General features: G+C 42.6%; 1 protein-coding gene across 1 annotated transcript; it reads right to left on the reverse strand.

Moving 5' to 3' along the window:
• Window positions 1-9,326: 9,326 nt before the first annotated feature.
• Window positions 9,327-39,055, reverse strand: STARD7 (StAR related lipid transfer domain containing 7). The gene is made up of 8 exons (XM_090281782.1): window positions 38,417-39,055; window positions 29,672-29,880; window positions 29,300-29,349; window positions 27,706-27,816; window positions 27,538-27,620; window positions 27,035-27,134; window positions 12,202-12,286; window positions 9,327-11,388 (listed from the first exon to the last, which is right to left on the reverse strand). The coding sequence occupies exons 1-8, from the start codon at window positions 38,725-38,727 to the stop codon at window positions 11,204-11,206; spliced, it is 1,134 nt and encodes a 377-aa protein (XP_090137908.1). The 5' UTR covers window positions 38,728-39,055; the 3' UTR covers window positions 9,327-11,203.
• Between the last annotated feature and the right edge of the window lie 27,176 nt (window positions 39,056-66,231).

Raw genomic sequence — 66,231 nt, forward strand, 5'->3', positions numbered from 1 at the left:
AATATAAGCACGGTGTTTACCAACCTGCAGTGAACTACCAACATAATGCCTTTGAGAAGTAAAGCTGTTAGGGATGGGGAGAGAGAGAGAGATAGACCCAAGTCAGGAGGCCCCCTCCCTGACCTCGGTTCTTGTCTTTCCCACAGAGGATAATTCAAGTGAGAGACAAACCCATATAGTGGAAATGAGATAGTATTTATGAAACACACATGAGCACAAAGCTGCAGGCAGGCACCGGGCTAGTCTGAATGCTCCACGTATAGAGGAAATAAAGTTGTTGGTAAATTAGAGAGTATTTAGCTAATCTGGGTGTGCCGACTATTGGGCTTCAGGGATTACATACTTTAGCTGGCTTCCAGAGGTAACACCCACTTCTAAATTTTGGGAATAATGTACAGCTACAAAGGCTTCTCTCTCAGTTAGTAAAGGCTCTTTGTCTTCATTAGTGAAATTGTTAGAGGCCTCCTTTCCCAGCACAGGTCCCCCTATTTCTCCCATGAAGTTCCTGTTGGTGATGGTCAGAACACCTGGCAGTCTTAGTAACATTGTTACAGAAGCCCCGTTTCTCAGCACAGGCTCAAGGACTCTCCCCTGGTCCTGTGCTACTTTGCTTGTGGTGCTTGGGGCATTGGGCAATTTTCTTAAACCCAGCTCAGGGCTGCTGAGTTAATTGGTGAGACATGTCTTCCTTTTGCTTCTAGCCTCCTGTTTTAAGTTTTGTTAAATTGTAATGGCAAGGGCCCTGCCTTTACTTCCCCTCCGGCCCCTCATTCCTAACTGCTACTACCTGACAAAGCTGGTTGTCCTTGTGTAGGAAACAGGGAAATAGTGACTCCCAAACCAGTACAAAATCAGTAATAACAAAGGGCAAATGTAATTAAAGGGTCTCTGAGAGGGAAGTTGACAGCATTAGCATATTCACAAACCACAATAGGGGCATTTAGATGATCGAGTTAGATTGTAACTCCAGAGTAACCAGTAATGGAGAAACTGGGAAGAAGGAGAGGGGTGGGGGTGGGGGGGAAGCTAATCACTTTCAGGGCAATTTCAGTGTGGGGAAGCCAAGACTATAAAACCAGCCATCTTTGTCTACTTGGCGCGCACATTCTCCTGGCTGAGGGTGCGCACTGCTCTGCAGACTCGTGAATAAATGCCTTGCTTTACTGCTCAAGTCCTGTGTCCCAGTTTTTATTGTGAGCGTTTCTCACATGTGGGAAGGGGAATTGACAGTTTGTTATAAAGTTCATAACAAACTTTGGAAGAATGATTGGACATTTTCAACTGTGTGCATGCTGGCTTAGAGAAAACTACAAAAAATGTTACGTACAGATGTAAGTGTAGAAAAAGAAACTGATTCTTTGGCTTGCAAGGATTATAGATAATTTTCTTTATATTTTTATGTATGAAATAAATGCTTTATCCTTTCAACCACACAATTACTTTGGAAAACAAAAGAATATGAAGGCAAAATCCAAAGGAGTGTCAAGAATGTGCTCAGAGATGAATCACCAGGACGCTGGTTTTGAGTGTCCCAGACTGTTGGTCTTGTGATGCCTGCCCTTTCCTCACTGCACAGAAGTGATACTCCTTTGTCTGCTTTAGTGTCATCTCTCTGAGGCTTTGTAATTCTTTTGAAAGTTATCAGGCATATAGTGGGCCTTCATCAGTTCCTTGCTTAATACCACATCATGCCGACGACGCAGCCTTGACATCACACTCCGAAGAGGGACTCCAGCAGCTAGTCACTTGCCTTTCCCACGCATGCAAGGAGTTCGGACTAGCCATCAGCCTGACGAAGACGAACGTTATGGCTCAAGGCACGGGGACTCCCCCATGCATCACCATCGACGGATACACCCTGGAGGTTGTCAACGATTTCACTTACCTCGGGTCCACCATCTCGAGCTCTCTGTCAGTCGACTTGGAGGTCAATCGGAGAATCGCCAGGGCAGCCACAGTTATGGCCAAACTGAACCGGCGAGCGTGGAACAATTCCAGCCTCACTGAGAAAACCAGACTGCGCATCTACCAAGCCTGCGTACTCAGCACTCTCCTCTATGGCAGCGAGACGTGGACCACCTACGCAAGGCACGAAAGGAAACTCAACAGCTTCCACATGAGGTGCCTGAGACGCGTCCTGCATGTCGCCTGGCAGGATAAGGTCCCCAACACCGAGGTGCTGAAGCGAGCCAACATGAGCATTTTGCATGCAGTTCTTAGTGAGAGACGCCTCAGGTGGCTCGGCCATGTCAAAAGAATGGATGCAGACCGTATTCCCAAAGACCTCCTCTACGGCGAGCTAGCAGAAGGCCAGAGGATGACAGGGCGCCCAAAACTGCGGTTCAAAGACATCTGCAAAAAGGACATGACACAATGCTCCATCAATCTCAACACATGGGAAGTTCAAGCAGACGACCGCCTAGCCTGGAGGCTCGCGGTCAGGCAAGGTACGTCAGGCGCAGAGGCTGCGCGCAACGAGGAGGCGGTCCAGAAAAGATCGAGGCGGAAGCAGCGTCAACAGCAGCAACAACAGCCATCTGCCTTCACCTGTAACAAGTGCGGCAGGGATTGTCACTCCCGAGTCGGACTGCACAGCCATTCTCGGCGGTGCAGATAGACTCTCAAGAAGCTACACCATCGACTCTCGAGACGGACGGCTGCCGACGACGACGACGACGACGACGACCACATCATGTCTTCTTTCCTAGGTGTAGAATATAGCAGGCAAACAAGAGTTACAACAGGAGGATTGGAAACTCACACAGCTGGTCCCCTACTTGGCCTATCAGTACTGCCTGGATCTGTGGGTCACCCACCTCCCTAGATTGAGAACTGAATGGGCCACCAGGAGCAGGGAGGCTGAGATGGCCACTTCCTGCTTTTCTCCACCTCTGTCCTCCACGCACAGTCCAGGCCCTGGGCTGGGAGCCTGGGAATCTCCCACTTGCCCTCGGCCTCCCCTTCCCCAGTCAACCATGTACCCACACAGGTTGTGATCGTCTGACCCACTTCCTCTTGTTTATTCATAGGTCTCAGGGACAGTCAGGGCCTTGTGGGCAGGGTGGCGGTGTCCAAATAGACTTGAACCATGGGTTTTTATGAGCTGTGAGATCTTTCTAGCGGCCAAGGGCAGCCTGAGGAAAGGCTCCTGGTAGGAGGCTCAGCCCTGCCCCCTGCTGCCATCACAAGGACACTACAGGACAGGGGACCCAGGCAAGGAGTCTTTCTGGACTCTATAAGGGGCGATTTCTTTTGAAAAGCTATTCTTAAATTGCATTCTCTGCGACCTCTCCTTGTTATAAATTGAACTGCATCCCCTCAGAATTTATATGCTGAAGCCCTAATCCCCAGGACCACAGAATGTGACCTCATTGGAAATAACACCATTGCAGATGGAATTAGTTAGGTCAAGATGATACCAGAATAGAGTGGGCCACTAATCCAACATGACTGGTGTCCTTACAAAAAGGGGACATTTGGACACAGACATGCACAGGGAGAAGGCCATGTGGGCATAAAGCAGAGACTGGGGTGATGCATCCACACCAGCCAAGGGACACTGAGGATGGCCGCCAACGTCAGGAGCTCTGAGAGCCTGGAACAGCCTTCCCTCACAGCCACCGAAGGAACACACCCTGCCGTACCTCGATCTCATACTTACAGCCTCCAGAATTAGGAGACTATTTCTGTGCAAGCCACTCAGTTTGTGGTACTTTGTCATATCAGCCCCAGCAAATTTGGTGGGAATTTTTTGCCTTTCTGAGGCAGGTAGTAGCAACTAGGAAAATTCCTTGGCGAGTGGAATGAAGAAACAGACAAATGGCCAGAACAGCTGAGCAATTAGCAACCAGCTAATAAACCACAAGATCCTATCCCCCCTAACTGAAAACAGGTAGGATCAGACGGCTTAAATCTCGCCTCCCCAACCAAAGATATCTAAGAGCAAATGGCTTAAGTCACCCTAGTTAGGGGAACAGATAACAAAAACCCAGTTAAAACCAGAAAACCTATTAGCCAGGCTGACCCAAGACACAGGTGAAACTGACCAAGCTCATTTCGATACATCGACATACTCAAGGACACATCTGGAAAGCTAAATAAATATTCTCAGATCCTTCCCTGTGCCCTGATGGGTAGCTCAGTTGGTTATAGCATAGTCCAGATACTCCAGGGTTGTGGGTTCAATCCCCAGTCAGGGCACATACGATGAATGCATAAATGAGTGAAACAACACTCAATGTCTCTCAGATCAATTAAAAAAAAAGAAAAGAAAAAATCTTCCCTTGGGACCTCTCCTAAAATTCCCACCAACAGAAAATAGGTAAAACCCTCAGGAAAAGGCCAGCTTGATGTCACTCTCCTCCCTTTCCTCAGGTGTGTACTTTCTTTCTCCTAAGATCCAAGGGCCCTCCTCTTGCCTCACTTTCTGAGCAGGAGCAGCCCTGCCTTGGCTCAGTCCTGTTCCCGTGACTTTGCGTCCTCTTTCCTGTCCCAAGCTTTAATAACCTTACTCCCACTTTCACCTGGACTGTCTTGAAATCTTTGCTACATGGGTCAAGAACCCACACATACCAGACCGTGCTGGGGAAGACCTGCCTGGGCTCAGCCCCTTTCCAGTGACATTTCTAACTGAATCCAGTCTTTGATGTGATATCTTGCAAGTTGTAGGTATGTTTTAGCTGTAATTTGGAAAAGCCTGCCAGTTGCCCTCATTCCCATTCTCTCTCTCCCTACTCAGCAAAATTACCTCTGAATTTTAACTGGGTACATGGCTGCCCAAAGAAACAGAATTTCTTAGCAGCTGGATGTGGTCTTTTGATGAAGTTCTGTCCCCTGGGGTGTAAGCAGAAATGGTGTACCATTCTGGAACATGTCCTCAAGGAGAGGGACATTCTCTTATTTTTGTTCCTTCCCACTGGTGAGACAGACGTGATGGCTGGTGGTACAGACCCCACAAGTTACCAGACTCAACAAGCAGTGATGAGCAATCACAGCCTGTCCTCGCGGTGCTCACCCCGCAGTGAGCATTCTGATCCAGTCCTGGGCTCCACATTTTAGGAAAAGCATTGATCAACTCTAGTTTATCCAGATATATGACACAACACCAACCCTGTGTGATGCAGGAGCGCTCCAAACAGCAGGAGCCTGGGTCTGGGAAGACATAATCCTAACTTATGTACACAGAATTTTAAGATATGATAAAATGCACCAACCAGTGTTACAGAACCTGAGTATGTTGCTCTGAAACAGCTGTGGAGTCTAACTGCCCACCACCAAGAAATTTAACTCCCAATACACAAGTTTGGTGGTAAAGGAAAGGTTTAAGTTTTACAAATTCAAAATAACACCCCAAAACACTTAGTACTGCCACCCCCTGCCAAACCAGGCCAATTTCAGAACACACCAATCAGAGGTACCATTTTTCAGAAAAGCACAAGTCCATGGCTCCATATTCCTGGTCACAGTTCAGTATTTCAGGAATCTCCGGCTAATCCATGCTTGGTTAGGTAGGTCCTGTAATTCCAGCCTCATCAGCTGTGCCACTGTGTTCTCCAGGCAGGTTTCCCAGTGGGTCTCCTATTTCTTGCTCCAGACCTCAGGCCTTCCCCCTTACACCCCAGACCTCCTAGCCAAGTCCCATTTATACCCTTTCAGACCTTGTGGTTTCTCTTATGCTCATGGCTCCCCTTATTTTCAATGCCGACCTGGAGCACCATACATCGTTATGAAAAGTATATTAAGCCCGTCATCTGCCCTTTTGCTCTGGGTTGTAGCACAGCTATTATCGTTACCAACTTGCCAGAGGTACACGAAATACCTTAAAAGCTATACTATCTCCTTTCCCCATCCCCAAAACCATGAACTGTGGGGACTTTGACGAGGGTCCCTGCTGTTACAATTGGAACACCTAAATATTACTATTTTTAAACATTCACACTACCTTTTTAGGCATGGTTATGCTCTTTTAAAGTTGATGACAAAGTTGGATCATTTGTAAGTTATTTGTTTGAAAGAAAATTTAAGTATATTTGTAGAACAAAATCAATCATGAAGCTCCAAGAGGAACTGTGACAGTGTGTGACCTAGAGGTTCTTTTAGAATGATGCTCTATCAAGTAACTACTGAGCTTGTAGAAATGAGCATATTTTATATTACGATCACTTCTGTTAGGGTAGTCGGCAACATGGATTGTGAAAGAATCCACAAAGAGAAGAAAATGCAGGGAGCAAAGTTTTTATTTTCTTTTCCCAAGAGAGGGAAAAGGCTACGTGCGGAGATAAGCACCAGCATTAGGTGTGTGAGCTTTGAACTTTTATTGGGTTGTATGTAATTGGATTAAAAAGGGGGGAGGGTGCTGTTGTGTGGCCTCTGGGCTGTTGGGGTGTTGTAACACGAGGCTGCAGTTTGTTCCAACGTTATCTTCCGCCTGTGGCTGTAGGGAGCGGTTAGTCACATTCTGCTCTTGCTTTTCAGTAATTTCCAGTCTTGGGGACAAGCTCAGAGGAGTAAAATGACAGTCATGTTTAACAAGGTCATAGGCCTGCTGGGCAAATGATGCCACAACAGCAAATGGCACTGGCTTTGTCCTTTCAACTTCCATCCACGTGCTAGTTTAATTTTTTATACTTTCAAGTTGACTCATTACAAATCAGTTCTCAGATTTTATGAACAGCATTTTCATTTTGAAAAGGATTTCCAGACTCCTATCTTACCACAATGAGTTGAAACAGGTTATTTGTAATTAACATTTTTAGAAAACGCTACCTCAACATGTCCCCAAGAATATAGCCCCCTCCCTTTATTTAGGTGGCATACATCCTGAAGTTCTCAGTCAAGAAATATTTGTTTTGATCTTCCTGGAAGGAGCACCCACCGTCAAAAAACTGGCAATTACATGAGACGAGGGTGGAAAGTGGGCACATAAAATTTAACAAAGATCGATAAAAAGAAAGCCTATGATCCAGGTTCCCAAAGAAGTCAACAGCCCTGGGAAAGAATTTTTATGGCAGCATTTAGGAGACACTTACCCGAGTCTGAAGCCATGCTGCTGGAGGTGTCTTTGCAGAGGTCAGGGCCAGGTCTGCACCCTGGCTCATCACCTCCTCTGACGCTGAACAAGTTATTTAACCTCTGCTGCTGGTCCCTCCCTAGAAAATAGGAATAACTACATACTCACAGGGCTGTTGTAGAATGAGGTCCTGTTTAAAAGCATGAAGCAGTGTCTGACACAGCAAATGCTAAGTAATGCAGGCAATTACCAGCTGATAAGGCAACAGGGAGACAGACTGACACCTTAGCTTACATCAGGTACCACATCAAGGGAGACTAGCACCTACTATGGATCCTTTTGATTACATGAATATCCCACACTTTGGACCCCAGTAATTGTGATTGGTTAGGGGTGCAGCCCAGGTGCAGCTGAGTTGAAGGACTCCTGCACTAAACTGTATTACCTGAGAGCCCCTGTGAGGCTACATTCCACATGAAGAGCAGGCTACCGTTGTTTTAGCTACGTACTTGGCTGCCATTGACTAAAGATATAAATGCAACACAGGATACTTAATTGGAGCCTGGATTTTACGGAAGAGGTAATAGAAAAGTCCTTCGAGGGGGCGCAACTGGGGAAATTTTAATACGGACTAAGTCATTAGACAAATTATCTGCGTGCTAATGATAATGTGGTTACAAAGAACACGATTATAAAAAATGCGCTTAAGTGTTTAAGGGTGAAATATGGCGATGTTTACAACTTACCAACGGCGATGAAAAAGTGTATTAGTTTATTTTGGTTACTCTTAACGAAATCCCATAAACAACAGAAATTTATTTCTCACAGTTCTAGAGGTTTAAGTCCAAGATGGATGTGATAAATTCTGTGCCTGGCAAGAGCTGTCCCTCTGGTGAAGCTTGTCAATGGCCACCTTCAGGGTGGGAACAAGCAAGCCTCTGGCCTCACTTCTTAACAGGGTACTAACCCCATCGTGGGGGCTACACCCTCAGAACTCTTCTAATCACCTCCCAAAGGCCCCATCTAGATGCCATCACACGGGGGGCAGGGGTACAGCACATGAATTTTAGCAAGACAGTTTAGTCCATAGTAAAGTATACATAGAGAGCAAAAGATAAAGGACACACTACAGTAAGCTGCTAACTATCTGCAAAGACAGGGGAGGGGTCTATAAACGCTTTTTTACAGGATGGGGCAAAATCAGGTTTACAGTTGTGAGTATGCAGAGGTTAATAAAGCTATTGTAATAACCATAACCTACATGTCTTTTCCTATATGAATTGTAAACCTACTTTTGCCCCACCATATAATGTTATCTTTCAATTTTTTATTATATATGAAAAATTCCCAAATAAAAAGTTGGAGGATTTTTGAAGCTGCTGGAGACATGAAGCCTGGGAAAAGCTGAGGATTCCATGAGAAGTATCCAAGAATGTGAAGTGCCACCCATAGCAGTGTTGTTCCTGTCAATCCAAGGACAGGACTGGACCCTGTGGTAGACTTAGGGAGCCTGAGGCACACCTTAGTCTTAATACAAAGAACTTCCTGAGAGCCAGAGTTGTCGAACACCAGAAATGCTGCTCTCAGTCAGAGCTCAGCTTCTGAGTGTCAGCATTTAACAAGCCTGGAGAACATCGGGGATGCTGTGCAGGAGCCTCTGCAGCAGGAAGGCTGAACAGACAACTCTCAAAATTGCATGTGATACAGGTACATGTGTATGTGCAAGCGTACAATCCTGGACTAGCCTCTCCAATGATCTTAGAGAAACTTGCGAGAAGAGTTCAGAGTCTGGCTGTGCATTTGTGTTGACCCAGCGTTTCCCAAAGGCAAAATCATACATAAATTCAAATTGCACATTATGCTCCCAGTGTCTCCACCAACTGCCTTAGAAGAAATCTGCGTTCTAGCAGAACTGCCTGTGTGACATGACTTTGCACAGGCCAAATGGTTTTGAGTTCACCACCCACCCTATCTCCAATAGGGTCCTGAATTGACCTTCCACAAATCTAGACCTGGGCTTGCTCAAGTCTCCTTCTCTCCTCATTCCCTCAAGTTTTATCAACAAAATTCTATCACTGTTTCCTTTTTTAAAAGCAAAGGACACGGGTTAGTAGATCAACACAAAACGACAGTGGAAATAGGTGGCTTGTTTTCAGCTGCCATTTGGTCACCTGGAAAGGGCTCACTGACTAGACAATCTGTGTCAGCCACCACCAGGAAGGACTATACCTGTTTCCACAGGCCAACTCTAGGAATAGAAAACACTTTAAATTTTATTATCAGGAAGAAACGATAAGCCCATTATGCAAAAACAAACTCTTTTATACCAATCTTCATGTATTTATTCATACATATGTAAAAATATCAGTTAGGAGTGAAATCATTATGATGACATAAGTAGCTGTACAGACCAACTCCAGCCAAATTTCCCAGAATCAGAACATGAGCAACACAGAGTTGTTCAACACCGATGCACTCACACATATTCCTGCCCACACCCACCCATGCCCCGACAATCACAGGTGCTAAGTGCAGACACAACCCAAGGTCTCTTCCCTGACTTATCAGGTCCTAGAGATGAGAAGGGAGAACTTATTCATGAAAGAAGCTGGGGACCTGGCTGACATGGCTCAGTTGGTTAGAGTGTTGTGCTGTAACCTAAAGAAAGGTTGCAGGTTCAACCCCCAGTCTGGGTGCACATGGGAGGCAACCAACTGATGTCTCTCTCTCTCCATTCCTCTCTCTAAAAGCAATGAAAAAATGTCCTCGGGTGAGAATTTTAAAAAATGGGGTGGTGGGGGGACTGGGGTTGCTTGCTCTGTCTCTGCTCCACCAATGAGTTAGCGGCGGCAAGACAGGAAACACCATTTATTTCCTTGGCACAAAACTTCACAGGCCACACAAAGGTTGAGGCGCTTAAGTTAGTCTCAGGTTTAGATCCAAGTAGGAAAAACAGGGGGGAAATCTGGTCATTTAAATTCTAAAAACATGGGGGGAGAGGATTTAAAATCTGATCCCTAATCTCCCATCAGATGCATGACCATCAGCAGAATCAGCGAGGCCAAATTGGTACCACCTGATTGTGACTTCATCCAAACAGTGTAATTTCCTTTTATTTTATCTCTGAAGGAGCAAAACATTTCAGAGGAATAAGAGGGTCAACATAAACTCATATTAGTGTTTGGGGCAAAATTTCATCTCTTGGTTCACACAGCTTGTTTACAGCTCTGAGAGCTCCAGGGAGTGGCCCAACCCCACTCCTTTGCTTAGAGTTCTGAGATGGACAAGTCCTCGGCATCCAGTCAAACATGAAGTGTGAAAAATACACGAATGCCTGAATCAAAATGGTGTTTCTGGACAGTGGGACTAGAGAAATTCTATTCGACTCCGTAACTCCTACTTTTTGACACAAAGATGTAAAAAAAAATTAATGTGTGATGTTTTGAGCATCTCCACTGATCCTATCAAAATAGTGATAATATAGAAAGCTACTGTCTATAAAAAGAATTGTTTCTCAGTGTTCTTGGTAAATGAGCCAAGGAATGGGGTGCTGAGCCAAATAAACATAGGGCACAAACATATAAGAACTGGCCAATCCAAAGGAAACAGCTTTGGGTAGTCAATAGGTGGTATTTGGGAGGCAAAGAAAGAAATTTCCTGGTATAAACTTTTATGTCCCTAAAGATAGCAAGGTGAGGACAAGGCACTTAACACTGCCGAGCAATACTTCGCATCCATTCAACACTAGGGCTATTATCAAGAGCACTCCCAATGACCCCTCACTGAACCATCAACCAGCCAACTTCACTTTCCAGTCGGACCTTTAGAATAAAGGAAGTCCAAATGCAGAACGGATGGTGGCAACTGGAATGCTGGCAGAGGAAACTACTCAAGAGGAAGAAAAAACAAGTAGGGCCCTTCTGTCCTGAGGTGTGTTTCCAGATTAGCTCACTGAAATACTGAATTGCAAAATACGTGGACTGAGAGTGTGACAATGCCCGCCATAGATGCCTCCTTCTTTGTTTTGATAAAGAGCAAAGAGCTCTGAATGAAATCAGACCCCAGTTACTGAATTATCTTGCACTGGTGGTTACAGTAGATGTCTTTTAGTACATGTCCCCCTTCTATAGCAGAGTGATAGGGAACAAGACAGGGCTAGAAGCAGCCTGTCCATTCTTATCCCAAAGCCCTTGTTCAAGCATACTCGATCCGGGCAGGGCCACAAGTACCCTCATTCTTTCGCTCGGAAGACGGGGTGGTGGCCTTGGCTTCACTACCCATTTCCACAGACTTAGGTGAGATATAGTCCTTTACTTTGATCTCCATGTTCTTGGCTTTCAGAGTGGCCATGTGCAGCTTCTCTAGGAAATCCGGCATGCCTGTTGGGAGAGAGAGAAATGTGAGCAGGCTGACAAGAGAAACCAGTAATGGGCTCACAATTCAAAAGCCCTTTTTCCTTCGTGATTGAGCCCATCTCTTCTTACAGAAATCACAGCCTGACTGACAACCTGAGTGACAGTTACCTCTCAAAATGTGTAAGGCGTGAAAACCACCCATGACCTCTGAAATCCTTTGAAAATGGGTGCTGAAAGGCCACTTAAGTCCCAAGTGGCTCTCTTTCAGGTGATGAAAACATCATTTATCAGTAGCGCAGCCTATACATCTGCCAATTTTATTTTGATAAATAAGCCTACTCTCTTCTTCATTCTCCCTGAGGTACAAGAAGTTGTCAGAAGAATGAAAATCAAATCAGAGTGCTTTTTAAGGCAAGACATTTAAAGGGAAAGGTGCAGGCACAGCCATAGCATGTAACCTTTGTTAAGACCCAGGTGACTGTCCTAGAATCACATTTTCTCTTGCCAGGTTTTATGGCCCTCAACACTACCTAAGAAGAAAAACTGTAAGTGCATTAAGGTCTACAGTCCATATTTAAGGCATTAAGTAAATGCTCTTCTTAAAACTCCCTTCTGGGCACCGTTCTTTTCTGGGACTTCATACTTCTTAACCCTCCAAACCCTGGTGGAGGCTTCCATAGCTTCACAGTATTCAAGCATAAGCTTGGAAGGACATTTAATTTCTCCAACAGGGACCCAGGGACACAAGTACTAATCTTCTTGTTACCAATAAGAAATTAAGAGAAAAACAAAACGCTCAGCCCAGGTTCCAGGCCATGCATACAAGTGCCCACTCACCACTGGAAACCATCCAACTAACACAGTAGCGAGGAAACACAGTCTGGGGATTGTCACTATATGTCAGCAAGTAGTCAAAGCCATTCTGAAAAAGAAAACAGCAAAGATGAAGGTACCTGAATTACCCACCACAGCCTCTTGTTATGTAGGCTCGAAGGAAACCACGACCTGAGTCTGGGGCAGAGCGACATTAACACCAAGCAGAAGAATTAACACTGAAGAGGTTGGGCCTGTTTGTGAGTCTGGCGTGAGGATGGAGTGTGGGAATTTGGCTCCCAGAGTGTCCCCAGTCAACAGTTACCTGCTAAGGGCGCCTCCTTCTGCCTCGTTTATTAGTGCAAACCACACAATTCAGGCTGAGCACTTGCTTTCCTCCCAGAGCTCTGCAATTTTGCTATGTACTGGGCGGAGGGTGCCTATGTGACCATCTCAAATAAAAATCTCAAGTGCCAAGTCTCTAATGGACTTCCCTGGGCAGGAACATCATGCCACATTGCTGCATTACTGTTGCTCGAAGGAGAATGAGCTCCCTGTGACCCTCATGACAGAAGAGGGCATGGGAAGCCTGCACGTGGATCCCTCCAGACTCTGCCTTTCTCCTTATGATACAGCTGTGCATCCTTGTATGTAACTGTAATGAACCTTAGCTGTGAAGACAACTACATGCTAAGTCTTGTGATTCTAGTGAATCTTCTAATGTGGGGGTGGTCTCGAAGACCCCAAAACATATCCCCAACGTTTAAAGATCTTAATCTTTACCAAAATGGTATTAACTCTACTATTAGTAACAGCCAACATTTATATAGCACTTAACTAGGTGCCAGAAACTGTTTCAACTCCTCACGACAATCCTAGAATGTGGGAGCTGTTATTCCATTTTACAAATGAGGAAACTCAGCTCAGAGAGGTTAAGAAACTTTGCCCAAGACCACTCCCCGATATATTCAATGAGAGCCAACACGAACTCCCATGTACCCACACTTTCTGGGTCAGCCCTCCCATTGCCTGATGGAGTGAAGGATGAGGATTAAGGGGACGTATAGGTGTCCTGACTTGGCAGTGGTCTGAACCAATTATGCTCCACCCAAAGGGGTAAGAGAGAACCATTTGTGTCTGTACTTTGTAAGGCAGAAGGACACAACTCCAGGAAGCAGATCTAGACTTTAAACTCTTGTGCACCCAAGTCAATATCTCTTTTCCCTGAGTGAATTGTTTAATCTTTTATTCAAGCATTCAACACTATCTGAATGTCTGCTATGTATCTGGCATTGTGCTAGGTGCTATAGAGAAAAGAAAGATGTGCTAGCCCTTGACCTTGGAACTTTCAATTAGTAGGCTAACTGGGTACCCTAAACGGGTGCCATACCACAGCTATAGATGGAATACTATGGAAGTAAAGAGGAAGGACAGGTAAGGCCCAGACAATAGGAATGGGAACAGTACCCACCCCAGTGGCCAGTTATAAGACTTAGGAAATACACATTTTTTTGGTCATCACATTTTTTATCTTATTGGTATTACTATTCTGATGCTGGTATACACACGCGCGCGTGTGTTTCAGGTTAAAGTAAATGAGTGCTATGTTGGGGTAGTGAGTTGAAAATTGAGGTTTTCAGCCCAGGGGAAAAAAGGGTAGATTTAAGATACAAAAAATTATACAGTCCTGAGTTTGAATTAGTAAATCCTAAGTATTAGCATGCACTTAGGATTTATGTTTCAAACAAACAGAACTTATTACTTCGTTCTACCTTGTGAAAAGACCTAAGAACAAAAAGTAGGTCACTACTATGAGTACTCCTAGAAGACAGATTGTGGTATTTAAGCGACCCTTTCTAAAGAGGAACCAGAGCTCCCTGAAGATATAGGAATGTCCAGGTTTAGAGTTAAAACTATACAAAATGAAGCTGGGACATCTTGTAACACCAGAAAACAGAGAATTCCTGAGGTCAAGTCCAAGGATTCGAGCCAGTAAGATGAGGCTCCTAATGGCTGAACAATGGACAATTTGAACATTAATAAGAATAACTGTAATGGATTAAAGCTAACCAAATACATATATTCTGTAAGTCTCTAAAGGAATTTTTTAAGTTACCTTTGGAGGAAAAAATTAATTCATTATTCTGAGAACTAGTAAGTAAACAAATCAAGCATTTCTCTTATCTCCCTTTCCTATGTAAACTATAGGAAACCAAACAGCTGATGAGAAAATTTTTCCCTGAAGTATTTCAACTAGTAAATGGAAATAAATTTTAAAAAAATATGAAGGAATTACAAAATCAGCATTTTGTAACCCCTAATAAAATGATGGATCTGAAAAATAATCATTAAGCACTTCTAAATTCACAAAGAAAGGGACAATTAGACATTAGCCTTCTAATAAAGTGGTCTTGACCCAAACAAACAACCCAAATCTATTCAAGCCTCCAGATCTAAGGACCAATGTGCAGAAAATAGACGGGAGAGAGAAGTATGTCAAATAACACTATGGACACTACGGTGATACAATCAGAAAGACAAAACCCTGCTCTTCATAAAATACAACTGCAAGACCCTGGCAGGTAGCTCAGTTGGTTAGAGCATCATCCCAATACACCAAGGTTACAGGCGTGATCTCTGGTTGGGGCACATACAAGAAGCAACCAATGAGTGCGTGGATGGGTAGAACAATAGATTGGTATTTCTCTCCCTTCTACCCTCTCTCTCTAAAAATCAATCAATCAATAAAAAATTTAATTAAAAAAAAAATACAACTGCAAGGAAAAAAAGAAGGGGAACTTAATGATTTCAAGAGACTCCAGATACCATATGGAGAATTTTCAGAGACAGCAGAGTAGGTGGAAGTTGCACCCACCTCCTTCCATGACTACATCAAAATTATAACCAAATTATAGTCAAGCAGGATAACCTTCTAAGACTAGCTGAAGAGGAGTCCTATAACTAAGAATATACAGAAGAAGCCACTACATCCAGACTGAAAGGATGGGCGGAGACGCTAGCTGGGCTGGCACCACAATCATGGGTTGCAGTTGAGAATCCAGAGTAATATCTCAGCTGCAGAGTCCCCCCTTGAGGAACAAAGGATCTGAATCCCATGCAGGGCTCCTCAGCTCAGAGCAGCAGTGCTAAGAGCCCACATTACACCTGGCTGTGAAAATCAGCAGGAATTCCATCCTCCTGAGTGTGGCAGCAGCAATGGAAGGCTGCTGGGAACCCAGGCATCCTCTTAATGGGACAAAGCACGAAATCTCACTCACAGGCACTCATCCTGGGCTCTGGAGGGGCAGCAGCTTTGAGGATGCTGGCATCACAGAGAAGAGACCAAACTGTGTGGCTTTGGGAAGAGGGGTGGAAGGAGAGCCACTAATGTCCCTGTGTTAAGTCCCTCTCCCAAACCACCTATGAATGCTATCTTTCCTGGGTCAAGTACTCCCCCTACATGGCATTAGCCTGGGGACCTACACTAGCCCCACCCTAACAACTCCTAAGGCCCTGCCCTAACCAACTCCCACAGGGCTGTAAGCTCTGCCAGCTGTAACCAGCACAGGTTCATGTCCCAGTCCTTTTACACTGAGGCCCCCCGCCCTGCGAAGCTTGCACAGGGCTGTGGGCTCTGCCGACAGCAACTACCCTTGCTTGAAAAGTTTTCAAAGAATTCTGAGTGGGCTGGGGGGACGGGTATCAAATACACACAGGCCGGAACTGTTGTGTGGCTTTAGGGTGAGAGCTGTCTTCCTGTGTTCCTTCCAGACAGGTGCCACCCTTCCTGTACTAAACCCTCCCTCCACAGGGCGAAATCTTAATCTGCTTTAGCCTAATGAACTCTACTGGATGATGGCTTCAGACCAAAAGAGAGCACAACCTGATAAGCCCCACAAGCAACACACTCAAAGAGAGGGTCTTGGCAGGCATTAGACCCTGCTAGACCAAATACCACCTCCTGGGGTCAGCTCCAGGCACAGCAGCCTGAGGGTCAACTCTGCCCACTGATATGCCAACAGCAATCAAGACTCAACTACAACAGGAGGACTCAGATAACCTACACAAGGAATGCTCCTGGAGCACCCAGTTCATGTGATCAGAGAGACTTCACCACTGAGCCCCACAGGGCACCTTACTAGATCAGGCCACCCTACCAAGACTGGAAGACATAGCAGATCTCCCTAATACATAGAAATAAACACAGAGAAGTGGCCAAAACGGGGAGGTAGAGAAACAGACCCTTAATGAAAGAAAAGGAGAAATCTCTAGAAAAAGAACTAAGCGAAATGGAGGCAAGTAATATACGAGAGGGAGGGTGGGGGAGGGAGGAGGTCAAAACAATGATTGTAAGTATGCTCAAGGAACTTAGGGGAAGAACAGATGAACTCAGTGAAAACTTCAACAAAGATAGCAAGCATAAAAAAGGACAAAGAAACCATAATGAAGAACCAGTCAAAAATGAAGAATACAATAACTGAAATGAATACTACACTAGAAGAAACCAAGAGCAGATTAAATGAAGCAGAGGACTGAACCGGCAGTTTGGAAGACAGGTAGCAGACAATACCCAATCAGAGCAACAACAAAAAAGAATTTTAAAAAATGAGGAGAGATTAAGGATAAGCTGGGACAACATCAAATCTAACAATATCCACATCACAGGGACACTGAAAGGAAAAGAAAAAGAGCAAGAGATTGAAAACCTACTGGAAGAAATAATGACCAAAAACTTCATTAACCTGACAAAGGAAGTGGACAAAAAAGGCCAGGAAGAGGACTTCCGGCCAAATTGGAGGACTAGACAGACATGCTGCATCTCCTTCCACAACTAAGAAGGAATACAACTACCTCAAAACTGGAGACCACCAGAAGTTCCAGAAAATCAAAGTGCATGGAAATTCAACAAACAAGGATATAAAGAAGAAATACTCATCCAGACAGGTGGAGGGGCGGAGCAAAGGCGGAGAGGACAAGGCGTGGCGGTGGCAGCAGCAGCAGGTCGGTGGAAAATGCAGTCACACGTTTTAAACTCAGGGGGGACACCTGGGGAGCGCTCCCAGCACCAGATCAGACCGTGCAGCTCACAGTCCCAGCACGGGAGAAAATCAAGCCTCATTGCTTCTGACTATGCAGACCAGTGGGGGTTGGGACGGAGGCAGAAACTGCCGGTCTCTCAGCAGAGTCCGCTTGTTTAAAGGGCCCCCACCATCCTAGAACATCCCCAGACCCACCCACTCTGGGAACGACGGCCAGGGCAGCAGCTAGAGGGGCGCCAGTCTGGTGCGGAAGTGGGAGAGGTGCCTGGAAAAGGGACAAGTACTGGGCAAGCAGCATTGTTCCTTCTCAGACCCCTCCCCCACAACAGCACCACAACGTGGTGAAACAGGTTGCTTGTTACTGACAAACCCCTAAGGTTCTGTCCCTTACATGAAGTAGGAGGGACAGCTCTCCCTGGGACACGGAAGCAAACAAACACAGGAGACTTCCGGCCAAGATGGAGGCCTAGACTGACAGGCCCCATCTCCCTCCGCAACTGAGAAGACAACGGTAAGCATAGACACCTGTATTTAGGGGGAGGCGAGAGCAACTGGGGAGCACCCCTGGCTACAGATCAGACCCGTCGGCTTGTGATTCCAAAGCCGGGGAAGGCAGACCCCCATTGCCTTGGACTGTGAGGCCCATAGGGGGGTGGGGACGGAGGAGGAGGCTCCTGGTCTCTCAGCAGAGATTGAACGGCAGGGATCCATCTGGGACCCCCACCCCACAGAAAACGCCTGGTTGTGACAAGTGCACAGGGCTCCTCCCTCCCTACAGCGTAAGAAGTGTGACAGCCCTGCCCAGGAAGCAAGAGTAAACACAAAACTGTCAGGATGGCACAGATCATGATAGAGATCCCAATGACACAGCTGACCAGACAGCAAATTTCTAACCTAACGAAGCAGCAGATAGAAAATCTTTCTGAGGCACAGTTCAGAGCTTTACTTATAAAAGTGCTTACAGACCTAACAGCAGATCTTAAACAAGATGGGGAAGGAATGAAGGCTAGTCCTGCTGAAATGAACAAAAACACATACGAAACTAGTGGTGAGGGAAAGAAAACCAGGGATCCAATCAACAAATCAGAACATAGGAAAGGAACAGACAGACAACCAGTGCAGAAAAGGGAAACGAGAAGTGAGGAAAATGAGGAGAGGCTCAGAAACTTATCGGACTGCTATAAGCAGGCCAACATTCAAATCACAGGGTTGCCAGAGGGTAAAGAAGAACTAGAAATGGAAAAATTATGTGGAAAAAATGATGAAGCAGAACTTCCCTAACTTGGGGAAGGAAATAGATTTACAGGTCCAGGAAGCACAGAGAGGTCCAAATCAACTGGACCCAGGGGAACCACACCAAGACATATTATAATCAAAATGTCAAAAATTAACGCTAAAGAGAGAATCTTAAAAGCAGCAAGAGAGAAGAAGAGAATTACATACAAAGGCGTCCCAATAACACTGTCAGCTGATTTCTCAGAAGAAACTCTGCAGGCAAGAAGGGACTGGCAAGAAATATTCAAAGTAATGAAAAGCAAAAACCTACAACCACAAATACTCTATCCAGCGAAACTGTGATACAGAATAGAAGGGCAGAGAAAGTGCTTCCAGGAGTTCATCAGATCCAAACCACTGTTATATGAGATGTTAAAGGGACTTATTTAGGAGAAAGGATCAAAACTATGAACATTAAAATGAAAACTGTATCACAACAACCAACAACAGAAGCTAGGGAACCGAAACAAAGGCAAACTAAGTAGGCCATGAGAGTGTGAAAATAATTATAGGTATGGGGAACATATTGGGGGGAGGTCAGCAGGGAGGGGGGAAAGGGAGGGAGATGGTGCAGGAATTAGGAAGCATAGTAGGAGGGAGTGGAGTAGACAGGAAGATGCTGAGAGGAACTATATACACAACCAATGGGCATGGACTAAGGGGGAGGGCGGACAATTGGAGGGAGGGATGTCACTGGGTGGAGGGGAACAAAGGGAAAAGAAATTAGGACAACTGTAACAGCATAATCAATAAAGCGTATTTAAAAAAAAAAAAAAAAAAAAGGCCAGGAAGTGCAGAGTCCCAAACAAGATGAACCCAAAGAGGCTCACACTAAGACACACAATAATTAAAATGGAAAAGGTAAAAGACAGAGAGAGAATCTTAAAAGCAGTAGGAGAAAGACAGCTGATTTCTCAACAGGAACTTTTCAGGCCATAAGGGATTGGCATAAAATATTCAAAGTGATGAAAAGCAAGGACTTACAACTAAGACTACTCTGCCCAGCAAGGCTATCATTTAAAATTGAAGAAGAAATAAAATGCTTCCCAGACAAGAAAAAGCTAAAAGCATATCATCACCACCAAAGCAGTATTACAAGAAATATTAAAGGAACTTCTTTAAGGAAAAAAGAAAAAGAACATAAATATGAGTACTAAAATGTTATAACTGCATACTTATCAATAATCAATTTATATTAAAAAATTGATTTAAAAAATTGATTAAATGCTCCAATCAAGAGACACAGAGTAGCTGAATGGATAAACCCATATATATGCTGCCTACAAGAGACCCATTTCAGATCAAAAGACATAAGACTAAAAGTAAAGAGATGAAAAGATATTTCATGCAAATGGACACAAAAAAACAAAAAATCTTGTATCAGACAAAATAAGACTTTAGAACAAAGGCTGTAAGATACAAAGAAGGAGATTATGTAATGATCATGGGATCAATCCAACAAGAAGATATAACCATTATAAACATTTATGCACCTAACATAGGAGCACCTAAATATATAAAGCAAATATTGATAAACATAAAGAGAAAGACTGACAGTAGTACAATCACAGGGGGGATTTTAACACCCACGGACATCATGGATACAGTTTCCAGACAGAAAATCAACAAGGAAATGGCAGCCTTAAGTATCAGGCCAGATGGATTTAATTGATATTTTCAGAGTATTTCACTCCAAAGCAGCAGGAAAATACATTCTTTCCAAATGCACATGGAACACTTTCCAGGACAGACCACATGTTAGGTCAGAGTCTCAAAAAATAGAAGATTGAAATCATACTAAGTATCTTCTCTGACCACAATGGTTGAAACCGGAAATAAATTAGAAGAAAACACTATAAAACACACAAAAATATTACTTAACAATAAACAGGTGAACAATGAGATAAAGGAAGAAATCAAAAGATACCTTGAAATAAATGAAAATCAGAACACAACTACCCAAAAATCTGTAAGATATGCAAAAGCAGTCCTAAGAGGAAAATTCATAGCAATACAGGCCTACTTCAAGTACCAAAAATCTCAAAACACTTTAACCTTACACCTAAAGCAACTAGAAAAAGGACAAAGCCCAAACTGAGTAGACAGAAGGAAATAATAGAGATCAGAATGAAAATAAAATAATCTAAAAAAAAGAATACTAATGATCAATGAAACCAAGAGCTGCTTCTTTAAAAAGATAAACAAGATTGATAAACCTTTAACCAGACTCATCAAGAAAAAGAGGACTCTCACTTGCCTGGATCATCATATCACAGGCTGAAGAGTTGTGGGGTCGATTCCTGGTAGGGGAAACTAATCGATGCTCCTCTCTCACACTGACATTTCTCCCCCGCATTCTCTAAAACCAATGGAAAAACTCCCTCAGGTGAGAATTTTTAAAAAGAGAGAACCCAAATAAATAAAACCAGAAATGAAAAGGGAGAAGTTACAAGTGACACCAGAAACTACTTCGAAGAATTATAGGTCAGTAAATTGGATAATCTGGAAGAGATAAATAAATTCCTAGAAACATACAATCTTCTAAAACTGAATCAAGAAGAAAAAGAAAATCTGAACTGATTACAACCACTGAAATTAAAGTAATCAAAAAACTCCCAACAAACAAAAGTCCTGGACCAGATGGCTTCACAGTTGAATTTTACCAAACATTAAAAAAATTTTACATATTGGGGGGAGGTCAGTGGGGGAAGGGGAAAAAGGGAGGGAGATGATGCAGGAATTAAGAAGCATAGTAGGAGGGAATGGAGTAGACAGGAAGATGTTGAGAAGAACTATATGCACAACCAATGGGCATGGACGGGGGGACAACTGGAGGTGGGGGGTCACAGGGTGGAAGGGAGCAGAGGGAAAAGAAATTGGGACAACTATAACAGCATAATCAATAAAACATATTTTTTAAAAGTTAACTTTATCTTTTTCAAACTACTACAAAGAATTCAAGAGGGAAGACTCCCAAAGCTCATTTTATAAGGTCAGCGTTATCCTGATTCCAAAAACACATAAATACATAACAAAGAAATTTATAGACTAATATCCCTGATGAACATAGATGCAAAATCCTCAACAAAATATTTGCAAACCGAATTCAGCAACACATTAAAAAGATCATATACCATGATCAAGTGTGATTCATTCCTGACATTCAAGACTTCTTCAAAACCGACTTGTGGAAATCAATTAACATAATATACCACATAAACAAAATGAAGGGTAAAAAACTGTATGATTTTATCAACAAACGTTGAAAAAGATTTTGTCAAAATCCAGCAGCCATTTACGATAAAAACTCAGCGAAGTGGGAATAGAGGGAACATATCTCAACATTAGAAAGGGCATATATGACAAACCCACTGCTAACGTCATACTCAGTAGGGAAAAACTAAAAGCATTTTCCTTAAGATCAGGAATAAGACAGGGATGTCCACTTCCATCACCCATCACTCTTTTTCAACATAGAAATGGAAGTCCTAGCCACAGCGATCAGACAAGAAATAAAAGGCATTCAAATTGGAAAGGAACAAGTAAAGCTGTCATTATTTGCAAGTGAAATGATACCATATATATAGAACCCTAAAGATTTCACTTAACTACTACAACTGATAAATGAATTCAGCAAAGTAACAGGATACAAAATATTCAGAAATCAGTTGCATTTTTATACACCAATAACTACCAGGGTAACATAACTAAGAAAGCAATCCTATTTACTACTGTATTAAAAAAACAACCTAGGAACAAATTTAACCAAGGATGTAAAAGACCTGTACTCAGAAATTATAAGACAATACAGAATAAAGAATTATAAGAAATTAAAGATACAAACAAATGGAAGTATATATCATATTCATGGATAGAAAGAATATCATTAAAACGTACACTCTATACAAAACAATCTACAGATTCAATACAATCCCTATCAAAGTATCAATGGTGTTTTTCACAGAACTGTAACAAAAATTTATATGGAACCACAAAAGACCATGAATAGTCATTACAATCTTAAGAACGAAGTTGGAGGTATTACAATACCTGATGTCGAACTATACTACAAGGCCACAGTAATCAAAACAGCATGGCAGTGGCATAAAAACAGATACATAGATCAATGAGACAGAAAAGAGAGCCCAAAAATAAACTGACACCTATATCATCAATTAATGCATGACAAAGTAGTTAAGTACAATGGGGTCTCTTCAATAAGCGTGAAAATTAGACACATGCAAAAAAAATTAGACCACCTTCTTACACTATATATAAGAATAAACTCAAAATGGATTAAAGAGTTTTTAAGACTTGAAACTATAAAACTCCTAGAAAACACTGTAGTACACTCTGACATGTCTCTTAGCAGTATTTTTTTCTGATATATCTCAAACAAGGGAAAGAAGAAAACAGTAAACAAGTGAAACTACACCAAACTAAAAATATTTTGCATAGCAAAGAAAATTGTCAACGAAGTGAAAAGACAACCCACTGAATGGGAGGAGATATTCACCAATGATACATATGATAAGGGGTTAATACCCCAAGTTTTAAAGAACTCATACAATTCAACACCCCAAAAAACAAACAATCCAATCAAAAAGTGGGCAGAAGGCCTGAATAGACACTTCTCCAAAGAGGATATACAGATGGCCAATAGACATATGAAAAGATGTTCAACATCACTAATCATCAGAGAAATGCAAATTAAAACCACAATAAGATATCACCTCACACCAGTCAGAAATGGCCATCATCAATAAATCAACAAACGACAAGTGCTGGTGAGGATGTGGAGAAAAAAGAAAACCATTGTGCAATGTTGGTGAGAATGCAAATTGGTGCAGCTGCTATGGAAAACAGTATGGAGGTTACTCAAAAAATTAAAAATGGAACTGTCTTACGACCCAGCAATTCCACTGCTGTGTGTGTATGTCCGAAGAAACCCAAAACACTGACTGGAAAGAATATAAGCAAACCTATGTTCATTGCAGCATTATTTATAATAGTCAAGATATGATAGCAACCCAAGTGACCACTAACAGATGATTGGATAAAGAAGTTGTGGTACATATATCAATGGAATATTACACGGCCATAAAAAAGAGAAATTTTAACATCTGCAACAACACAGATGGACCTAGAGGGTAATATGCTAAGTGAAATAAGTCAGACAGAAAAAGACAAATACCATATGATTTCACTTATATGAGGGATCTAAAGAGAAAAATAAATGAACAAAATGGAAACAGACTCATAGATACAGACAACAAACTGATGGTTGTCAGAGGGGAGGGGCTTTGGGGGCTGGGTGAAAAAGTTGGAGAGAGTGAAAATACAAATTGGTTGTTACCAAATAGTCACAGGGATGTAAAGTACAGCATAGGGAATGTAGTCAATAACAATGTACATATGTGCCAGGTAAGTACCTGAAATATCAGGAGGGTCACTTTGTAAATTATATGACTGTCTGACCACTATGTACACCAGAACTAATATTAAACAATACCGAATGCAATTTTATATTCAGTCTACAACCTTTTATTCCGAGGCTGATGGTCTAGTACAAGAATTACACAAATCTTTCATTCTCCTCCCTCTCTTTTTTCTCTGCCTGATTATTGGTCATTTCACTGCTCATTCGATCACATGCCAGATGGAAAACTAAAACACTGATAGTTGTTAAGGGTACAGGTGTCTTAGCAAAATGTACAAAGTGAGAACCACTTCTAGATTCTGAAGATGTGGGTTCAATCTATGATTGTATCACTTAGCAGAATAGACAATAAATGCTGCCTGGTGTTTGGGCTTGGAGGGCATTTTCACTCTGGATTGAAACATAAGCTCCTACCACTTACTGTATGTGGGACTGTAGGCAGATTAAATATCTTTAATGCATAATTTATTAATCTATTCATTGGAAATGACAATGATTCATAGCACTGTAATGAAACAAATCACATATAATGTGCTAGGGCTGTTGTTATATATAACGGTAACCATTACTATCACAGTTGTATAAAATCAAATACTTCCCTTAAGTTTCTGTCTTCAGTGTCCTAATCTGTAAAATAATGCCAGCCTCACAGAGTTGTTTTAAGAATTATCATATTTGATAATATGAAAGTGTCATGCACATAACGGGCAATAAATATTAGTCATAGCAAATTCTTTTAAAAAGTGATACAGTATATAAACAAGCTTCAATGTCTGGATATTTGGATCCTGATTCTAATAAGCCAACTAAAGAAAATTCATGGACAACTAGGAAAATTCGAACACTAACTAGATACTTGATATTAGGGATTATAATAATATTGTTTTCAAAAACCTCTTTTTGAGATAAATACTGAAAAATCTGTAGAAGAATTCTTCTATAGCAAAGCTAGACATTGCTTCAAAATAATCAGGGGAGTGGGAAAGGGTACAGATAAAACAAGTTTGGCTATGAGTTGGTCACTTTTGAAGTTGGAATGGATACATTAGGTTGTTGCTAATTCTTTATCTTTCATATATATTTCATATTTTCCATAATAAAAAGTAAAGTAAAACACCATTTCTTGGCTTAAGAATGTATTTTCCATCAGGCAAATCCAAACTCAGCTGCCTTTTTCTAGTACCCTTTGTATAGGTCAATGTAATTTATCGCTCTCCCTTATCCTCTACCTTCCTTTCTATGCAGTGAGCCTCTGAATACACCCAGTGCTCATTCTTATCTTTGTCTTAGGTTGAATCATGCTTGTACCTCCAGTGCCCTTCCTGGTTTCCTCTATCTAGTCTACCTGCCTTTTCACAAGTACCAACTCAAGCATTACCTTTTTCATAAGAGCTTGCCACAAAGATACTAAAAGAATCATATAAGTAATTCCTAGTGTCCCCCAACCCAGCTGAAGAAATAATTTATTGGGTGCCTTCTAGATGCAACACACTCTGCCAGGTGCCGAACTATGCCTTAGCTGTTTCATGCTCAGTTTCTAAAGACATCAATGCTGGGACTCAAGTCATTTTTTTTCAAATAGAAATACATGGACAAGGTTCAAATTTCAAAAACAACATAAAGGAAAGGAGTGGGGCTTAAGTCTGCCTCTCATAGTGTCCCGAGCCTGATCTAGAGTTCCATTCCTAAAGGTAACAAGACATCAAGAGCAATCTTATTTCTCTTCTATCTTCTAAAGCAAGGACTGCCAAACATTTTTTAACTGCAACACACTGTAAATAATCCTTTTAACACTGCAACCCAGTTCACTCTCTCCCAGCTTCTCTCATAGATGATACATGCTCACACATTACGTAACCAAACAAAGTCTCATGAAATACACTTACAACACTCAGATAGTTTCTACTGTTTTACTTACTCTTTTCCTTATTTCTTTTAAGCAGGTCATAATTCACTAAACTAATTTTGTCTTCCATTAAGGGGAAGTAAGCCATGGTTTGAAAAATACTTCTCTAAAAATAGCTCTGAGGTAAAGAGAGTTCTCCCAGTAAAAAGAGGCAAACACCACACTGCTTGAGGTGAACCACAATTTCTCTGTCATATTTAAAGTCCCACTCCAGGTGGTATAAGTAAAACAACTCGATGAAAACAACAAAAGAACATAGTTCATATAACTCTTAAAACAAAAGTGACGGGGAGGAAAAAAATGCCATTATAAAGTGAAACAGGTGCTTGATTCAGCAGCACTTATACTAAAAATATAAAGTGAAACAGAACTAAAAACAGCAACCACTAGAATCAGTATGTATATTCAATGAAGACTTAGCTCATAAAACAAAAACAACCCACTAAGCTGAAGAAAATATTGTCAAATAGTCATAAAATTTTAAAGAAGGCAGACAGCATTAGTCTAACCCAGGGATTTTCAACTGGTGTGCTGCAAGAATTTTTAAAACATGCAATACTTTAGTATTTAGTCAGGGGCACTGACCTCTTTTCCTTAAGACTGTCAAATAAAAAAAAAAATGATAAAAACCAACACAAAAATAGCTGCCTGGTGTGAATGAATCAGGATTATACCTATTTTATTCTTAGATTGGCAAAAAATATACTTTTTGGTGTGCCACAGAATTTTAGTAATTCGCTTATGTGTGCCAGGAGATGAAAAAGGTTGAAAATTGCTGCTCTAACCCTCTCATTCTACAAAGAGACAGAAATCCAGAAAGGTTGCACATGCATATGTTCTGCCCCCTGTGGTGAAATTTTAATGGAAAAGTACTTACTCTAGTTCCTAAAAAATGCTGCTAACTGCAGGCTAATGAATCAGGGGATACTGTCATTGGGGGATGCTCCAGGTCTATTAGTCCATAGCAGGGCTTCCCAAAGTGTAGTCCCCAGACCAGTGGCATCAGCCCCACCTAGGAACTTCTTAAAAATGCAGATTTTCAGGGCACAGCCTAGCACTGTATTGTAACAAGCTCCAGTGGATTCTGAAAACCACTGTCCTACAGCAATCCACGCCCTCCTCATTTCAGATAAAAGGTATTCCCTGAGAAAATTCCAAAGCCACTACACATCACCTCTTGGATGATGTAAAACTCACCTCATCAAATGACTTGTGGGGACGGATAACCATTTGGGATTCATACGATCTGACCCTTACAAATTCTGGAGACTCTGGCACACTAGGGTGCTCCACAGCACTGGTAAAGAGAAAAGTTAGGGAAACTGAGTAATGTCTACTTGAAAACAGCAAAGGAGCTAGATAAGAGGAAAACCTAAAAAGCTGGCATTTATATTTGAAATACAACAGAAGAGTATCTAAGACAAATGAATACAAACTAACTTCTCAGAGTGAGTTCCTCTGGTAATTCCCAGCTAAGTTTTGTGTTGAAGACAGAGAACTTCTTTTTAAAATGACCAATATTAAGAAACTGAAGAAATGATTTAATGAAAAGCTTATAGCTCTTCAATCTCATGTTCCAGTTGGGATGGATGGGGCCCGGGCTTCACTTATAAGGGCACTGAGAACATGTAAACCCACCATGGAGATATATGAACGAAGGACACAGAACTCAGCAGGAGCCCCCAGATAACCATACATACCGTGACACCAACACCATCACATTGTTTTCCTGATCCACGCTGTACCGGCGAACATAAACATAATCCCGTGAATACATTGGATACTTAAAAAAAAAAAAAAAGGTGCAGGATTATCGTTCTGCCTCACCTGGACATGATAAAAATAAAACCAGAAGTAAAACTACTCACAGGAAAATGTGTTACCCAGTGAAGAACCTCAGAACCACTAACCACGTCTCTCTCAATTACTTCCAGCTTGATTACCAGGGCATCCCACTTTTTTCTATACTCTGTATCCAGCTATGGAAAGAGAAAAGACCCAAGAGATTTAAAACAAAGCTGCAGAAGCCTTTTTCAAATGCTTGGGCCTCTGACCCAAGGACTTTTTTCAGAAACAGTGATCCACCTGAAAGACAGCACTAAAGTATGAAAGACATGGCTGTGTTTACTACAGACTAGTCTTTTGAAATCTCTTCTTGTAGGCCAATACCACTGAATCATTACAAGAAAAAGACAAACCAAAGAACAGAAAGAGAAAAAAATATATAACAAGTATGCCTGGGGAACATACAATAGTGATATAAATGTGTAAGTGCAAAACAATTCTAAAAAGTTTTAAACAGACAAAAGTCAAAAAGGATGAGCAGGTATCTCACAGAAAGAAATGCAAGTAGCATATTTTTAAATTTTTTTAACACTACTATTAACTAAAGAATTCAAAATAAGATACTATCATACATATCCAAACCAATAAAAAGTTCAATGTAAGTTGACAAAATTCAGTGAGCAAGGGTAAGTGTGCACTTGCATAATACAGTAGATGTTATAATCCAACAAAACAAAACAAAACAATTCAGGAAGGAAAAAAACCTGTTTGCAAAGCTCTGGATGGTCCTGCCTCCACTTCTGATGTTTCACCCCAAGGAGGAAAGTAGTCTTTGAATAGACAAGCTTGATCTTCTTAAAGACACCTTCACTGTGGAAATGTTTTTTGTTTTTTTTTTCTTTTTTAAATTTATTTATTTACTTTTAGAGAGAGGGGAAGGGAGGAAGAAAGAGAGGGAGAGAAATAGCAACATGCAAGAGATACATCTATCGGTTGCCTTTCCTACACCCCTAACCAACTGGGGACCTGGCCCACAACCCAGGATGTGCCCTGACCAGGAATGAGCTTCAGCTTGCAGGCTGGCACTCATTCCACTGAGGCACACCAGCCAGAGCGAAATGTTTCAAATTACTAACTCCTGACTGAATCTGTACTAAAGAGAAAAATGCTACAAAGGACACAGAAGATTACAAACATCAGTGTCAAATTTACTAACCTTGATTAATGGTATCAAGGTTAGTGAAGAAAATGTCTAGTTTTAGGAAATACACACTGAAGGATTCTAAAATAAAGGGCCAGGTATGTAACTTACCCTCCTCAAATTGTTTAGGAAAAAAACTACAAATCCTTATAAAACATATTAAAGCATTCAAATGCATTCCTTTATTTGATCTTTCAACAGCTCTGTGAGGAAAGTGTGCACTTGGGTATTAGAGTGGGTGTTATAATCATCAACTAGTTACTGAGGGGATGGAATTGGTCTCATCCCCACTACACAAAGACATTTTAAGTCAAATGTTTACCCAGATGCTATTTCACATGAGATGAGGTTGTACAGAAAAGGATGAATGTACCGAAGCCAATGTCTTCCAAGTCAGAGAAATTATTCACGTGGATGGTAGTTAAGTGAATTTCCAGGCTTTGAGACTCCAAATCTGGAAAGAAAAATTTACTCACCTGAACATTGAAGAACTGCCGGGGTGTCACATCTGTGTAGGTTCCAAAAACTAGAATGACAAATAAGAATCATGGATGTTTGCCACACTCATCACTCATCTTCTTCTTATCATTTAACTGTATTTCAATTATAGTTCGGACAGATCTTAAAGACAGATTCAGAAACTAGAGGTCTTATTGGGACAGCAAAGACACCCTATAGCAAATTATAGCAAAGAAGACACTGAGACGCTTGTCATCTAGGAGAGGAAAAACAACAAACAATAAATATGGCAAATTTCCTGAGAAACAACCAGAACAGAACAGTTTAGAGATAATGAGGAATAGAAGGCAAACATGGAACACACTTACAGGCAGCCAAGCTGGGCTCACCTCTGTACTGGTAAAGATGGGAGCCTGTAATAGGGCGCCGCCACAGCTTAAAGTGTTTCTTATCCATCACCATTTCCCATGGTTGCTCTTTGCCCCGTGAATCTTCATTCCCTTTTGTTTGGGATTTTGGATCCGGAGAGGGGAGGTCAACTCCAGGGCTCTGAAACATAGCTGACATTTCCTCCAGCCGTTTCATTTCATCAATGGATCTGAAAAGGAGAAAAGCAACAGGCATGGGGCAGGTGGCTAGAGTCAGCCCTGGGAAATGGCATATCCACACAAAGATTTGTAAAGGAATAATGTAGTTTTAAAAGAGCATAAAGGGAAGTGAATAAAATATGTCAGTTCCAGAGTCTGATTCTTACTCCAAGATTCATTAACTTATGTATTTAATTACTTAACCGGTCCCCATTTCTTAATTTGTAAAATGGGGATAATAATTAAGTGCCTACCTCAAAGGTTGATTGTAAAAATTAAATAAATTTATATGTAAATTGGCCCTCAAATGTTAACTTTTAAGGTTTATGATTGTGAAAGGTCATATAGTATCTTTTGCCTATTTTAATTGGGTGTGTTTCTTCCTATTGCAAGAGTATTTATGTATTTTTTTCTGCCTCTTTTAAAAAGATATAATTCATCTACCGTAAGAATAATCCTTTTATACTACACAATACAGTGCTTTTTAGTCTAGTCACACTAATTCCAGAACATTTTCATCACCTCCAAAAGAAACCTATGCTTATCAACAGTTACTCCCCATTCCTGCCTCCCTACAGATCCATGCAACCAGTAATCTGTTGTGGAATCATACAATATGATCTCCTGTGTTTGGCTTTTCACACTTAACCTATTTTCAAGGTTCATTCACATTGTTTTAATTTCTTTTTTATGGCTAAATAATATTTTATTGTGTGGACACATCACATTTTATTTATCCATTCATCAGATGATGGGCATTTAGGTTGTTTTCACTTTCTGTCTATTATAATATGGGTCTGAACATTGTATAATGTTTTTGTGTAGGTGTAGGTTTTTAGTTCTCTTGTGCAGATTCCTAGGAATGGATTTACTGGGTCACGTTTAACTCTTTGATGAAACGCCGAATTATTTTTCAAAGCAGCTGCATCATTTTATACTCACACCAACAATGTATGAGGGTTCCGGCTGCTTCACACCCTTGCCACCACTTGTCATTGTCCATCTTTTTGATTCTAGTAATCCTACTGCATGTGAAGTGTTATCTCATGTGGTCTTCAATTTGTATTTCCCTAACGACTAATAATGTTGAGCACATTTTCATGTGCTGACTCGCCATCTATCTCTCTTTGGAGAAATAGCTATTGAAATATTTTTGTCTTTTATTGTTGAATTATAGGAGTTCTTATATATTCTGAATATGAATTCCTTATCGGATATACAGTTTATAAATATTTTCTTTCTTTCTGTGGGTTGTCTTTTCACTTTCTTGTGACCTTTAATTTTGATGAAGCCCACTTAACCTATTTTTTCTCTGATTGTTTGTTTTTAGTATTTTATCAGACCTTTTGCCCAAGGTCTTAAGGATTTATGACTATATTTTCTTCAGTTTTAGTTTTAGCTTACATTTAGGTCTTTGATCCATTTTTGTGAATGATGTGAAGTAGGAGGTCTAAATTCATTATTTTGCATGTTGCATGTGTATCTCCAGCTGTCCTAATACCATCTATTGAAGACTATTCTTTCCCCACTGAATTATCTTGGAACTGTTGCTAAAAATTAATACACCATAAACGTAAGGGTTTATTTCTAAACTCGCAATTTTGTTACAACAATTTGTATACCTATCCTTATGCCATCACCATATCATCTTAATTATTGTACCTTTGTGCTAAGTTTTGAAATCGGGAAGGATGAGTCCTCCAAATCTTTTTTTTTTTTTCAAGATTATTTTGACTATTCTGCCTCTCTTTCATTTCCATGTAGGTATTGGCTTGTCAATTTCCACAAAATAGCCCAGGATTTTGAGAAGAAACTGTGTGGAATTTATAGATCACTTTGGCTAGAATAGACATCTTAATAATATTAAATCTTCTTATCCATGAACACAGTATACCTTCCTATTTATTTATGGTTTAATAAATTTCTTTCAATGATCTTTTGCAGTTTAGCTTGTCATCCAGTTTTGTTAAATTTATTCCTTAATATTAATTCTTTTTGATGCCATAATGAAATTGTTTTAATTTTATTCTTGGATTGTTCATTGCTAGTGTATAGAAATATAATTTTTTAATATTGATCATGTATCTGAAACCTTGGTGAACTCATTTATTAGCTCTAATAAGTTCCTGTGGATTCCTTAGGATTTTCTATATACAAAATCAGGTCAGCTTCCTTTTATTTCATTGTCTTGCCTGATTTCCCTGGCAAGTACAGATAGTACAATGTTAAATAGGAGCGGTGAGACTACATCCTGGTCTTGTTCCTGATCTTAGGGGGAAAGCTTTCAGTCTTTCACTATTAACTATGCTGTTAGTTAAGTTTTTCATAGGTGCCCTTTATAAGGTTGAGGAAGTTTCCTTCTATTCTTTGTTAATTTTTTTATTTTAACATGAAAGGAGGTTGGATTTTGTCAAATGCTTTTTCTGCACTTATTGAGATAATCATGTGGTTTTGTCCTTTATTCTATTAACATGGTATATGAAATCGATTTTTATATGATGAACTAACCTTGCTTTTCTGGATTAAATCCCACTCATTCATGGTGTATAATCCTTTTATATGCTGTTGGATTCAGTTTGTTAGTATTTTGTACAGGACTGCATAAAGCTTAAAAATATTCAAAACAATACCATATATCATACTATGTGTCATTATACATCATTTAGGGTGTGTGTGTGTGTGAATAAATTAGAGGGGGAATAAGTACAACAAATTGGGATAATCTGAGGGAAGGAGGATATTTCAATTGGAAAAAGGTACAGAGGAGGTTTTAACTTATTTATCATATTTTATTTCTTAAAAACAACTATTTGTAACATTGTTATTCTTTATATCTTTAATATATATGAAACATTTTACAGTAATTTTCTAAAACATGGCTTGTACTTTCCCCTTAATCTTTAAATAGCAGACAGAAAAGAAAGATTGTTAGCTATCTATGCCATATACAACTCTTCTGTGATTTAAGACTAAAGAAAACACAAACTACTGATTCTGTCTGAAGCACCCTTTTACTTCTCTTTGACCTTAAAAAAAATCCACAAGGTTCAAGGTTAACTTCTAGGCAATTAACCATATACATTTACTTTTTTCTACAGAAACATATCCCATTATAATTTATCTTACATCGGCCTCCCTTATTAAACTATGAATTTCCTAATGGCCCCCAAATCAGTCATTGCATGTTTGTATTCCCAGCTTCTGGCAAGTGCCTGGTAAACATTAGATGCGCAACAAATATTTACTGAATAAATTGAGCAAATAAATATGAAAGTAGGCCTCAATAATCCAAATTCTTATTAAAAATTACATTAAGACAGTGCTTTAAAAGAAAAAAATTCAAAGTTAATACTGGTACCCCAGGATTAAAAGTTTAAAGAAATACAACTGATGGTGAGTGTAGAGAGATCTGTTTTAGTCCTGGCTCTGCCAACTTGCTGTGTTATCTTGTGCAAGTCATTTTACCTGTAAAGTGAGGACACTGTTTCTTGAAGGTTTCTACTAGCACTAAAACTCCAATTCTCTGAATTTTAAACTTTGGAGTTATATGAAAATATTTACATAGGGGGTAATTTGTTGTTCTGAGAGCCTGAAAACTTTTTCAATTTGGGGAGACTCCCAGAACAAGTGGGATGCAGCCCCTTTCTCTGTTAAGAGACTTTTTTGAATCCTGAGGGGAAAAAAGGCATATGATCTTTTGAAGATTATTCTCAGTGATCTTGAGGCAGTTGAGAGTGCAGTAGTGCAACTGATCTAGAGGAAACAAAACCACCAACAGTACCCTAAGAATATTATTCCTGTAGCAGGTCTTGGCTGTTCTCTTGGCCAACCTGTACTTTGGCCTTCTTATCAATGCTCTGAGTGACCTAACACCTTTCTGATTAATTCCTTTTTGTCTTAAGTTAACTAATATCAGTTTCTTTTTTATACTGATATTCTGATGAAAAGGTTTAACCAATTTAGAAAAGTTTTAATCTGAATTAAAAGCTGCAAAATAGCATTCACTGCTACCACTGCAAACACAGAAATAGGGAAGGAACTTTAGAATAGGCAATAAGATCTTGCAGCAAAAACAAGAGCAAAACCACAGCTAGACTTGCTCAGAGAACATGTCAGGAATCACATGGCACCGGTTATGGCACTTTTCAGGACTAGTTAAGCATCCTTTAATTAAAAATAAGCACCACTCTCGAATGTTATCGTTATTACATAATGAAGAGGGGCAGGAATATTTTATTAAAAATATATCAAAGGCTCACTAAATTGCATAGTAATAAGGTTTTAAGAAAATTAAACTATATGACTATAAGTAATATTTTTAATGGTCTCCTAAGAATCAAGATGGTACAGAGCTTCTGACCCATATAATTAAAGAGCAATAAGTGGCCGTTATTAAAATTATGAGACTAAGTTCCTAAAGAGGACAAGAAATGTCTTGTGAAGAAATTACATTCATTTTTTGAATAGCACACTACAAATGCTAGAGCAAGATGGCATCATGAAAATGTAAACAATCATCTCCCCAGGTTCATATCTCTGAAAGGTCTCAAGTGCTAAATGCTGACACAACAAGGCCCAGGTGCACAGTCACTCACTCGTCGTCGGCAGCCGTCCGTCTCGAGAGACGATGGTGTAGCTTCTTAAGAGTCTATCTGCACCGCCGAGAATGGCTGTGCAGTCCGACTCAGGAGTGACATGGTTTCTGTCTCCTCCCGTGTTGAATCGACATCTTGCGATGACGCTGGAGTGTCCTCTCCAGTGAAGCTGAAGCTACAGAGCCTGGGCAGGGTGATATGGAGGACCTGCTGTTGCCCATGCAGCAGACCCCCCCTCTCCTCGCAGCTGAAGGGTCCAAGGGAAAGACGGAGTCAATACAGCTTGGCTTCAGGTGCGCCGCAGGAGTTGCCGGTGTTGACTACAACGTCAAACCGCCTTAGGAACTCCGGCTCCGGATTTTCTGTGGGGTTTACTCCCTTAGCCTTTCCCCTGAAGAGGTATGCCGCAAGGCAGCGGAGGTTTTTTGGAGTCAGAGTTTTCCTTCTCTGATGTGCCCTGACTGGAAGATCGAACCAGCGACACTTAGCTCGCAGGCCGACGCTCAATCCACTGAGCCAAACCAGCCAGGGCCAGTCACTCACTACCCTCTATGTAAAGAACTGAAGAACCTCTTACCACACATCTCCATAGCCTGCTGTGCCAAATCTTGTTTGGGCAGGATGGTCTAAATCTTGTTATCTAAGAGACTTAAACAAGTGATAAGAAGGAAAGAAGGACAAAAGAGAATACTCCCAAAATAGTAACAAAACCAGCAGATAAGAAGATCAAGGAAAGCCAGTCGATGCTTCCCTTTTCTTCAAAACTAAAGTTGGTTCAATATTGAGAAAGGCTGGACTGAGCTATGGAAATTGAAGGCATAAACCACGAAAACAGAATAACAAGTGTAACCATGTTTCACATAATCCTCTCCTGAAATTCAAAATTACTGTCGAACTTAGAGACTTTTAAGTACAACTATAATGGGACACACCTAGAAATAAAAGATATCAATTACCTCACTGCCATTTTGGGCCAACTGGTTAATGGTAAAATACTGAAGACAAGCTCAAAAAATTCAAGTCAGTTTGTACGTGGTTCTGATGATCTAAGAAGAACGTAAGAGTAAAACACACTCAAGTGACAATGGTTTTTAAAAAAACTTCTTTAAGCCAAAAGGACTTTTCATTGATTATTTATCTAGTTAACAGCATACTGAAGTTATAAGTATTCAGAATGTCCTAAAAGGCAGAAATGAGGAAACAGCCAATTTCTGTGTGAAACTTTACTGGCACTTATTTACTCAAATTTCTAGAGCAATGAAGTGTAACTTTTTTAAAAAGAGGGGAGGTTAATGGAACATTTCCCCCTAGCTTTTTATATTTCTTAACTTCCTTCCTCTTTTTGTTCCTGTAATTTTTTCTTAATGTTCCAAAGCAATCAAAAATTACTATTGTATTTTTCCATAAGATTTGCCCTGGGTTTACAGAATGCCAGATATCACCAAAAACAGTGATTGAAATGATTTTGTTTGTTTAATTGAAGCCAACTGGATAAAAACACTAGCCTAAGCATTAGACTTGATTTCTAGACCTGGTGCCCTTCTATTCTCAAATTTTTCTTCCTGTTGCTAGATTAGTAAGATCATATTTGTTGTTAAGATGTTCTTAAACACCAGAGAACAGAAAGCAAGGTTATTCTTCTTCATTCTGAATAGAAATTCAAATAATGTTCGGAAAAACACATGCCACTGTAAAGCACACATTCAAAGGGAGATCTTGTTTAACCAAGACAGCAATCCAGAATTAGTTTGTACCAGTACAAGTTGGTACAGAAATGGCACTAAGAGCCAAAGGCTGTGGTTTAAGGGCCATGAGACAATTATTCTCTTCTTCCATTAACAATGAAAGAAATGCACTTGTCCAGAGGCACATTCAACTGCGTTCCATTGTGGAAGCTATCCAAAATCATCCCACTAGAACAAACTCTGAGATGCTCTAAGCTAGCTATGACAATTCCAGCAGTGCCTCTGTTAAAGCAAATAGAATACTTCAACACCAAGCAAAAAAAAGTTAACCTGGACTCAGAATATTATACTGAATAAAATGACAAGCTATCAGAACAAAGACCTATGGAACTATATCGTACAACCAAGATATAGTTGAACAGCATATTATTTGCCTCCCTATCTAGACAGACATTAAAAAAAAAAATCCTTGAAATGGACTTGATCGAATTTTAAGTATATGACTGAATTCGAGCATGGATTGGACAATGCGGTGTCAACTAAGGGCCTTTTCTACAACCCTCGAGACAATTAAAAAAACACTGTAGGTGTTCTGACTGGCCTTCATCTAAGTTGCAGAAATTCCCAAGTGGGTTAACCCGGAGCAACTCTTGAGGAGTTTAGGAGTTGGGTCTGAACCAAGAGTACTTCAACTGCCTCCTGGAATTCAGAAACAGCCCAAAGAGAGGGAAATGGAATGAATACTGACTGGGTCTGGTCATCATGTGGTCTCATCTTTCTGCCTCAGTGGATAGTGACTATTAACTCAAACGTTTACTGCTTTGATTTCCTAGTTAATTTCCCTCTCTAGCTCCTGCAAATGGGAGACCTTCTAAACAGAGACTCCAGGATGTATCTCCTAAAAACACATTAAGTAAACCAAAGAATGTCTACTCCCTAGGCTCCAACACCATTCATTCCGCTCCCACCCCTGAAACATCTTCCCTCTCTTTTACACCCAATAAAACCCTTTTCTGGTCTTTCTCTTCTTCTCCAAACAGATCCAAATGGGAATTTCCCCCTCAAACTTCACCACTGTGGAACATGGGTATTTTATCATCAAAAACAGAATGAAAATTAAAACAGCTAACTGATAATTTCTCAATTTAAAAGTTTTCTTCTTTTATTTCTTACACCTGAAACTATTTCATTAGGGGAAAAATGGGCATGTAGCAAAAGAATACTAACAGAAACTAGGCAAACTACCAATCATGCTTTGATAACATTTTTGTGAATAAGACTGTTCGCAATTACAGCTTTAAATTGCATCTACAAACTAGTCATCCTTCCTGCTAGGAAAAGTATTACCAGTTCTTAAGATGAACGTGCATTTACTCACAACCCCCAGTGTTGCACAAATATGCCTGGCATCTGGGTGCTACACCTTCAAACAGGTCACAATTTAACTTTACTTAAGTATTTCCATTTGTAACCAAACCAAAAATGTGGAGTAACAGAGAAATATCTGGAATAAATAAACTTGTGTGGCCTTTGGTGGGGGTGGGTACTGTTCTAGGTCCGTGAAATCAGTTTCAGGGTTCAGGGGGCACAGTTCATGTGGTGTGGAAGGAACAGTTTAAGAATACAGTATCTGTTAAATGAAACCACGGAGACAATGTACAGCAAGACCGTAAGGCCTCCGATTTCGAATCACAGATTAACAAATTCAGTCAATGTACTCACCTTCCACACTGAGGTTTCGAAGACATGGTTTCAGAGCCTAATGAAACAGTACTCTCAAAGTCCTTGTTAGAGTAGCAAAATACTGACCTAATTCTTACAGGTTTAAGTGTCATCATTCTGCCTCAAGAGTCACAATGGAAAGAGATCTCCTGGCACTTCTGAGCAAGGCCCACTCGGAATGAGGTCATTTTGAAAATTGCATGTCTATCCCCTTAGGTCAAATTTGAAACTAGCCGTGAATTTGCACCTTTCTGGGTTAAAGATAAGGAGAACAATGGCCGCATGTACATGCCTTCAACATCTCATTTATTTCTTACAATGCTATTTCTTTAGGGTCCTCCCCATTTAAAATCTCCCTGTTACTTCTAGCCCGACAAATCTGATTTACAGAGGCAACTAAAAATCGACGAAATGCTAAAACAGGATCCAGCTACTCTACACCGACGCGTCGAGGACCACCAGGTACGGCCCCAGGTTTAAGGTCCCGCCCTCCCCACCAAAGCCGTACCAACAACCGCAGGCTGCGACCTCGCCGCGGGGCCTACCTCTGCAGCTCCTCCTCTTGGATCCGCTCCTCGTCCCACACGAAGACGCCGGCGAGCGCTGCCATGACTGACGAGGCATGGCCGGCGCGGCCTCGCAGCCGGCGCCACAGGCGGCCGAGGAGGACGCGGCGCGCACCTTCAGAGTAGAGGCGGCCGTAGAGCTGCGCGATCTGCTGCGCGCGCCGCACGCGCAGGCCCGTCACGAAGCTGCACTGATTGGCCAGCAGGGCCAGCAGGCCCCCACAGCGCGGCACAGCGCGAGCTGCCGCTGCCGCCGCCGCCGCCGCGCCCGCCAGCCTCCGCAGGAACATTCCGTCCGTCGCGCTCCTTGGACGAAGGGAGAAAGAGTCCGGGAGAACGTCGCGGCCTCCACCAACTCCCCTAGCTGGCCGGTGCCGAGCACGTCATGTCCCTTTGCAGCATCCGCTGAGAAAGAATCCTTTTGAGGAGGTGGTCCGCGGCCGCTGCAGCAAGCGCTCGTGGGCCCGGGTCCGGAAAGGCATCAGCCTCCTCAGTCCTCACGACGGCTCTGGGGTCACGGTGCGGGGCACGCAGGGAGCAGCGAAGCGCCCAGCTTGCTCCCTGGAGTTCGGCGTCCGCCACACACGCTGCCCACCAGCACCCTACTCACGTCGCCGCCTCCTGGGCACTGATTGGGCTCCGCCCGGACTCCTCACTACTAATTGGTCTCGCTAAGCGCTCGTCACCGTTTCTTCCGCCCCTCTGCGCACGCGCTTGGGTCATTGTCTAGCAAGGTAGGTGGCGCGGCGGCGGGAGCTAGTCAAGGACGCCCCGGGGAATGACCGTTGGGCCCAGCAATCGCCGCCGCCGCCATCTTCGGGCCGCCCAACCCCGTCCCGCGGAGGAAGGGCCGCAGCCAGGTGCCTTCGGAGTCTTACGCAGTACCGGGTTGCCTTACTCACTAATTTGAACCTAGGGTGGGTTGGGACCTTGACATTGCCTCTGCACAGGCGTTGGGGGTCCCCAAATAAGCGGGACGGTGTAGACGCCTTTGGTGAATGGAGACCCTGCTGAGGCCTGGAGGCAGATACCATCACACCTTCCCAGGCCTCCCCGGCATGCTGCTCCCAAATCGCTCCTGGTATACGGGGCGCTGAGAAAGCCTGCGGGGTCAGAGTCTGTGCACTTGTCTGCTCTTTGTGGAACAGCGGCCTGGAAGGGGCTTAGAACCCCGGACACTTCCTGGAGAGCCACGTGAGCTGGTGGCCCACCTCAGTCTGGAAATTTGGTAACCCTTTGGCGTTACTTCCACGTGCCCCTCTCCCAGTGACCTGGAGGTACCAGCGTGAGGGGGTGAACACGTTTCCTAAACCTTTTCAGTATCCATGAACAGCCCAGCTAAATGATATAGAAAAGCATTCAAGGACTATTCTGTCCCCAACTTCATAAAAGTGAAACTGCTGGGTGTCCAGTAAGAAAACCTTGCACTAAATTGTTTCCCTTTTTTCCCCGCGCTTATATTGAGTACTTTATTGACAAGAAAACAAAAAATACTATAGAAGGACGTCTTGATGTGAAAGGGGCTGTGCTTATTAGAATTTTCCTCTTACTTTTGCTAGTGGAGAAATTTTAGATATTCTTAAAAGCTGTCTTTCCAAAAAGAGAAAGAGGAAATCATCTTTCCTGGGAGTAGAAATTTATATGTATCCTATCCAGACTGATTTTACTCTGGGTATTGGTATTGATGTTTATTTTTCCTTCATAGCAGGTAAAGAGAAATGGGTATATAACAGAAAATAGTATTTGATGCTTTGTTGAGCCAGGCTTTTCTCTACGATGGAAGATGGCTGGGAGGGAGTGTTACAGAAGGGGGGTGTCCAAAAACCCCCAGAGCTTACGGCTGGGGGGATGGGGAGAAGGAAGCAGCTTTCAGGATGCCTTCACATGCCTGAGGCGAGGGGCTAGTGACTTTGTTATGCAAATGGTTTAATGCATCTTCCCAGGGGGAAGATGGGAGGGGTCTTGGACCGGGGGATGGTATGGAAAAAGCACACAGAGCCTGCGTGAGGTTCTGTGAATGGTCAGGACTGGGGACCATGCCGACTGCGTCACAGAACGCAGTCAGGGATTTAAAAATAAGCGGCAGGTATTTTAACGGGACTGGCCATGCGATTTTGAAAAGGAAGGTTTTCCATGCTGTTTTGAGAGGGGCACACACACCATGCTGCTTTGAAAAGAAGGGTTCTCCATGCAGTTTGCAAGGAGGGCAAAGGTGCTCTTCATGCGGATTAGAAACCGGGAACACCGTGCAGCTTTGAGACACACCTTGCAACTTGGAGAAGGGGGAATACCTTTGTGGTTTTGGAAAGGAAAGGCTGGGAATTCACGCGGCTCTAGATTAAAAGCTGGTGGACACCATAACACAGAAAGACCTTCCCAATCAGAATTGAATGATTCGCAGCTATTGGTAAAGTTGAACTGTGTCTAGGAAGTAGGGAAACGGTTTCTCTAACTTTTCTAAAACTAGCCTGGTTTGGTCGGGAGAGGCAGAAATATGTTTGTGGGTGTTTTAAGGAACATAAGACTTAACGGCAGAAATCTGCAAATAATCTAAATCTATATAACTGTTAAATAAACAGTTCTTTTTCTTTTCACTAAACTCTGGTATTGAGAGTTATAATTTTGGCGGCGGGCAATCGGGCCCCTAACAAAACAGCCTGTGGGTTCTGTTTCAGTCGGAGAGCCCCAGGGGTTCTGTAACAGGAGCAGTTGGCAGAGAGGTTGAACTTAACTACTGTCTTGTTTCCCTTGATTACAGCTTAACACTTCTGCTTGGTCTTTTTGTTTTGTTTCTGTTTTTATTTTGTCTTCTTGATAAAAATGAGTTCTCAGAACTCCAGCTGAGCCCCTGTAACCATGCCATTTTTCTCCATCTCTACTATCTCTTCCAATACATAAACACAATCAAGCCCATCATCAAAAGACAAAGAGGCTTTAACTTTTCTTCTTTTCAGATACCACACCCTCCTCCTTTCACAGCTATGATTTTGTTTTTAAAACGAAAGCATAAATGTGCTTGCTGCATCCATTTCTGCATCTACCTATCATTTCTTCCCCTTTAGAATTTTAATAATCAGTTCCTTCTATAGCATTTTCTCTACCACTGTTTTGTTCAAATCCTAACAGTACTTTCTAGCCTAACCTCCCTTCCAATCCATTATCAACAAACTTCTTTTGCTTGTGTAGTCCAAAACAGTGTTGAAAAACTTAATTTCCTGTGTGTGTGTGTGTGTGTGTATTTTTTAAATTAATCCTCACCTGAGGGTATGTTTATTTATTTTAGAGAGTGAGGAAGGGGGAGAGAGAGAAGAAAAAAATTACATCGATGTGAGAGAGAAACTTCCATCAGCTGCCTCCCATACACATCCTGACTGAGGATTGACCATGCAACCTAGCTATGTGTCCTAACCGGGGATCGAACCTGCAGCCTTTTGGCGTATGGGATGATGTTCCAACCAACTGAACCACCTGGCCAGGGCCCTTTATATACTTTTAGGTTAACCCAAAATACTTCATTATGAACTTACCTTATATAAGTTTGGTTCTGCCTGTCAGATAACCAAAACGTAAAGTTAAGTAGGCCCCAAAATAATCCATAGTAAGAAGTGGTACAACCAGAATTGGGCATGAGTGGGGCCAGGGGCACAATCAGGTGGCCTAGGCATCCATATCACCTATCAGTTTGGGGTGCCTCTCCCTCAGCTCACATGTATGATTGCATAGGAGGTGGGGTCTCTTTATGACCAGCAGACTAAGGACAGAAAAAAAGCAAAGTTTGGTTCACCGATAGGTCAGAATGGTATATGGGTACAAGCCAAAAATGAACGATGGCTGCGCTATAGCTCAACTCTGGGGTGATCTTGAAAGACAATGGCAAGGCAAATTCTCCCAGTGGATAAGTTCTCTTAGTGATACACATGGTCGTTCACAGAAATGTAGCCAAGGTTAAAATATATAGACTCATGGAACTAGCAGTTAGCTTGGCTGGTTGATCGGGACCTGGGAGGAGAAAGAAGATCAAAGACAGGTAGATGGGTGGCATAAGGGCATGAGGGTGGGCAAGAAGTGTTGGGGGGGCAGGGAACTGGTCACGCATGGGTCAGCTTCTTTCTCTTGGGAGTATGAGCTGCCTGCAGGGGACAGAATCCCACTGCTCTTGCTGAGGTGGGCTGTATGCCTACAGGAGCAGGGGCAAAGGGCGGCTTTCTCTGGGTAGGGGTCAGCCTCATGGGATTTGTATTAGCAGACCTAACAAACCTAACACAAGGTACTCCAGCCCAGCTTCTCTATCAATAATACATTTTTGGTCCCTGGCTGCCACTCCTTTATTTCTCAGGGGCCTCAAAGTGTCCCTAGAATCGCTTTCCTGACCCCTTCATTTTTGCCCTTCATAGAGTTCCCATTGCATTTTTTGGTGTATCTCTACTATGACATTGCATTATTTGGGCAACTAGTTTTTATATCCTAAGAAGACAATCGGACATCAGCTGAGTAAACAAAGATGCCTGAAGAAAAGAACTTGAAAGACAGGGTGTGGGAAAACAACGACAGCGTCCTGTAATGAGTGTGCTGATGGGGCTGGGGACACACCTCTTGTCAGGAGCACCAACAGGAGCCCCAGCTCTGTGGGAGAGGGGACAGATTAGTATATAGGGTGGCCTCAAGTCAAGCCCCCTCTTCATTTCCGGGAGATGTTTGCCATTTCAGCCACTCAGCATCCATGCCCACTCCCTTTAGTAAAAGTACTTTGGTTTCCTTTTCCTCCAACCACCCTTCCTCCTCTCATCCACATGGGTAGACAAGTTCCCTGGGCCTGGCCAGTCAGGGCACTGATCCTCCTGGCCCCAGGGACTCATGAATAGGCCTATCCAAAGCAGGTCAAATCAGAGTGGGTCCTGGGACATTTGTTAACTGCAAGAAAAGAGCTTTGTTTTCTGCTGAACTTGGTGCTCTAAGGAGGGCCTGAGGCTAAGCAGCTCCCTTACTGCTACTAGGGGAGAGCCTGGCTGGGGAGTGCAGCAACATATACCTCAGTACTAGGAGGTGGGGACATTCAGCTCTCACCTGCACACTAGGTCATACAGCTAGGAGATGGAAGTGTAGAACTTGACCTCTTGTCTGGAGGGACCCCTGAGTCTGCCTGCTTAGCTACCTTATAAGAAAGGGGTTTCCCTTTGGCCTATATCCCTTCACAAGACAGTGGTCTACAACTGCAGCTACTGAGTGTTCTATTATACAAAGCGCTGCTGGACCTCAGTGACGGACCCTCCCAGCTGCTCCTCAGCTGCATCTGGGCAGGGGCAGATTGTCCACTCAGACAGGCCCATGGTCGAGAATGGCAATGAGGCAGCAGACATGGGCAAGTGGCCACCCTTGATGGCCCACATCAGAGATGGCAGGTCTTGCTCCTTGTAGAAGCTGCATGGATGTCAGGTATGAGTGATCCACAGTTTACATACACTGCACTTAACATTTAGAGCATATCTTCCCATGGAGGCTACAAATATGAGTAGGAAAATCATTTAACCAGAGCTTAGAAGGGAATTTGAGACTTTTAAATATCTGCACATTGTGTCAGAACCTATGAAGTTTAATGAAGGACACTAATGGATAGTGGAATTCTATATGAATAAGTTTATGGATGTGTGGCGCTGAAACTTTTAAGAATGCAGAACACCAATTTTAAAAGATTAAAAGGTATTAATCTGTGAAAAACAGAGAAGAAAATGCATCTCAGAAATAATGGTGTTAGTTGGGAACTAACTTAAGAAAATGTTCTGTTCAGTTGAAATACTCCAAAATCAAAGCCATTTCTGTGGAGCAAAGGCAGTTTTTATTCTATTTCTGGCCTGTGTCCACTCATTCACTCATCCATATGCCTGGTGTCTTCTCCCTGTTAGTTGTGACATCTCCTAGCCCCTTTGAGCTTTACACTCCACTTATGTGGACATATTAGTATGTGACCTCCACAGACCCTTTCAGCTCTTTGTATCACATTTTCTAGATTCTCAGTAAAGACACAGGCACCATTTAGGAACAAGTTGATAATGCAGTTTTGTCTTAAAATGCACATAACTGGGCCATCCTGTAACCTGCTGCCTGGCCTAATGTGCCTTCTGGGTTCAGGTATCAGTGTGTGGATGGGCATGCCCTATGGATCACTGTCACAACAACCTCGTGTTTTTAGCTTTCCTCATGTCCTGATCACAGACCACACGGAGAGGAAGCTGTAGCAAGCCATTAGGTAAAGTTTCCTGTTTGAACCTACTCTTGGATTGAACATCAGGACACAAGGATCCCTGAGAGGTCCCAGGTTCTCCCTTCCCTGCCCCCATTCCTGCACACTCCATATCCTGGGAGCCCTTCCACCTGGGATATCAGGAGGCATAGCATTCCCCCACCCCATGCCATCATCCTGGCTATAGAATCCACGAGGCCTTGGGTTCCCCATTTGCTTGAGATTCCATTGATATCGCAGGCCGAAGGCCTGATGCCATCCAAGGTAGAGCTTGGTTTTGCTTAATCTGCACTATTGCTTACCGCAAGCTCTCTGGACCACCACCTCCTGCCCCCTCAAGGTCTGTACGGTCTACTCATCCCCCTTGTAGCCCCATGAAAGTAGGCATTGATAGTTCATGGTATAATGTGGCAATAAAGATATATAAAGGATCATCATTGGATATTCTTAATCAGTTATAAAAGGCAAAATTCTAGGTGGTTATGGGACATCATTGAAAGAGTAACAAAGAGAAATTTTCCCAGTGGGCAGAACTTGGAGGAGTGCACCTGGTTGTTGATTGTGCTTGAAAAATAAATGACCTGGGACGTGTCTATTTTATTTCATGGATGCATGATGTGGCTGAATGTTCAAGGGCTTGGGAAAATGTAACGAGAAAGTTGGTAACAAGGAAGTGTGGGAGGAGGCACATGCATAGACTTCTGTGAATGGGCAAAAATCTATTTGGGACCCATAAAAATGTTTACGGAAGGGTGACCTCAGCCAATGAGGAATTTAATAATCTGGTGGATAGGATGACCTGTTCTGTGGCTACTACTCAGGCTCTTTCCCTAGCCACTCTTCAAGGTGACTGTCAGGGCACTTCTGGCCATTATTTTTAATTTCTTTCTTAAGTGTCATAATTTCATGAACACTGGCTTTTTACATCCTTGTTTAAATTAATTCCTAGGTATTTTATTCTTTTTTAAGTAATTGTGTTGTCAGGATTGTTTCCTTAGTTTCCCTTTCTGATAGTTCATTATTGGTGTATAAAAATACAAGTCATTTCTGGATATTTATTTTGTATCCTGCTACCTTACTGAACACATCAGTTCAAGAAGTTTTTTGGTGGAATCTTTAGGGTTCTCTATATACAGTATCATATCTTCTGCAAATAATGACAGTTTTCCTTCCTTACAAATGTGGATGCCTTTTATTTCTTTTTGTCTTATTGTTGTGACTAGGACTTCCAGTACTATGTTGAATAAGAGTGGTAAAAGCAGACATCTCTGTCTTTTCCCAATCTTAAGGGAAACACTTGTAGTTTTTGCCCATTGAGTATGATGTTGAATGTGAGTTTGTCATAAATAGCCTTTATTACATTTAAGTATGATTCCTCTATTCCCACTCTGCTGAGAGTTTTTATCATAAATGATGCTGGATTTTATCAAATGCTTTTTCTGCATCTATTGATGTAATTATTTGGTTTTTATTCTTCATTTTGTTTATGTGGTGCATCACATTTATTGATTTGCAGATCTTGTTCCAGTCTTGCATTCCCAGAATAAGTCCCACTTTGTCATGATGTATGATCTTTTTAATGAATTGTTGAATCTGTTTTGCTAATATTATGTTGAGGATTTTAGCATCTCTGTTCATCAGGAATATGGGCCTGTAATTTTCTTTCTTTGTTGTGTCTTTATCTGCTTTTGGAATTAGTATAATGCTGGCCTTATGAGCTTGGGAGTCTTTCCTCCTCTAGAATTTTCTGGAATAGTTTGAAAAGGGTAGGTATTAGGTTTTTAAGTTTTTGATAAAATTCAGCTGTGAAGCTGTCTGATCCAGGACTTTTGTTTGTTGGATATTGGGAGGTTTCTTTATTTCACTCACTGTAATCAGTCTATTTACATTCTCTGATTCTTTCTGATTGAGTTTTGGAAAATTGTATGTTTCTTTTTTTTTTTTTTAACACTTTGTTTTTTAAATTATATTTAACTGATTATGCTATTACAATTGTCCCAATTTTCCCCTTTTTGCCCCCCTCCACCCAGCACATGCCAATCCTTCCACAGTTATTCATGTTCATGGGACACATGTATAAGTTCTTTGGCTACTCTATTTCCTATAGTGTACCATACATCCCCATGGCTATTCTGTAACTACCTATTTGTACTTCTTAATCTTCTCACTTCTTCACCCATTTCACTACACTCCCCTCTTATCTGGACACCATCAAAACACTCTCCATATCCATGATTCTGTCTCTGTTCTTGTTTGCTTTTTAGATTTCGTTGTAAATAGATATGCATTTTTTGCCATTATATTGTTCATAGTTTTGATCACCTTTTTCTTAAATAAGTCCCTTTAACTTCTCATTTAATAATGGTTTAGTGATGATTAACTCATTTAGTTTTTTCTTGTACAGGAAGCTCATTATCTGCCCTTTGATTCTAAATGACATCTTCGCTGGATAGAGCAATCTTGGGTGTAGGTCTCTGCTTTTCATGACTTTGATTATTTCTTGCTAATCCCTTCTAGCCTGCAAAGTTTCTTTTGCGAAATCAGCTGACAGTCTTATGGAAACACCCCTGTATGTAACTACCTGCTTTTCTCTTGCTGCTTTTAAGATTCTCCCTTTGTCTTTAACCTTTGGCATTTTAATTATGATGTGTCTTAGAGTGGGCCTCTTTGCATCCATCTTGTTTGGGACTCTCTGTGCTTCCTGGATTTGCATGTCTATTTCCTTCACCAAATTAGGAAAGTTTTTTTTCATTATTGTTGGAGTAGTTTGTTTGGAACGGAGACGCAGAAGTAATTCCAGCAGGCAGAATGAGTGATCAGCAATGGACGGAGGGCCGTAGCTCGCTCAGGCTATCAACAAAGACTAGCAGTCCAACCGTTCCTTTTATTGGGTTACAAAAGTTACTAAAAATAGAATCAATAGAATGTATGTGTATAGAATACATTCCTTAAGGGATTATGGAGCAACATAGCTTCTGAGGATAGTTTAGACTTTATTAGGCCTACAATACTAAACTACATTTTATCTAAAAACTACAAAGCAAGGTAATAAGTGACAAGGATCCGTTCCACCTCAGATGTTATCACTATGGGAAAGGAGACACTGTCCTGTAGGACCCCTTTGTTCTCAGGAGCCTGTGACCTGGCCACCAGGAGCCGCATGCAGCTGCTGGCATCGGCAAGACTCATTTGCAAGTCCTTGCAGGCTAAGTCACAGACCAGCTGGAAGGTAGGGCTTGTATGCAAGCCCCTCTGCGGATGCCATCTGGCTTTCCTCTTCACATTATTTTTTCAAATAGATTTCCAATTTCTTGCTCTTCTTCTTCTCCTTCTGGCACCCCTATGATTCGGATGTTGGCACAATTATAGCTGTCCCAGAGGTTCCTGTGCCTCTCCTCATTTTTAAAAATTATTGTTTCCTCCTTCTGTACTGGTTGACTGTTTCTTCTTTATGTTCCAATTTGTTGATTTGAACCCTGGTTTCCTTTCCTTCACCACTTGTTTTGTATGGATTTTCCTTCATTTCAGCCAGGGTAGCCTTCATTCTTTCCCCGTCCTATTTAATCTTTGTTGTCAAATCTGTGAGCATCATTATCACCAATGCCTTAAACTATGCATCTGTTAAGCTCTCATCCATTAGGCATGCTATTGGCTCATTGCTTAGTTGTGTCACAGGGACCTTGATCTGCCACCGCTTCTGGATGATACTTCTCTGTCTCCTCATCTTTCTGTGTTTGCCTCTGTGATTTGGGTAAGGCTGTCATACCTCTTATGTTATAGGGGGCGGTGCCTTAGTTATTGGTTAGTGTTGGCAACTGTTTCACCACGTTTTGGGGCTGTATGTGGGGGAGGGGTCTGAGACAGAAAAGTGCCAGTTGCCGCCTCTTTTCCAGGTACTTCTTCCCCTTCCAATACTAAGCAAGCTGCCTTCTTTTCAAGACTGGTAGCTTCTTCCTCCGCCCCAGTCCCCACTTGCTTTCACAGTCAGAAGCAATGCAACTCTATTTTCCCAGGCTCTGGAACTGCAAGCTGTGTGGTCTAGTTTGGGTCTGGATCATTTCTCAGGCTTAAACAGTATGACTATGTTTTTTATCATGGCTGCTGATAGCCATGCCTGCCCGCTGCACTCCCACAAGCCATGACCCCTCTAGCTGTCTTGCCTCTAGCCGTGCTGCTGCCAAGCACCGCCGCCGCAGCCGCTGCTCCACTCCTCTTTCTCTCTGTCCAGTCTCTGCCCCTCCTACCTTTCTGGTTGATTATTTCTTCTTTATTTCTTTGCTGAAGTTCCCTGTAGTTTCGAGTTTTTGGACTTTCTGGGGTTTTTTTAGTTTTGAAGTGGCTGTAAATTTCTTCTTAGTTGTGAGGAGATGCAGTGCATGTATTTACACCTCCATCTTGGCCAGAAGTTAAGCTCATTTTATGAGGCCATCATTATCCAGATTGCAAAATCAGGTAAAGACATTACAAAAGAAATTCTAGGTCAATATCCTTGATGAACAGAGATGCAAAAATCCTCAACAAAATATCAGCAAGATGAATATACCAATACGTGATAAAGATCATATAGAACGATCATGTGCATTTAGTCCTGGGATACATGTTTGGTTTTGTTTCCACAAATCAGTTAAGATGAAACACCATGTAAACAAAATAAAGGATAAAAAGCATGAATTGTATCAATAGATGCAGAAAAAAACATTTGACAAACTCAAGATTCCATTTATGATAAAGAAAGTGGGATTAAAGGAAATTTACCTTAACATAATAAAGGCCATCTATGACTAACACATAGCTAACTTCATACTCAATGGGGAAGAGCTAAAGCATTTTTACTTAAGATCTATATAACAAGACTGGACTGTCCACTTTTCACCACTTATATTCAACATGATATTGGAAGTTATAGCAACAGCAATCAGAGAAGAAAAGAAAAAGGCATACAAATAAAAACAGAAGAAGTAAAACTCCCATTATTTCAGATGACATCATACTTTATATAAAGAACTCTAAAGATACCTCAAAAAACTATGAAAACCAACAAATGAAGTCAGTAAAGCAGCAGGATACAAAATTACTAATTAGAAATCAGTTGTATTTCTATACACTAATTAAAAAAAACTATCAGAAAAGTAAGAAAAGAATCCTGTTTATAACTGCATCTAAAAAAATAACAAAATAGCTAGAAATAAATTTGACTAGGGAGGTAAAAGGCCTATACTCAAAAAATTATAAGACACTGGAGAAGATATCAATAAATGGAAGCTTTTATTGTATTCAGCAGCAGGCTCACTGAATCCCTTCTGCTGCAGTACCAGAACTTCTTTGCCCAGCTCCCTCCTGTCACCTGCAAGTCTGGGGAAGGCCCGCTCTCAAGGTGTGTGCAGGTAGGTTTTGCACAAAAGTTTTCATATTAAAATGATTTTTTAAAGATGAGTTTACAAACGGGACAGGAACAGAACGTTTTTGATGACTTGCTGGGTTTTTTTTTTTTTTTTGTCCTTTGAGATGTTTTGCCAAAAACTGGTGGGGGGGGGGGCGTGGGGAGGAGAAGGTTTGTTTTGTTTAGCAGGAGAATAGCATAGGCAAGATGGAAATCTGAGTTTCAGGGGTGCTGGTACCTCTCAGCCCCTCAGTGGGTGGCCCCTGTGAGGTTTGTAGAACTCTTGGGATGAGGGCTTGTCAGGCTCACCCTGGAGCACAGCCTCTCAGCCCTGCTGGGTGCAGGGTCTGGGGCAGGAGGGGAGCCTCTTCCTGGCTTCCAGCATCCACACTCCCTTATGGAGCAGGTGGCCAGTTGCCCATCGGTGTTGGGAGCCATGCCTAGGTCCACTTCCATCTCAACATCTGGGCTCTGATTAGAGAAGTGAAGTGCTGCACATTTGGAAACCACAGAGCAACTGTAAATAACCATTTTAGAGAAAAATTTTAAACAATAAAGCACCTACTGTTTTGTTTAGAGACATTCACAAATGCAGAAGATCCATTTGGGGTCATGAGCATTCTTCTTCTTTTCACAAAATGTTTACTTTCTGCTAAATCGAGAAATGAAAAATGTGGGGTGGAAGGAGGAAGTGGATTAGCTTGAAAGATAGAACATTTTTTTTTAATTAAGAAAAATTGTGTGAATTCACACACACACACACACACACACACACACGCTGACTAACCCCTCTCCTGGGCCCCTTCACTCCCCTCTCACTCCAGGACCTCTGGCCTCCCTGTTCTAGAGCAGCCTCTCCAGGGAACAGAGCCCCTCAGGACCAGGGACATGCTGTCCTCTCAGCTGTAACCCTGAGGCCAGGAGCCTGGCCTGAGATTCAGGAGCACTGAGGCCTTGCCTCCCCCCTCCCCAACAGTGTTGCCTGTACCCCACTTCTCTTCTTGAGGAAGAAGGGCAACTTTTTGCCACCACAAAGGGCTCCTCAGTCCCACACAAGAGACCCTTCTTATCCACACCCAGGCCCTCACCTCCCCAGGGCTGCTGACTTCTGCAGACAAGGCCGGAGGGCAGCCCTGTCCTGCCCTTTGTAACAGCCTTCCACCTTGAGGTGAAATCTAGGCTCTTGCTGCCAGTCCTCAGAACTCTTCTTCCAAGTGCAAAATCCTCAAGGAGCAAGAAAGAGGGCTGGCGCTGTGTGTGTTGGGAGAGAGGGGGTCCTGTGAAAAGGGTCACGTGACCATTGTCATTAACCTAGTAGTACCAGGGTGTGGACCCTGTCTGGTGGAAAGGAGAGAATGGGCTCAGGGGCTCTTTGGGACTCTGCCCTGGAAGAAGTCCACACCAGTGGCGAAAGAAGGTGAGCAGCCTCTACTTTAAGAAGCAGCCATGAAAAAACAATAGTTCCCTCCTGTGAAAGAATAGGCCGCTTGCCTGTGAGCAGACCAGGAGCAAGAAGAGGACAGGGGCTGTAGAGTAGCTGTGCCTCTCAGGTCTGCTGGTCAGGGACCCCAGGAGGATCCAGAGACCCTCATCTTCAGGCCCTGAGGTCGCCATCTCCCACTCCTTGAATACTTCCAGGTCTACTGAGTTAGGGCTCAGCTGCTTCCCTCTCCTCTCCGCTAGAAACAGAAGCTCCAGAGAATATTTTTTTAAACATTTTATATATATATATATATATATATATATATATATATATATATATATATATATATTTGTTTTTCAATTACAGTTGTCCCATTTTTCCCCCATTTCTCTCCCCCACCCAGCCCACCCTTTCTCCCACAATCATATCCTTCCCCGTTGTCCATGTCCATGAGTCATTTATACACGTTTTTTGACTAAACCCTTCCCTAACTTATCCCCCTTCTCTCCCTCCCTCGTCCCCCCTATTGACTGCTATTCTGCTCTTTGTTCTATTCTTTTGTTTGTGTTGTTCTTTAGTTTCCTGTATTAGGTGATATCATATGGTATTTTTCTTTCTTTGCCTGGCTTATTTCACTAAGCAAAATTCTCTCTAGTTCCATCCATGTTGTTGCAAATGGCAGGAGTTCCTTCTTTCTTTCTGCTGCATAGTATTCCATTGTGTAAATGTACCACAGTTTTTTGATCCACTCATCTACAGATGGGCACTTAGGCTGTTTCCAGCACTTAGCTATTGTAAACAGTGCTGCTATGAACATAGGGGTGCATAGGTTCTTTTCAATTAGTGTTTTAGGATTTTTCGGGTATAATCGTAGCAGTGGAATTGCTGGTTCAAAAGGCAGTTCCATTTTGAGTTTTTTGAGGTAATTCCATACTGTTTTCCACAGTGGCTGCACCAGTCTGCATTCCCAACAACAGTGCAGTAGGGTTCCCGTATCTTCACATCCTCGCCAGCACTTGTTGTTTGTTGATTTGTTGATGATGGCCATTCTGACTGGTATAAAATGGTATCTCATTGTGGTTTTTATTTGCATCTCCCTGATGGCTAATGATGTTGAGCATTTTTTCATGTGTCTATGGACCTTCTGTATGTCCTCTTCGGAGAAATGTTTGTTCAGGCCCTTTGCCCATTTTTTAATTGGGTTGTTTGTTTTCTTGATGTTGAGTCTTATCAGCTCTTTATATATTTTGGAAATCAGTCCCCTGTCTGTGATGTCATTGGCAAATATGTTTTTCCATATGGTTGGTTCCCTTTTCATCTTGCTGATGTTTTCTTTTGCTGAGCAGAAACTCTTTAGTTTGATGTAATCCCATTTCTTTATTTTTTCCTTTATTTCTCTTGCCTTAGGAGATGTATCCGTGAAGATATTGTTATGTGAGATATCTGAAATTTTCTTGCCTATGTTTTCCTCTAGGACTTTTATGGTGTCACGGCTTACATTTAAGTCTTTGATCCATTTTGAGTTTATTCTCGTGTGTGGTGTAAGTTGGTGGTCTAGTTTCATTTTTTTTGCAAGTCCCTATCCAGTTCTCCCAGCACCATTTGTTAAAGAGGCTCTTCTCACTCCATTTTATGTTCCTTCCTCATTTATCAAATATTAGTTGACCATAGAGGCCTGGGTTTATTTCTAGACTCTCTATTCTGTTCCACTGATCTATATGTCGGTTCTTATGCCAGTACCAGACTGTTTTGATCACAGTGGCTTTGTAGTATTGTTTGATATCTGGTGTTGTGATTCCTCCTGCTGTGTTCTTCTGTCTCAAGATTGCTTTTGCTCTTCGGGGTCTTTTTTGGTTCCATATGAATTTATGGAGTATTTGTTCTAGGTCTGTGAAATATGTCATTGGTATTTTAATAGGGATTGCATTGAATCTGTAAATTGCTTTGGGTAGTATGGCCATTTTCAGGATGTTGATTCTTCCCATCCAAGAACATGGTATTTGCTTCCATTTATTTGTATCTTCCTTAATTTCTTTCTTCAATGTTATGTAATTTTCAGAGTACAGGTCTTTTATCTCTTTGGTTAAGTTTATTCCTAGGTACTTTATTTTTCTTGTTGCTATAGTAAATGGTATTTTCTTTTTTGTCTCTGTCTCTGATATTTTATTGTTGGTGTATAGAAATGCCTTAGATTTCTGTATATTTATTTTGTACCCTGCTATTTTGCCAAATTCACTTATTCTATCGAGTAGTCTTTTAGTGGAGTTTATAGGGTTTTCTATGTATACTATCATGTCATCTGCATATAATGATAGTTTTACTTCTTCTTTCCCAATTTGGATGCCTTTTATTTCTTTTTCTTGTCTGATTGCTGTGGCTAGGACTTGCATGGGAAGTGATAAATGCCACGTAAATAGTAAGCTAAAACAATAATGTGTCGATGAAGAAGAGTTTAATAAAGCAAGCAGATTGTCATTAAAATTGATGTGGAGCAACTTGCTCTAGCCCTGTGGCCCAGCTCCTGAAAATGGGTTATTAAGGTGAGAAAATGAGACTCAGGTTGCAGAGGAGCATGGCTCTAACTCCCCAGATCTGAGATGTGAAGCCCTGTGCCCTCCTCTGGGTTTTAGAAAGGAGGAAAGTGACAACCTCAGTTCCCATGCCCTCCCCCTGCCTGCCTGCAGCTGCTTGAGAGATAACGATATTTAGGGCCAGTAGCTCCCTGCCTGTAGCAGCCTGGAAGGTAGCAGGATGCATCAAGCCTAGCCGAGTTCAGCCTTGATCAGCCTGTCATATTTGCAGCTGCAAGATAACCAAAAATGGAGACTAAATTCAATAGTTCCTTTTTTCTTCCCCCTATAAATCAACCCCCACTTCCCTAGGAGTCCAAAGTCAGAGCCACATGCGGCACGGCTCCCTCCCTGCTTACTGATTCTCCCAATAAACTTTTTTTTCCTGCTCGCTGTATCTTGATGGCCTTCTGAACAACTCCGTTCTTACAGAATGGGGCCAAAGGCATTTGAGAAGGGTCTGTTTTCTTCCCAGGTTTCTTGCTGGGGCTGAAAATAAGGTCTTCCTGGGATGGAAACATCTGAAAGAGCATAAAGAGTTATTGGGGTTCCTCAATTTATCTTGGTTTCAAGATGGTCCTTCCTCCCACCGTCCCCAGTGCAAGTTAATGAGGAGATAATTTAGCTACCTTGTGAATTAGTTTTAAGATAAGCATCTTTTCAAACTTTGTCACTTTTATTGCCCCACTGATTGATAAAAAGTAATTATTTCTAATTGACAGTCTTTGATGTCTATTGGAACCACTTATTTGGGACTTGTTTTGGAGTGGAAGGAAAGTTAATTAATTTTATCAGTCTATACCTGAAAGGATTCTGCCTAATTTTGCTGAAGAGGACAAAGGAAATGAAGGAACAGGCACAAAAATCCATCTCATAGAATCTTAATTATTTAAGAGGTATCTTTGTTCAAAGGAGAGTATCTACTATTATAATAGTATGTCAAATCTTTGCATTTAGGGCCTCATGTCTCCAGTTTTAATAGGTACATGTTTTACAGGTTCTTGTTTCCCTGGATATGCAGTCTTCATGATCCCTTATATGTTGACTTCATTTTGGAGGTTACTCTGCTTTGTAATTAATTTTTGTGAAAAGTAAAATCAATAGACTCAGTATGTTTTGGATAAATGGCATTATTTTTATCAGAGCCAGTTGTAAGATTTACTAATAGTCATCCTTGTTCTGTAATTATTGATAGAGTTGAGTATAAAGGTGAAACTTTATTTATGGTGACATGCCTTTACATACCTAAACCTGAAAGTAAACAGTTAAGTCATTCACATCCTCCAGAATGTTACTGTAAAAGAGAAAGAAAGGAAATAATTAATTTTTAGAAAATAAAGAAAGATGCTGAAAGTAGATGTGGAGGGGCAGGGGGAGAAGGTGGCCGGAAAATAAAAATGAACAAACTAATTTCAGAAACGAGGGTAGCCAGGTGTGTGGGACCTTGGCCATTCAATATAAGAAAATTGAAATTCTACCTCAGAACACACCCTTTTGTATACAGTTCACCTGTAAGTCACCCTCTAACCACCCCCAAGACCCCTCACTTTTCTGGGGATAAAGGAAAGCAGGATCTTTGGGAGCCAGTTGGTCTGGATGTCTGGTATCTAGATGTCAAAGTCTTGATTTGTGTCCCTGAAAATGGAGCAGGAACTATCCATTGCACTCTAGGAACTTATAAAGAGCCTTGCATGTTTATTTTATTATTAGAGCCCCTGTGGTCTTCATTCCTAGTCGTGTACCCACAATCTTTTCATAGACAGACTTGTGACTCACTGACAGGGGAAGATATTTCCACTTGGCCCAGAGTGGAGAACACTCGTGCACCCGTGCACCCCTGAACTGAGAGCAACAGTCAGACAGGAGGCCCTCCTGTCCGGCTAATTCTGCCAGCGCCTTTTCTAATCATTTATGTGTAAACTCATGTCTGCTTCTAATGATGTTTCTCCCAGATTATGTGGAGCTGCAAGAATGAGAAAACATTTTAGATAAAGAAATTTAAGACATACAAACAGCAGATATTATCACATACCAACCTCACTATTAGTGAAACTGAAAAATATATAAATAATGCAAAAGAAATCAACAAGGGAGAGTTTAGTAATGGAACCCACCCCCACCCCCCGCGCAATTAAATGATATAGTAATTCCGCAGAGATGTGCCTGAATGAATTAACACTTATTAATTGGCTCTCATAAAAACAATGTGTGTGTGTGTGGCTGCAGGTGTGTTTATAAAGTATCTATTCTTCATAGGAAAAGTTTCTCAAATATTCTTATCAAATTATGTAGCGATCCCATTCTATTTTGCAAAAAGTCCCAGTTGTCTAACTGCTGGATTTCACCTGCACACAAAGTATAGTTCTAAGGAGAGGAGCCCCCTTTAGAGGAGTAGAATAAAGCCATCTGTAGCGGACCTTCAACCAGTGGGGTCCACGGTGTTGTGGATGAAATGAATAAATGCACATGGACTGCAAGAATCCTGTGGAGAAGAGGGGACAAAACTGGCCACTCTCTAAAGGAGAAAGCTCAGTTTGCCCCTGCCTGAACATGCTTTTATTAACTCTTTAGGGAATTACATCCAAGAAAGTTATGAATTGTGCCAATTATTGCCTTATATGATTATTACTTTTATATAAGAGAAAAAAGAATTATACTTGCATGGATGATAAGGATACTGATCTAGCCACATCCTGTCCTTGAAAATCAGCCCAGAATAGACCCTAAGAAACGGCTTCAAGGTTATACGCTGAACATCTGTTGTTCTCAGCCAGGATGAGGGGGTCCTTTAGCAGAAAGCAAGCTTTTAAGCTATTATAGAAATGCAGGCCTGGTTCCCCATGGGAAAACGGGTGTGTGGAGTGGGTCCTGTGTGCAGTCACGCTCCCAGTGGTTTTCCAAATCTGGGGCTGAGCTACATTTGCTACTACCAAGCATCCGGGCTTCCCATAGCAGTCCCTCTTATCCTGGAACATTTCCAACGACATGTTGGCAGACTCTTCTATGCTATGACATCCACACTGGGTTCTGAGTGGACTCCGAGGTGGCTCATCCACTCTGGAGGGGCTGCTCCATGGTTGTGTCCACCCCCCACCCCACCCCCCCAGTCCCCAGCCTGTACCAGCCTCCTTCCAGCTACTGCAGTTTGTAATCTCAGAAGGAGCTTACTTGGCTTGGCTTGACTGAGCAGGGAAGTGTTTACTCTCTCTCACCACCACCACAGTTGATCTGTCTTCAGTTCTAAGCATTTTAAAGGTGCTGTATTTATCAGTCCTCCAAGAGGTGTCAAGCTTCCAGTTGTGCAGAGAAAGCTTTGAGGTCTGTGCTTCTGAGAACACAAGGAGCCAACAGGTAAAAGAAACTATTTTGTTTAGGAAGGAAAAGATGATTTTAAAAGGAGGGGGCAGGGGCATGCACCCACCCACCCACCCCCATTCAAGACTGCACTTTGCTTTTGTTTTAGTTGGACCTTGGGGAAAGGCTGAGTCTCCCAGCCCCCACTCCCTTCAGAGATAGAACTTGAGGATGTAAAATACCCTCTAAACAGAGAAGAAGGAGCCCCACACTCAGCATTCTTGGGGAAGTGATTCTTTCTGGATTCACAGTGAACTTCCTTAGCCAGGGTTTCTGTCTGGGGATTCGCAGTGACTGTTTCCAGCAGAGGGGCTGGGTTTATCTTTGCGGGGAGGGGTTCAGAGAGCCTCATTCCAAGGGTCTCGGTTCCTGACCACTCTCCCAGGCCAATCCCAGCTTATCCAGCCCATGGTCAATGACCCTGGGTGGAGTCTCTGGGTCAAGTGGGCAGAGGTGTAAGGGACAAAGAAACTGGTGACTCTCAAACCAGAGTAGGAAACAATTAGCAGCAAAGGACAAATGTAATTAAATCTTGAATTGAGGGGTCTCTGAGTCAGAGTCAACAGTATTAGCATACCTACAAGTCAGGAAGTGATATTTACACAGCGTAAATGCCTCTGAGATCAAAGGGGAAAGATATACAGCACCAAACACTGGGAAAATGTAGCTAGACAGCTCAGCAAACAATTTAGGAAATTACTACCCTCAGTTAATTTAGTTAATCGGGATAGATTGTAACTCCGGAGTATCCAAGCATGGAGAAATGGAGGAGGAAGGGGAAGTGGGAGGGGGCTACTCGCATTAGTATAAAACCAGCCTGTTTTGCTGTTTGGGTGTACATACCTTTGCTGTTCACCTAGCTCTGTAGACCTGGGAATAAAGTCTCAGCTACTGCTGAAGTCCTGTGTCCTAGTGTTTTTTTATTTTGAGCTATTCTCACATAGGCATCCACCCTTTCCTATGTGTCTTTGGGCAAGGCAATTTTAAGTAGGACTTTGAGGATTCATAATTATTTCCTCAGTTCCAGAGTTAGAGCTGACAAGCCTGTTTGGGTTTCTGACAGTCCCTCTGGACCCTTTCCCCAGCCATGTGGGCACATGATGAGCAAATGTCTCTTGCAAAGGCCACACACCAGAGCAACCTTCATGGGACAGTTTCTATTTTACATGCACAACTCACATGACTGAGTCTGGGCTTTACAGTGACTGTGGACCCCTCCCTAGGAGTCTCCTTGCTGTGGCATGTCTCCTCAGGAATATTTGGGTCCTGTTTCTGTGCTGATTCCTGAATTTCCTCCCATAGTCACATAAGGCAAAGGCACAACACACCCAGACCCCAGTTACTACAGCCCTGCCAAAGCCACTTCTCTATCCAAAGGAAGAGCTGAGTGTGCCCTGGCACCAGGGAGCCCCCACCAGATGGGAGTGTGATTGTTATCTTTGAGGCTGCTTCAGGAGTGGGACTCAGGACTCTCCTGGGCAGGGACTGCTCCTGACACTTGTAAAGAAGAGAAGTGAACTGCTGCTCAGACAGGCTGACTCCAACTCCCCTTCCATTGCTGCCTTCCCACAGCCCAGCTCCTCACAGTTCCCTGTGGCACCAGATGGTTCGCACCTGCAACTCCACCGGGAGCTCAGGCTGGAGTCCTTGGTGAGAGGGCACGAGGGCCTGTGCCACTGCAGTGGCGGCAGGCAGGGCCTTCGGTCTCTGGACAGGCCTGTATTCCTTGTCAGTGTCCCCATCTCTCCAGCTCAATTAAAATAGCCCTTTCCGGTGTAGTTCTCAGTCATCTTATCTGCAAAAGGGGAAAAGTGGTCTCTACCCGGACGTCACTCTTGGAGGTCCCTGTGAGGAAGGAGGAAGATGATCAACCAGAAGGGAAGGCAGAAAGAGGGGGCTTTCTTTGGATACATCCTCCAGGGCTTCTGTGTTCCCACATTCACCACCACCCCCCAAAAAATCAGTCATCTTTGGGCACCTTAATAAATCACAGGAAAAAAAAGATTCCCGGGCATCTTCAAGCCACCTTTGGCCTCCCTGATGGGTCTGTTTCACAAAGTAATGGTCCAGTAGGTGTGATGAAATGAGCTCCAGAATTACTGGGAAGACCCGCCCCTAAAGTCAGGGCCATCAAGGGGCCTGCCTCCCTGGCAGCGAGTGGTGGGCCCTTGAGGTGTTGGATCTCAGTTCTCCAAGTTCAGACTCAGTCCCTCTGCTGCTCCCTCGGGGTCTCTTCACTTGGGTTCAAAACCCAGGCGTGTGCTCCTAGTGTAACATTGGCAGGAAAGAGATTTCATTTTAATATTTCACCTTTTTTTCTGTGTAGAGTGGTCTGGTGGTGTTTGTCAGACGAAAACCTTTCTGTAGTTCAAGCAGACAACTTGAGGAAAAATTTTTCTTTCCTCCCTTCTCAACTCCTTTCTTTCTCCCATCTTCAGCCACAAGGCTCAACAGCTTTGTTTTCCCCACTGTCCTCCTAAGTGGCTTTGGAGTGACCTAAGTACTTAGTGCTGATTAGTCTCCTGAGACACATTGTACTGGTCAGAGCAGCACAGTGGAGAGGTCAGGAGCTGCCCAGGTATGGCCTCTGAGAGAGAAACAGCTCAATCTGCTGTCTTTATGGAAACTGTGTTTTGCACAAACCCAGGGCCCTCTGTGTGTTTTGATTTCTCAGCTTCTCCAGGACAGAACCATTATTCCAGGAGTGTGAGGTCTCAATATGGGGACTTTTGAAATCTCTGTGTAGCAGGCCCTATGGCAACCTCCCCATCTCTGTAGTAGCAGGGGACTGGCCTGGCAGTCCTTGACCTTAACCTTGACCTTGCTGTTTTCACCCTGTGTGACCTGAGACAAGTCAGCTGTTTCTCTGGCCTTGAGTTTCCTCATCCATATAAAATACAAGGACAGATCAGGGCTTCTAGGAAGTACTGAAAGTTATACCAGGATCCTCACCCGGTGCAGAGCAGCTACTCAAGAAATTATCCCTCTCCAGACAGTGGTCACTGGGGAGGACAGTCTCCAAAAATCCTCCATGGTAGATGCCCAGACCTCATGTTTTAATATTTTCTGTGAGTTTCCATGAGTAACTTGAAACCCAGTGCCAAAATTCTGTTTCAATTACATTTTAGGACAGACCTTTTGATGTTACACACAAAGTAAAAGGCTCCCTGCCCATGGGTCAGGACTGAGTGAAAGGACTGCGGGAAGGGCTGCTTCAGAGCCCACAGTCCTGATAAGAGGCTGCCACCACCCAGTCTGGAAAAGCGCTCCTTGTTTCACTTCACCAGAAGACACGGTCATAGGAGAAGCACCAGGCTTGTGATAGAACAGACTATTCGTGGCCTTCATGTTGGAATCCAGAACATTCTAGCGTTTTAATAGAACTGGTCTTGGAGGAAAAATGAACTGAAGGGGTGTACAGCTCTCTGTGTGTAGCTAAGACAGAACCACAGTAAGACTTGCTCTTAACTGACAAAGAACCATATGTTTTATTTTTTTAATGAAAATTCACTAAACTTCTGTCTTCTTTTCTCCTCTTCCCCATGCCAGTCTTATATGTTCCTACTTTGTATAATAATAATCCAGCTTTGGCACGATAGCAAACCCCGGTTGACCTTTAAAAATTTGTGAATAACTGAGCCCCAGATCACTGGCCCCTGCTCTGTTTTGTTCTTCAACACTCAGATGGCTCTGAGTACTGTCAAAAAGGAGGTGGCAGGAATGGGGTGACCTCCAGACTCATCTTTGGTGTCTGGCTGTGACTTTGGGGAAGGAACCAGAGGAGGAATGAGGCTGTGGGGGAGTGTCAGAGCAGGAGAGGTGCCAGACTCAAGCTTGGAGCCAGCTGGAATCTGGGGCCTGGGGGTTAATTCATTTCACCAGGCCCACCCCTGTGGGCAGGTGCAGCGCCAGCCAGTGATGGCGGCATTCATTGACAGGCAGTCAAGGCAGGTGACAGGTGAGAGGCACCTTTAGGGTCGGGAGCTGGAGTCCTGTGATTCCCTCTCACGTGGAAAGAGCACCACCAGGAGGGGAAAGAATCAGACCAAACAAGTCAGTGCTGGGATAAGACTGGAAACTAATCCCCTGGTTGGTGGGCACACCAAAGCCATTTATCTGAACTGTCACCCAGTACTATCACGCCATCACCAATACCAGATAAACCTCCTTCAGCCTTGAACCTGGTGGATTATGGGGCACTTACTGTTCCAGGAAGGCAGCCGTGAGTCTTCAGGATCAGCCAGCTCCACATGGTCTCCACTGGCTCTAGATCAGGGGTGGCTAGAGGGCTCCTGGCAAAACAATGCAGAGCTGTAGGTGCAAATGTTGTGGACACAGGCCCACTTCTGCCAAATGAAAACACTTGCTGAACACTCCAATGCTTAACACCTGTGCCTTCAGAGGTCTGCACATTGTAGGACGGCCCTCTGGGCCTGCCGTCTCCTTGACAGTATGACGGAGACCCGGGCCCTTCCAGTTCTCATATTCTGTGATGACATGCCATTGTCCATACCAGGGAGATCCTGTGACCCCCCCTCCTGCTGGCCACAGAGCTGTCTGTCAGGTGTCCCTAAATGGGCCTCAGGCACACCCTTTTGCAGGTGGCACCAGCTCTCTGGAGTCCTGATGACAGTGATGCACACTGTCTTGGAGGCACATGTAGCAAGCTATGCTGGGTGCTGCCAAGCCAGCGACCTTTCTCTCAAGCTCTCTGAACCTGTCCTTCACTGTCCCCAGCCAGTGGCCAAAGTGGCTAACAGACTAGCCTTCAAAAGAGGAGATGTTCCTTTTGACACCCACTCGCCATTTTGCAAAATCCTTTTCTTTAAACCTTCATCCTTGTGCATAAGACACATCCCAGTTTAGAAAGGTGCAGTCCTCCATGTGGTCCTCTGCAGGACAGAAACTTCTTCAAATCCACATTATTGGAGGGGCAGGTACGAAGGAGAAAGAATGACCAGAGGGGAGTGGGGAGGGAGAGAAGTGGGGAAAAAGGGGAAGGGCCTAGTCAAGGAACTATTATAAATAGCCCATGGACATGGACTACGGGGTGGGGACTGACTGTGGAAGAGGCGAAGGTGGGAGGGGCAGGAGAGAATAATGGGAGAGAAATGGGACAACTGAAATAGAACAACAATTTTTAAAAACTGAGTAAAAAATGAAAGAACTAAAACAAAGGAAAAAAAGAAAGGAAAGGAGCAAAATAAAGTAGAATAAACAAAGGGAAAAAAGTGGATTAGTCCTCGTTGTGTAACTTCTCTGAGCAGTATTTTCCTTGGTGTCGCAGGATAAAGTTTGCTCTGCCTGCCTAGTAGGGTCGCGGTGTGAGTTCATTTTGACACTGCCATTTAGAGAGACTTGTAGAGCTAGGGTCCCAGTCACAGCTGGGCGCGGGTTTTACATTTGCTACTTACTGTCGGCATCCCTGTGGCAAGTGACTCACCTTCTTCGTGCCTCAGTTTCTTCACTTGTAAAGTAGAGATAATAGTATTTACTTATATAGTGGTGTTCTCAGGCATAATGTAATTCATAAAGAGAGAATAGTGCCAGGCCCATTGCAGAACCTTGAGAAATGGTAGCTGTTGTAAAAGTTATCACCAGGATAGTACACTTGACCCTTGAACAACGCTGGGGTTAGGGGTGCTGACCTCCATGGAAATAGGAAGTCCATGTGTGATTTTTTTACTCCCCACAAACTTCAGTTGTCCCTCAGTGACTGGTTTTAGGACACTGGTTTAGGACCCCCCACAGACACCAAAATCATTGGTGCTGAAGTCCCCCGAATCCAATGTGGAGATCAGTGCAGACTGTCAGCCTTCTGCATCCACAAACTGCCAGCTGTGTTCAAAAACAGTATATCTATTCATTTAAGCCCTAGCTGGTGTGACTCAGTGGATTGAGCACCAGCCTCCAAATCGAAGGGTCGCCGGTTTGATTCCTGGTCAGGGCACATGCCTGTGTTGCAGGCCAGGTCCTCGGTTGGTGATGTATGAGAGGCAACCACACATTGATGTTTCTCTCCCTCTCTCTCTCCCTTATCCTCTGTCTCAAATAAATAAATAAATAAATAATAAAATCTTTTTTAAAAATTTGCATGTAAGTTCAAATTTACGTTTTTCAGGGTCAGTTGTGTTATTATTACTCTTACTACTGCCTTCATTACCATCACCCAAGGGCACAGTGGGGAGAGCCCATTGGAACCCACAGAGCCTGTGCTATGGGATTGTTACTGGATAATGTCCAGGTTATCCTGACAGAGGTCTGTGATTACCCAGGATTTGCTGCAGAACAGCCACCTGGAGCTTTTTGTATTGTTCATCATAAAAACAACTCTGATGGTCTTCCTGCAGAGTGGTGTGAACGACCCCGCCTGCCACAGAAGCAGAATCTGTTTCCACATGAAATGGGAGGGTTCTCTCCTGGTTTCTGCTGTGATGGGTCAGTGCTGATTTGTAACTGGAGCTACACACACTGGTGCAGATATCTGCAGGCTCACTGTGGGTACATGTAGACACAATTTTCTGTGCCTTCCTGTGTTCTAGAGAAACATCCCCGGCTTCTCACACATGGGGCCCTTCCACACTCTTCCCTCTGGTTTCAGCCTTACCCATTCTTATCTTAGTTTCATTCTTTTTGACCAGGGTGGTGATGAGTTAGTATAGTCATTCACTCACCTCAGCCAGTATTCCCTGAAGTCCTGAAGCCCTATCTACACCAGCCACCAAGCCAGCGGGTGGTGGCGCCCATCTGGAAGGAGTTGCCTGAAGCCTTGGAAGAGGGAGTGAAGTGCTAGGACAGCCCAGCTGGGGAAATGAAATGCAGAGCCATTAGGCCAAGGGACAGAGCCCACACCTAATGCATCACAACCTGCCCTCGTTGACTCATGGTGAGGTCACTTATGGCAGGCACTGGGTTTAGCTTGGGAGTGGGTACAGAAGAGTGTGACATAGTCCTGTCCTTAGGGAGCTCACAGCCTAGTGACAGGGATTCTCTCCTTGGCCGGAGTCTACCCAGGCTCCCCCGGACTTTCCAACAAGGCTTCTATCCACGTTAGGCTTCCATGTTCCTCTCTGCACTGTCCAGTTTTAGCAAGAATCCTGCTGAGTTGGTTTAGCTGGACTCCCGCATCCTCTGTACCTAACTGCCCTTCATATCTAACCGAGTTCCTCTCCCACCCAACCCAGGTGAGGTTTGGCCTGCCCCCCCCCCGCCCCCCAGCCTGCCTTCAGCAGCATCCTGCTGGGCTGCTTTACCCCTCTCCCCTGACGCCAGTGTTTCCTCAGTGATTTTGCAATCTCTGACCCCATCTGCTCCTCCTGTAAGTTCCCACTTGTCCAAGCTGTGCTCGGAGTGGGGCTTGGTTCTGTCCCGATGTCTCTTTTCTCCTATTTTACTCCTGAATAAAATGCAACTTCTTTTAAAGCAGAGAGAATGCCAAGTGTACAGCCCCGTGAAAGCAGCTGCTGTCTCTCCGGCTCCAAGCTCAGTGGGACACCCGCTCCAGGCCCCTCAGCCCTGCTGCTGTTAGAGCTCACCCACAGCGTGCCTTCACATTGACTCAAGTTGCTTTATGTCACTTCAAGTTTGGTATATCTTCAAGTTGTTTCTAAAGACATTTAGTTATTAAGTTTTTGCTAACATTTCAACCTATGTTTCATTTCTCAGTGAATTTTTTTCTAAACCCATTTCAAAGTTCTGTAAGCAGCTTAGTCTTCAGATCTATTTTTATCCAGATATATATCTATGTATTCAAACCTCAATCTTAAGAGTAAAGCTCATATGGATCTTAATAACATGTAATCATTAGGAGAAACACCAAATAACACACATGCTGATATAACGACTGTGTGAAACTTGAAGAAGAGAACCCTGAAGGTGGTGGTTTCAGTGATTGCTGTGTCGTGTTCACTTTCCTCTGGGAAATGACAGCGGAGATGTCCATCAGGCTTTCGGAAGGAGCATCTGAAGGTCAAGGCGGACCTTCTGCAGGGATGTTGATGTCGGCCACCAGCACTTATGAGACGCGGGGGTTACTGAGCGTTGAGGGGAATAATCAGGTTGAGGTGAGGTGTCAGTGGAACCCTGGGAAACTACTACAGTTCAGAAATCACAGAAGAAAAAGGGAGTAGAGGCGAAACACACCAGAAACTCTCAGAGACATGTCATGACAACTAGAAGACAGCGTCATGGAGCCAGCAGTTAAAGGCATTGAGAGGTGGATATTATCACGATGATTCAATGCAGTGGAGAGGCCTTGTAATGTAAGAATTTCAAAAAGATAGGTAAATAGATATTCAACGATCAGTGAAGATCTTATTGAAGCTCTTTCTCTGAAGTGATAGGAATAGAAACCAAATTTTAAAGGGTCAAGAAATATAAACCAAATATACAATAATTTTAATGGATCTGTTGAGGTATAATTGACATATAATCAAGTATACAAATTGAAGTGCACAATTTGATGTTTCAATAAGTGTGTGTGTCTGTGTGTAAAAATATATATATACAAAATGGGACAAAAGTAGCTTTACAATTGTGGGTACTCAAAACAGTTTATTTTTGTATCATTATTTATTAATTATGGTAATATTTTCTTTATCAATAACTGTAAATCAGCTTTTTCTCCACCTTTATATCAGCCTCTGTCCCTGATTCCTGGCACAGGATCCTAAAACCCTTGCAATTTCCTAAGTGATAGGAGAACCAGGAGCATCCTTTGCTCTAATGAGGTGACTCAGGGTGGGTTCCTGGGTGGGTCTGTCACCAGAAAGATGAGCCATGAGGAGAAGCTTGTGACTGTGAGCTGCAGCCCATTCTCTAGAACAGAGA

The sequence above is a fragment of the Furipterus horrens genome, unplaced genomic scaffold, assembly GCF_987537825.1.
Source record: "Furipterus horrens unplaced genomic scaffold, mFurHor1.1.pri manual_scaffold_6, whole genome shotgun sequence".
Classification (NCBI taxonomy): domain Eukaryota; kingdom Metazoa; phylum Chordata; class Mammalia; order Chiroptera; family Furipteridae; genus Furipterus; species Furipterus horrens.

Coding starts and splice junctions, on each gene's coding strand:
- STARD7 (XM_090281782.1), bottom strand. CDS start 38,727: ATGTTCCTGCGGAGGCTGGCGGGCGCGGCGGCGGCGGCGGCAGCGGCA. Junction 29,881..38,416: donor CAAGAGGAGGAGCTGCAGAG/GTAGGCCCCGCG, acceptor TCTCCTTTTCAG/ATCCATTGATGAAATGAAAC. Junction 11,389..12,201: donor TAGTTGGATGGTTTCCAGTG/GTGAGTGGGCAC, acceptor CTCTCCCAACAG/GCATGCCGGATTTCCTAGAG.